The sequence below is a fragment of the Pecten maximus genome, chromosome 13, assembly GCF_902652985.1.
Source record: "Pecten maximus chromosome 13, xPecMax1.1, whole genome shotgun sequence".
NCBI lineage: Eukaryota > Metazoa > Mollusca > Bivalvia > Pectinida > Pectinidae > Pecten > Pecten maximus.
In genome coordinates, this window is record NC_047027.1 from 13,589,594 (window position 1) to 13,661,682 (window position 72,089).

The 72,089-nt window shown below is 35.1% G+C and overlaps 3 protein-coding genes across 3 annotated transcripts; 2 read left to right on the forward strand and 1 right to left on the reverse strand.

Moving 5' to 3' along the window:
• The first annotated feature begins 678 nt into the window (after positions 1-678).
• On the forward strand, positions 679-7,254 carry LOC117340185 (IgGFc-binding protein-like). Its single transcript, XM_033901947.1, has 7 exons — positions 679-731; positions 1,091-1,232; positions 1,625-1,719; positions 2,576-2,644; positions 3,886-3,997; positions 4,331-4,399; positions 5,971-7,254. The coding sequence occupies exons 1-7, from the start codon at positions 720-722 to the stop codon at positions 6,582-6,584; spliced, it is 1,113 nt and encodes a 370-aa protein (XP_033757838.1). The 5' UTR covers positions 679-719; the 3' UTR covers positions 6,585-7,254.
• Positions 7,255-15,946: 8,692 nt separating this feature from the next.
• Positions 15,947-24,367, forward strand: LOC117340165 (IgGFc-binding protein-like). The gene is given in 11 exon segments (XM_033901925.1): positions 15,947-15,973; positions 16,113-16,163; positions 17,758-17,843; positions 18,110-18,181; positions 18,543-18,684; positions 19,055-19,149; positions 19,612-19,680; positions 20,895-21,006; positions 21,342-21,410; positions 23,084-23,523; positions 23,526-24,367. Coding segments are annotated over 11 exon segments (1,956 nt in total). The 5' UTR covers positions 15,947-15,957; the 3' UTR covers positions 24,330-24,367.
• A 6,963-nt stretch (positions 24,368-31,330) lies between these two features.
• Positions 31,331-42,543, reverse strand: LOC117341512. Its single transcript, XM_033903383.1, has 12 exons — positions 42,495-42,543; positions 42,138-42,188; positions 41,897-41,982; positions 41,638-41,709; positions 40,999-41,134; positions 39,797-39,891; positions 39,587-39,655; positions 39,288-39,399; positions 38,924-38,986; positions 37,542-37,666; positions 35,994-36,084; positions 31,331-31,635 (listed from the first exon to the last, which is right to left on the reverse strand). The coding sequence occupies exons 1-12, from the start codon at positions 42,496-42,498 to the stop codon at positions 31,400-31,402; spliced, it is 1,140 nt and encodes a 379-aa protein (XP_033759274.1). The 5' UTR covers positions 42,499-42,543; the 3' UTR covers positions 31,331-31,399.
• Positions 42,544-72,089: the final 29,546 nt, after the last annotated feature.

Consider the following 72,089-nt stretch of genomic DNA (forward strand, 5'->3'; position numbering starts at 1 on the left):
ATTTTACCTTTTTGTGTAGGTATTTAGGTTTTGTTATAGACAAAAAAGGTTGCTCTCAGGTGTACGAATACGCTTCACACGGAATTAACCACTCAAAAATTGGTTGTATCACACGCGTGCAACAACTAAAAAATATGAAATGTATTTATTCAATGGCAAAATACGTTAGTCGTATGGCAAATATTTTATTGTGACGGAAATAAGTAGACCGACAATGCATAGTGTTTTAATATAATAATCAAAGGTTACAATTGAAGCTTATATATCATACAGGTACTACAGCCATACGATGTTTGAGTTGTAATGATGTCATCCAACCACGCCATTGCTCCACTTTTGAACAGTGCCAAGATGGCGATGTAAGTATATACAAGTAGGTATACTGTTTTGGTAGACACCATCATGTCACTGGCAATGCAATCTGGTGTTTAAAACTGAACGGCACCTTCAGCCATGCATGCCAGTGCATATACATTCAATGTTTATTCTACAATAGAACCACATATAAATAAACAAAAGATGTTGTTTGCGGTGTAGGCTAGACACCTTGTAGAACGTGATTGTATGAGTTCCAGCGTACTATTTACAATTGCATAGCAATTCAATATTTGTTTGCGGTATTGGCTAAACATTTGTGCCATGAACCTTGTTACCTTCAGTCTTGTGTGACGGAATCTTACCAAAACACGAATGGAGAAACTTTGTATAATGTTGGCTGCATGTCCTTACAGGTAAGTAATAATTGAAACATTGGATTTTTTCGGGAATAACCAAGATGACTGTAGAAAAGAAGAAAAAAAAAACATGGTTGTTAGCCTTTATGTTACCATCATTACAATTATTTGTTCTTAGTCTTAACGAAAAATCTGTATCTCTAATTGAGAGTTAAGAAGTAGTTAAATGAAAGTTGTTCTATTGTCACTTTCATTAGTTCATAATAAATGACCTGAGATCCTGTTATAATATCGTGTTTGGTATATATCGTGGGTATATTTATAATGTTAACAAACCGTTCATTTCACTAAAATTAAGGATTTAAAATGAATACATATTCAAGTATAATTCAATAACTTAATGTTCATTCATCAAGAGGTGCTTGTTGACTAACTCTGCCAACTTTACCCGCTCAAATTACCTACTTCGGGCACAAATCGTCGGGACCCACGTGGATCATTTATGTACAGAGTGTTGCCATGGAGACCTGTGCAACGCCGCCGGATGTGGTTCGCAAGGTAAAGGCAATACGTCATTGCACCCTTTGTCATTCAGCAGGTGTTACTGACACCATGTTACAAAATATTACGGAAGATAAATCCTATTGTTGGAGGGCCCGTAATGTAGAGGATTGTAAGGTATGCTGATGGATGGTGGGAAATACTGTCTTACACAAATAAAGTTTCATTGTGCTACAGACTGTAGGTTATAAAAGGTACATTACTTCCAGTCATCCCCTCATGGACAAACATATGAAAACAAGCAGAGGGACACGTTATATCGAGAAACACCATTTCAACTAGGATCGATTCTAGCAAGTATGATAACTTTTAAGTGAAATCAGTCAACCACCTACTTCATGTAAGTATATACAATGGAAGAATTATTTATTTATTTTTATTATTTTTAGGATTTCCGCAACACAGAGGACCGATTTGTTTAAACTGCCCACAGTCACGTGACCCTTCTTATTGTGACAAACTATCAGTGTGTCTCCATGGAGAGGTATCGAATATTTTCTATGAATAGTTCTCTCGAACGCAATAAACAGATAGTATTTTAAATTAAGTTTTGCATAAATAATAAATTTTCTCAACTAAACAGTTCATTTTTTAATACATTGAAAAACAAGTTTGGAACGATCTTAAAAAGCTAGATATTGCGTAAGATAGCAACAGGACTCGAGGTAAAAAGCGAATAAATATAATTAGAAAAAGAACTTGCTTTATTTCTCGTTAAACGATTAGCCTGTAAGTGTTGTGGTCTTGATTAAGACGATATTACGATTTTGACTGATTGTAATTTCGTCTTTGTTAATGTCAATTATTACTGCAAAGACAATTTGAGAAAACAAATGCAACAAGTGCGAAATTATCAGTTAACATTTATCACTCTTGTTTACCGGAAGAAAGTGTGAAAAGGGTTGGAAACTAGAGAACCCGTCGTCAGGCAGACGGCTCGATATTTTTTCACGTCCGAACGGGTAATCAAACCCGGGCCTACCTATTGGAAAGGCAAATGTGTTACCTCCGTTCCACTCTGGCAGTAAAGACATATTGTACATCAAGTTGGATTGGATTCGAGATAACTGTGTTCAAAAAGATATTTTATTCAGATAATACTATGAATCCATTTTACACATTATTTCAAAATCAAATGCGAAAAAGTATTAACAAATGTTATCATACTAATTTAGAAAATGACATTTTCACTACTAACAACTAATTCCAACTACATTTGTCATTAGATTTCCATTTTAAAAAGGGGGTTTGTATTTCATTTGTATGAAGCTGTCTAAAAGACTGACGAAAAAAAATTGTTTGTCTAGTGTCTGTTTAAATAGGAAGTCTATCTGTTTTAGGTTTGTCACGTGGAACAAATCAACGAATTTGGCGATGTATTCTACAAGACCAGTTGTTTACGGGAAACTGTGAGTACTTTTGCAATACGGCAGAAATCGTTTATAAAGAACACACGTTCGTTCAGAAATAAGATGGGAAAAAAATAGTATTAACTTATTTCATAATTGTCTGCGGTAATAAAGACTGAGGTGTACAACGGGTAAAATTCTTGGAAACAGAAGCACAGCGCTTTTTCGTTTTACATATGCTTTGCAGTTGTTGATCAATCATGATTCTATTTACTTGAATATATTTGGAGTATCCTTCACATCCTTGCTAATTACTCGATACAAATAGCAATTCTAAAATATTCTGAAGGCTATCACAAGATATTTCAGTAAGGTTCCATAAAGTAAGCGAATCTCTTAAGTAGTGAAACACATACTAAGGAAAGATTTGCAAAATTTGAGGAAACAAAACGAAATGTTTGCCTTAAATTGTATTCAAAGTCTTAAATGAAGAAATTATATTAGGTTCAGGCGACTACATATTAGATTTCAGAAAACGCAGACTTTGGCTTATAAATCGATGTTTACCCATAATAAAGCAATACCCGCGCCTATCCCGTCAACATGGCTGTTTTATACATATTTTCGGGGTTAAAATACTGTTCACTTCGAATATTGTCTGTAGATATTATCAGTTTATTAAGAAGAGGCGAATCGGTTATATCGTTCGTCCTGTGACGAGGTATTTTTTTATTTCGTCGCAAAAAAATAAATAAATAAATAAATAAATAAAAATAAAAATAAAAAACACACACGTGTTTCAGAATATATGACGGAAAAACCCGAGTAGTTTTCTCATTGGGTAACGATCGGTAAAATATGAATTTGATCAAGACCGCTCTCTGTATTTTGTTTCACATATCAACCAAGAATTGTTTCAGTCTCAAACAAGTGGCAGTTTAGTTACCTATATTTCTTCTTCTCGTAGTCAGTTTTAACATTATATTCTATCCATATAGCTATCGCTGAATTTAAAGTGTGATTTTTGTTGATATTTCAATCGGTCAACAATATTGTTTCAGCCACCTATATGCTTAATTACTAGCATGCTTGTTATGAAGGAATCATTGCCATCAATATACATTTCAATGTACACATTATATCAACAAGATTGATTTAAAATATATTCATTTTGAAATATTTGATCAGAGGATTTAACGAGAACTTGGCAGCATGTTTTACTTTGATAAAGTGATGGTAAGGAGAGTTGAATATACATGTACGTAGTATATATACTTTTAAAGCGTGTTATGTTAATGCAGAGCCACCTATGTACCTCTCATCCAATATATAACCCAGTGGAGATTGGGAAACGAACTGCTCGACGTGGAAATTGCTTGCTCTGCTGTCGGGAGGACATCTGTAACACTAAATGTAAATCATTTACTTTCCGTAAATCATTGATGCGTTAACGGTCAAAACGTATACTGAGTACGATTTGGGAGATATGGATATTTTATCGTATAGATGTTTTGTAATATATGCACTTCGATAGTAAAATATATAATATAAAGTCAATATGATTTAATTGTTCTATGATATTTTTGTGTATAGCTGCGTCACCATCGGTTAAGTTTTCTTGCCAATTAAAGGTTGTACGTACTTCTACTAGACATACGTTTCTATACAACTTGTAGAAATGATTAATTCTTTCCGTTTTGTTCTCCTTTCGATATAAGACCATGTTTTCATCTTTGATTTGACAAGGTCACCCTTCTACATCGACTGTACAACCAACGACGACAACACTGACTACTTCGACTGCGACGCATCAGAGTAAATATAAAATGATTTGTATCATTCATTTTATAGCGCAACAATGAAATAACATCCCTCAGTTTTTTTTAAATAAACACTTTTTATATGCATTTGCTTTTAAATAGATATCAGACATCTGATATTTTGGATTCAGTTTACCGTGTCTAGTCAATGTTAAAGGTCTAAGGTTACACTAAACATTTACAAAACAGACTTTTATCAAATTTATCGTATCGGTCTCGTATTAATGTAAAGGTCGGATATACTTTGCTTACTATCTGCTCTCCCGCGCTACAGGTTTGCGGGGGATTTAAGATGGAGCTCCGTCCGTCCGTCTGTATGCCCGTCCGTCAGCTTTTCTTGGCCGTATCTCCCAAACCGTTCAACTACATTTAAATAAACTTTCTGTATATATTAGTTAACGTCTTGGTTGTGCCTTTTGCTATTGACGATATTTTAGGTTTGATATTTTTGGGGTACCATGGTAACAAAAGTTATTTTCCATCCCCGGCCACAAGTTCGAAATTATCCATTGAAAAATTCACAAAAAGTTTTCTCTGTATTAGGTTAGTGCCCTAGTTGTGCCGTTTGTAATTGATGATATTTCATTTTTTTTATCTGTTTTCTGTTACCATGGAAACACAAAAAAGAAGAAGAAAAAACAACAACAAAAACACAGATTTTTTTTTTCTTTTCCAAGCTACAAATTAAAAACTCCATTGAACTTTATATATATATGCCCCGTGCCCTAGTGATACCTTTTCAAGTGAAGCACACAAAGGATATACATCAATATAAACTGTTAATAAGATGTTGATATATATTTGTATCACATTTGGGTTTTCATACCAACAGTTTGGCGCGGGAGACAATACCACGCTTTGCGTCTTCTTGTTATTCTTTTCTTCGATTCGAGTGATAACAAATGCCCTTATTATTTGGTATCCCAGTGTATACAATGTGAGTAAGTGTTGACGCATGAGTTATTTTGACAGACGATTAATCGAGCCGACCAATTTTGAAGAAAGTGGAATCATTTCTCAGAGGGGCGACAGTCAACCCATATGCCGAAATTGAGTCAGTGTTCAGGGAGGCATTTCAAAGAAAAGAAGGAAAATATTTAGGAAACAAACAAAAATTCTAAAGTTGATAGCGCCGTTACAAAGCATGTAGGACAGTGGGTACAATTCTTATATCCTTCTGGTAGGATTAGCGTGTGCTATAGCGTGATAGTTAGGACAAAAAAGTCAGAAATGTTTTTTTAACGTACATGTTCAGGGGTAAAGCAAGACAGAGGGCCATACTGTTACGAAAATAGTTGAAATGGACCTCGCGTTGTAATTTACTGCGTGACGACTGCAATAAGTACAACAAGTTGCATACACTAGAGTATAGGATTCTACATAATATTGTACAGAACAAAGTTACTGTATTAATTGTTTGGGTTTAGGTTGGATATTGATGACCACTAATGAAATTGAAATCATCAGTTAGAGGCTTAATTAATTTTACCTTACTAATTAGATATTCTTGACAGGTGTATGACGACTGGCAAATAATAATGCATTATGTATTTCGTCTTTTAACAGGTTTCAGGGGAACGGATTTTTTCTTGATGTTCATCGAAAACGTACGGTTTAATCAACATGATTTCACTCTGAGAGCAATAGTAACATTTTTGGAGGCGGATACTTATATCCATGTGACTACAAAATATAATTCAACATCATTATCCGGTTCAGGTCCAACAAAACATGTTGCCATCGATGTCAATATGACAATACGAGAGACGGGAAAGTCGAGCAAGGGGGTTATTTTGACTTCCAACACTGCTGTCTCAGTCATTGCATTCAATACTTATCTTTATTCATCTTCATCGATGTACCTTGCATTGCCGATTGAGGCTCTGGGTGTTTCTTATATTGTAGGAACATATAAACCTAACACGATAGGCTTCCTAGATTTGGGACAATCTTTTGCTGTCGGAGCACCATATGACAACACAGTGGTCAATATTACACTGAGTACATCCGCCGTGACCGTACCTGGTCAATATCACAGAGATGGGAAAACAATTACTGTCGTTCTGGACAAACTGGACACGTTCTATATTGAAACAAATACCTCTGATGGCGACCTGACGGGAACGCGTATCGTTAGTGATAAACCCGTGGCGGTAGTATCTGGTAATCACTGTACTTGACGGACCAACAGGATGCAATCATATCGCGGCGTATCTGCCTCCGGTCTCAAAATGGGGGTCAAAGTTTATGGTTCCTCCTATTAGAGAAAGTGTCCGTGGTGTAGTCAGAATTATACCATCGGTATATAATACAAATATCTCTGTTTTGGGTAAAACCTTGAACAGAACATATACATTATCAAATCGATATTTCATAGATATTGACACCAATTCATCGTCGTCGTATGCAATATATGCAGATAGTCCGGTACTGGTTTTCCTGGTGATTGTAGAGAGAAGAACATCAATGACATTGGTGCCGTCAATTAATCAGTTTTCAAATATACCTGTGTTGGTCTCACCACCTGTAGATAACACGTACAGGTATGATAACTACATTGTTGTAAGTATTCGGTCTAAGGACGTTTCCGGTCTAACGCTCCGCGATGCTTACGGGGCAGAATTGGCCCGTTTAGGATCAGTTTCCTCCCTTGATGTTTCGGGAGAAGAGTACACCTTCATAACAGCCAAGTGTAACAACAACCAAACGTGTTCTGTCCGACATGCTGACAATACTGTGACTTTCAGTGTTATTGTGTATGGGTTCTTTAAGACTTCTGTGTATGCATATCCTGCAAACCTAAGATTGTAAATGAAACACTCAAAATAAAGATTTGTATGTTTTAAACGATTTTATTAAATTGTTTTCATTTAATCTTACTACCTTAATAAAAACTACATACTCACCCAAATGCTATTAACATTTGCGAGCAAAGGAAACGCATGGAATCTCAGTAGATTAAACTAAAGAGGTTACATATACATTTAGTTAGAGTTACAGATATGGTGTCTCCCCAGTGAATGATGTCGAATTTTACCAAACAAAATGATATATATATATATATATATATATATTACTATTTTGGAACAATAAATAAATAAAATGTATTAACAAAAGGGATCTTGTAAGGTGATGAACATATAGCACTGAAATCGGAATTATGGCATGGTTCTGATATGAAAAAATGATGTGGTGTATGACAGTTTATTTTTTTTAAATATCAAAGTTTTGATAGTATATCATTGGTTGTACATAATGTTTCTTGTACAGATTAGGGCCTGCCCTTATCTGTCCGTGTGTGTATATTTAGGTCACACTTGAGTAAGTACAGAAAGTAAAGAACATGTATGGACATCGAGTATCGGTGATTCAGTTATCTCGAGTATTCTCGTAGACACATAAGCTACAACCGCAACTCCTCATCCTGTCACACGAGACAAGGGCACGAAGCGGGACGGCCGTGCTCAGTCGAAAACTGGATAATGAATTTTGAAACGGTATAAGATTAAATAAAAATGGCAATTGTATCAACCTTCTTAATTTGTAAACATTTTATAATATATTTGGTTATTACCTACAAATGTCGATTCGTAAAGTTTGCTTTATTGTCATTTCAGAATTGTAAATTGAGAAGGTTTTATGATTGGTGTCTCCTTAAGTACGGATGGGAGTTTGATTTATATTACTTTAAAGATATAAACAAGTGGATGTTGCAGAAGTTATGACAAATTATGGAAGCGCTCTTCCCAACTATTATGTTACAGATGTAGTGACAGTGACATATGCAGTATTAACTGCCATCAAATTATAAACTAGGCATATAAAGTAAACAAGAAACTAACTAAAAATAAGAAAAAAAGGAAAAGAAAAAAGAAGGTGAGTTGATATTTCATATTCTGGAGGTGAAGTAAAGCCGGAGCACCGAGAGAAAAACCGCCGGCCTACCGTCAGTATCCACGTTAGTTTCGAACCTGCAACCCATTGGTGGAGGGCTAGTGATTAAGTGTCGGGACACGTAAACAACTCGGCCACCATGACCCTGGGCGTGGATGCGAAAGGAAGTCATCTTTTCTTTTAAGAAATATAGGTCTAAACTTAAATGGTCTTCATACAAGTTTTACAGTTCCTTAAGATTGTCTCAAGAGCAATTTGGTTATGTGACCATGAACTTTAACAAACACATACTTTTACATTCTTAACCATCTATTTCGTTGGATTTCTGTTTTTTTGTGAATAAATGGAGGTATCTGAATTTAATTAAAATAATATTTTTCTTCATGATTCACCAATTATGCTTGTACATATATAAATATGGGATGGGAAAACATGCCTAGTGCTAATATCAATTACTTCCCCAAACAGACACTGAATTTAATAGAGAAAAAACTAAAACAGATCGCTATAAATGACATAACTTTTTTTTCCTAAATTCACGTGAAGATTTTTCAGGTCAATTGACATAAATGTCATATGAATTCATATAAAATGTTTCTCATTTCGAATTGGCCAAACTTGGCATGAAATCTTCACCTCAATTCACTTGACGATGTTTTCAGGTCGAAATGACTAGGAATTGACCTAACATTTCTTCATATGAAACTTACCTTTCATGTCAGTATGATTTTTTCGGCAGATCAGATTTGCATTTAACCTGTGTTGGGGACTGTAAGCCCACGACAGGACGGTCGTATTGACACTCGATACAACTCAATATCCTGCATCATTTCTCTAACATCTGATAAAGAATACAAATCTATATCTACAGATGTCAAAATTAGCATTATTTTACAGGTGTCAAATAAGCAAACGCAATTACCGTATAAAAAACAAAAAAAAAAAAAAACAACTCGGGATATGAAGATTCATATATTGCATCCTAATCAGACATTCAATAATATACCGGGCGTTTTACGAACAAATTACCATACATAACTTAGGATTGATTATCAGATTATACAAGGCTGAAGACAACAACAGGAAAATAGGTTATCAGCGACACTATGATATTCAAATTTACTAATTTGTTATTGTTATATTCTGAATTATTATAAACAACGATTGAATACCTCCTATGACTTGCATTCTCACCATTATCAGTTCCCTTAAAAAATCCGTGTTCAATTCGCAATTTAACGACAGGAATTATCATTCGCTACCTTACTGGATAGCGTTTGTTGAACTTAAGACGTCACGGTCAGACAACTCTCAAAAAGCGTATATGGCCATTTCGCTGATTAGCTGTAGATTGACAGGTGAAAATCGCGTACATTGGATGCCTGAAAGAGAATATAAATGCTCTCTCGGGTGCACTGATAGTAGAAAAGATATTTAGTAGTAATATTCCAAGGGAGAGGCAAGTATTTGGTTAATTTCACGGCTGCACCGGAACACGTACTTATAACCTTTTTTTGCTAATTGTCAATTCATGCAATCATCAGGTAAAAATCTTTCCAAAACGTGAGCAATACTGATAAGATCGATGTACATTTATATTGCTCCTTTTTATTGGGAAATTATTTAGAGTCGAATTGGACATATATTTTATGCATTTTTTGTACTTCCAATTACACAAAAAATGTCTAAATAAAGGCCAACATATGCAAGGTCAAGGTCAAACTACGTTGTGGATTGTATTTATTCCTGAGCTTTAATTGTTCCCGGGGTCAAAATCAAAACATTATTGAAAATAAATGTCATCTAGGAATTATTTGTCTGGATTAATAAATATGAAAACATGCCACGTGCGCAATGTATTGATAATAAAACATTAAACACAATTGATGTGTTTATTAATTTTTTCATATACTATTTTGTTTGTCATTCAGCATGCGACAATGTTCAAACTATTATATCATTTGATCAAAACCTGATGACGCACGTATTAATATATATATATATATATATCGATTTGAACCTTACGTTGTCCATTTTTATTCAGATTTATTCGCCCTCTTCCATGGGAGCAAAGCTTGCTGAGATCAAAACGGACAACGAAAGTCAATTCCCTATGCAGTCAATGCCGAGTCGTATTTGTAAGTAAGCTATTTTATGCATCTTCGGTCCTGTCACAGACAACAAAAAGAATGTATAGATTGAAAATGGCCACAATATATGGCATATGGTGACATCTAATATCAATTCTAAACATATTACAAACTAGCAATACAAAATTAGCATGGCATAACACAATAATAAAAAAATGTCCAAATATAATATAAGTTGGTCTTCTTCTTCATATGTAGTTAATTAGTCCAATACATGTATATACACTATGTCCAAAATATGACATCCTGAAGTAGTGGTCAGCCTTGCTCGACAGCCAAACCCAAGACTCCCTTTCAGCTATATGTAAGAGACTTCAATACACCGATTGCCAATTTCCTATATCAGACAGTTACCTCATACCTATACATGGAACCCGAAGGCCACTAATCTCTTACATAACATGTCTGGTAAATTGTATGGCAGGTGACCAGCCTTTATACATGATTAAGTAGGTATATACTTAAGCTTAGTAGCTGACACAGTCTGTCTCATAAATGGGCTAACATATTTAAATAAATTATATTTTTGAAATTATAAATAAAACTATTTTTCAGTACACAAAAATAAACATCTAAAAATGACAATGGTAGTCAATTACAACAAAAGCCTGTGTGGGGGTTGCCAAACTCCGCCTTCAAAGAGACATGTGAAACAGCATCCAATATAGAAAACAAAAAATAAGAAGCTACAAAAATCAAGGGAGGAAGTGGGTTGGTTAAGTGTGAATGCCTAAAAAACTTATGAACATAGTAGAAAACTTGACAATTTTTTAATGGCGCGCGTTGAAAGCTGCTACTCATAATTCCTAGCTGCTTGAAAGGGGCAGATAAGTATGTATGGAAATATAAGTTATAAAGGGAAATAACTCGTGTATAATTTGTAGCAAAATAATACGAAAATTTGGAAATGTGCAGGCCTTCCGATGCATAAATTAAGCTAAGTGCTTAGCTGCCCTTTATACCATTCAATAGCAAGGAATAGCACAAACATGTAGACTTTCAACAAAAACTTGGTGGACATTATTTTTTGAAATACGAGAAATTTATTTTAGATATCCTAAAATAGTTAATACACAAAAAGCAATGTCATTGCTTAGGTCGAGGTGCAGTCAAAATTCATAGTTAAAGTAGTTAAAATGCAAGTGCATATGTGCGTCGTCATTGCAAATGTGTACATCAGTGAGATTTCACGAAATTCCAATAAAATGTATTTATATGAATCCCATTTAACAGAAGCATTGAACTGAAGGTCTTGCCTTTGCTTTCCTATTTAGTTTTGAATGAAGCAGGGGACTAGGTTTTCATCAGTTATAACGACAAAGTTAATATGACCGTCCGATCGTGGGCCTTCAGTTCCAAATCCGGTGGTGATTATACGTACAGGTGAACTCGAATGTCTAACAACTTGAAAATGGTCGATTGCAAGTGTACTAGATATGATTTGCATTATATATGTGAAATTGCACGTTAGTCATCAACTTAGATTGGTCAATGATGTATTTACATATAAAATGTGACTTACAATTAATAAATTGTAGAGATTGACTTCTTTAACGAAGCTGTAGAATTGTTCGTGATGTTCTTTTTTTTCTTCTAAAAATTGCACGGGAAAGAGCTGGGTAAGTTAACAGGCATCGCCGACAACATATACACTGTACATCAACGTTAATAAAATTAACCGACGGTATATACTATATCTAACTAATATCAACAATTGGAAAAGAACATGCGAGCTACAATTAGAAAACAAAAATGATCGCTTAAAAGACCTTGAGTTATAATCCCATCAGAGTGACCTTTCTGTTTGATCTTTGTTTGGCATGATTGCACACGAGTCGATATTCATATAGGGAATATGAGCATAAAGGTGAATTGTACATTAGCATAGGCAACATATTGCAATGTTCCTCAAGATTATTGATATTGACAAATCAATCGTGAGTGCTAAATGGTTCATCGTCGAGGACATTCGTAAGTGTAACGAATTCTAATCCGAAATGACTCTTTTCCTGGAAGAAGTTATATTTTGTTTGTATGTTAATGTGCTAATGGTTTCTATTTTAGCTTTTGTTTTTACTTTGTTTATTTTTCCTTTTCTCTCTTTTTTATAATTCTAAACTCCATCCATGTCGTCTTCCATGCGGACAACTTGAATTATTCGAATGTTCAATTAGATATCACAATCGACAGAGAACATTCGATTTTATAAAAAAAAAAAACACAACGTTATAATAAGTATAGGTGTCAACGTTTGACAACCTTACGGCATCTCAACAACCCTACGGCATCTCAACAAACGTATTACATCTCATAAACCTTACGGCATCTAAACAACCCTACGACATTTAAAAAAAACGTATTACATCTCATAAACCTTACAGCATCTCAACAACCTTACGGCATTTTAAACAACCTTACGGCATCCCAATAACATTATGACATATCATCGACCTTACGGCATCTAAACAACCTTATGACATCTCAACAACCCTACGACATTTCAACAAACGTATTACATCGCATAAACCTTACGGCATCTCATAAACCTTATGACATCTCAACAAACGTATTAAATCTCAACAACCTTATGACATCTTAGCAACCCTACGACATTTCAACAACCCTACAACATTCCAATACCCTTACGGCATCTAAACAACCTTACCGCATCTAAACAATCTTACGGCATATCATAAACCTTACAGCATTTCAATAACCTTATGGTATATCAACAATCTTACGACAACTCGACAACCTTACGGTATCTCAATAATCCAACGGCATCTCAACAACCTTATGACATCTCAACAACCTTATGACATATCAACAACCTTATGACAACTCGACAACCTTACGGTATCTCAATAATCTAACGGCATCTCAACAACCTTATGACATCTCAACAACCTTATGACATATCAACAACCTTATGACATATCAACAACCTTATGACAACTCGACAACCTTACGGTATCTCTACAACCTCATGGCATTTTAACAACCTTGCGGCATCTCAACAACCCTAAGGCTCAATAACCTTACGGAATTTCAACAACCTTACGACACCTCTACAACCTTACGGCATCTAAACAACCTTACGGCATCTAAACAACCTTACGACATCTCTACAAACTTACGGCATCTAAACAACCTTACGACACCTCTACAGCCTTAGGGCATCTCAACAACCTTGCGGCAACTCAATAACCCTACAGCATCTCAATACGTGACAAAAATCTGGTAATAATTGTCTTATCAAATGTCCTTCATGAAAACATTACTAAATGTCATCACAATATATAAAAAAATGTGAGTAAATAAAAGAACTATACACGTATATACATGCGATAATTCCAAGTTGCTAAAACGAAGACGCTAATTCATTCAAGAGATCATAGTCGTGAGAAATTGTATGGATTTTAGTACAATCAATATATAGTTATTGAAGTTAAAAGAATGCAGGTGTCTTACATAGTAGCAGACATACATTTAGCTAAGACCTGTTTGAAACCACGAGATCGAGACCAAAATGTGCTGGTAAATGTTTGGAGTTACAATATCATGAGCAAATTAATGAAGTATGTTGAGCGTTTATAAATAGGCTAAAATCTTTAAACAACATCTCAATACCCAAGAAATGCGATTTCTCACAAGAGACAATGAGACAATAATGATGTGGGATTACGTCGTTAGGCTACGTATGTATGTGCGTGCGAGCCTATCCCTATATCCACTCGCCAACTCGTCGTCGAAGGGGTTACTAATAAATAGGGCCACCATAATTTATTTTGAATTAGCGTTGGTATAGAAACATTGTGTATATCCCTTTGCACATAGGGAAGTGTTGTAATTACGTCTTGTCTGGGCCCTTTCCGCTAACGTTTGCCACATTATCATATAAGACTACAGATTCAGGTAGAAGCCGTGTCAAAATTCCAAAAAACCTTACAAACTTTTTGTTTGACAGCCTTTTTGACCTTTCAATGATTGCACAATTATAGCTAAATCTTTGAAACGACATCTTCTCAATGACCAAATCCCAAGGGAGTTGGTATTTGGTATGTAGCATGCTTTGTCCAAGTGAATCACCTTGACCTACATTCAAGGTCACGGGGTTAAAAAGGGCTAAAATCTTTAAACGACAACTTAATTACCAAGAGGCCAAGGGAGTTGGATATTAGGTATGTAGCATGCTGGAACCGACGACTACAACGTTTGTTGAAATGAATAACCTTGACCAACAGTCAAGGCCACGGGGTCAAATAGGTTAAAATCTTTAAATTACAGATTCTCAATAACAAAGAGGCTCTGAGCTTGATATTTAGTCTGTAACATTCTGTGAGTAATGACTACCAAGTTTGTTCAAACGAATGACCTTGACCTACATTCAAAGTCACAGGGGTCAAATTGTCTGAAAATCTTTAACAGTCTTCTTCAATACAAAGAGGTCCAGGGACTTCATATTGGGTCTGCGGCATGCTTTTCAATTATAAAATGAATGATATTGACCTTGCTTTAACGTCACAAGGGTCAAAGAGATAAAACAAACCTTTTTAAACGGCATGTTTTCAAAACCTTATAGGCCAAGATACCTGTTATTTGTTAAGTAGTATGCTGGGATATAGAATAGGGCTACAAAGAAAGTAAATTCATTCTAGGACGTCAACGTCATTTCTGACTTAAGTTTGTCCAAGGTGTGAAAAGCCCGTCAAAATGTTAGCCAACAATTTCTAGTTATCTATTTAGTTTTTGTTATGTTGTTTTTATATGTTTATTTTTTTCATTTTTTTTTTCATTTTTTTTCAACAAGAAGCTGATATCTTTAATGATAAACATGACGGATTCTATCTCTCAGTTGTTGATTGTCCATTGCTAACACCCGTGTGTCCTTTACCTTCGATGTCTACATGTCTAAGGTGATTCGATACCGGTGAATCGTTCCCATTACAACTATTTCCTTGACAGGTGACTAAAACTCAGCCAGATAGCACAATAAATCGGCAAAAATTCCGGAATATCACAAGGAGACTTAACATAGCGCAGACTCCCAAAACATGCAGATGTTCTCACCACACGAATGCATATCGCATGAACAGGAGACCGTCCTTAAAGTCCTTAGCTGTTGATAGGACGTTAAACACAAAACCAAACCAAACCAAACCATATTTGATATGAAGATAGACGACATGTTGGATGCTTGTTCTGTCGCCACTTTCCCTGAGATTCTGACTTAAACGGATTGACGCAGATTTGTATTGATTCTCTCGGAAGGACCTGGTCTTATTCCCAGTGTACTCTTTGAGATTTCATTAATTGTTTTTATTTCGTTTCTATTTTAATCTCGTTTAATTTATTTTGAGTTTGTATATTATGCTTTGTTGTACTGGTACCGGTATTTCAACTTGTGGAATACAACAGACTTTGAAAGATAAGAGGACAATCCCTAATCTAATGGAACCTTTATCTTCGGTTAGACCCACATTTGTACATTGCTATCGACCACATACAGATGGACTTCTTGATAGGTGAGACTCTAGGACAAAGATATATTGAAAACTTTGTCGATCTTTTGAATTTTTTTATGTAATTTTCTATTTGATATAACACTTATGATTATATAAGCATAATGTGTCGCATTCAACACGTGTTTGATATAATTTACAGACACTTGGTCCTTTCCGGTCCTCTTCCTGACGTTGGTGCTCAGGCTGCAATGTAAGTGGCTTTTGTTGTGAGCAATAATTGTTTGACATATGCTAAAGTTTCCATACTTAATCTCGACAGAAATGTAATTAGCCTTCTTAATTAATCTTCAGTTGTAAGAAATATCACGTGCCTCAGTTATTTGTAATTTTTTATTCTAACATTTTTATTGTCTTATTCATTTATGTATATTACATAAAAGTACATGACAAAAATATATAAGCTAAGATGTCAAGTTAAAAAAAGATATATTAAATGTTGTGTGTTTTATTCCCCTAATATTTATATATTTAAAAAAAAATCTATGAATTATCAATATATTACTTCACTCTGAGTAACATGATTTTCTGTAAATATGTTTTTTAAATCGGTATTACCAAATGAAACGCTTATTGTTTCAGGAATCTAATAAAAGTGTTATTAATTATATTATAATTAGACTTTGTAATAGTTCATGGATTATAGTAAATTTAAAAAAAAACTGTATCAAGTATTATAATATTTCTTTATTTAGAATTTTAATGAATCCGATTGAAACTCTGTCTGGTACTTACACGTAAAGAAACTACTCTAAATCCTAAAGAGTCAATTTACACAAACTAGAAAATGGTCAAACAAAAAGCTTCAAGCTGAAATCTGGGCTTTATTTTAATATCAAATGTAAATATCAAATAGAAAAGAAGTTGCGTGAGCAATAGTTGTCATGTTACTTCACAAAAGGCTCAATAGCGTCAAAAAGGTCGCATGTCATTCGCTGTTTCACTTATTTATTTGAGAACAGAGGACGTTTTAGACTATTGAAGTTTTACCACTATTATCAGGAGAATAAGTAATGCTAACGAATGCTCGAAAAACACATTGTATCCCGTCTACGACCACATTTTGGAACACCGTTTTCATGTATTCAGTATTGACGAGTGACCGTACTGTCAGTTATGAATCGACTGTTCTGTACAACATCCTCACAGCAATATAAACGATGATCAATGACCTCGCGTTGTGTGATCATTATCCTTTTGAGGGCTGCGTTCGTTGGCGAGTTTCTAGGGTGTGATATGAAGAGTGATATCTAGTAACCTACAAGCCTGAAGTGCAAGCGAGTTGATGAGATGGTCAATCCCCACCCTAGGAATTTAGTTTTAGGGTTATCTTTGAGATATAAGCCCCAAAACCATATATAGAATCAAGAGATTAACACAGTCATATTATCAAAAACAATAGATCAGGGCTATTGTTCCAACTTTGGTTGGTTTCCGGGTTGTATTTTAAATATTTGAGATCCACACCCCATTTCCATATATATTACATTTCTGGGTATCAATATATAAACAATGGTTCACCTTTTTGTGTAGGTAGTTAGGTTTCGTAATAGAATAGAAATGTCGCCCTCAAGCGTACGAATACACTTCACACGGAATTAACCAATCACGAATGGGTTGTATTACACGTGTGCAATAACTAAAAAATATAAAATGAATTTATTCAGTGACAAAATTCGTTATTCATATGCCAAATATTTTATTGTGACAGAAATACCTTGACCGAAAATGCATAGTGCTTTAATATAATATACAAAGGTTACAATCGGAGCTTATATATTATCCAGATACTGCCGCCATACGATGTTTGAGTTGTAATGATGTCATCCAACCACGTCATTGCTCCACTTTTGAACAGTGCCCAGATGGCGATGTAAGTATATACACGTAGACATACTGTTTTGGTAGACACCATCATGTCACTGACAATGCAATGTGGTGTTTAAAACCAAAGGCACCTTTAGCCTTGCCAGTGCATATACATTCAATGTTTATTCTACAATAGAACCACATATAAATAAACAAAAGATGCTGTTTGCGGTGTAGGCTAGACACTTTGTAGAACGTGATTGTATGAGTTCCAGCATAATATTTACAATTGCATAGCAATTCAATATTTGTGCAATGTGTTACTTTCAGTCTTGTGTGACGGAATCTTACCAAAACATGAATGGAGAAACTTTGTATAATGTTGGCTGCATGTCCTTACAGGTAAGTAATAATTGAAACATTGGATTTTTTCGGGAATAACCAAGATGACTGTAGAAAAGAAGAAGACAAAAAAGCATGGTTGTTAGCCTTAATGTTACCATCATTACAATTATTCGTTCTTAGTCTTAACGAAAAATCTGTATATCTTATTGAGAGTTAAAAAGTAGTTAAATGAAAGTTGTTCTATTGTCACTTTCATTAGTTCATAATGAAATACCTGAGATCCTGTTATAATATCGTGTTTGGTATATATCGTGGGTATATTTATAATGTTAACAAACCGTTCATTTCACTAAAATTAAGGATTTAAAATGAATATATATTCAAGTATAATTCAATAACTTAATGTTCATTTATCAAGAGGTGCTTGTTGACTAACTCTGCCAACTATACCCGCTCAAATTACCTACTTCGGGTACAAATCGTCGGGACACACGTGGATCATTTATGTACAGAGTGTTGTCACGGAGACCTGTGCAACGCCGCCGGATGTGGTTCGCAAGGTAAAGGCAATACGTCATTGCACCATTTGTCATTCAGCAGGTGTTACTGACACCATGTTACAAAATATTACGGAAGATAATCATATTGTTGGAGGGACCGTAATGTAGAGGATTGTAAGGTATGCTGATTGAAGGTGGGGAATACTGTCTTACGCAAATAAAGTCTCATTGTGCTACAGGCTGTAGGTTATAAAAGGTACATTACTTCCAGTAATCCGCTTAAGGACAAACATTTGAAAACAAGCAGAGGGACAAGTTATATCGAGAAACAACATTTTGACTGGGATCGTTCCTAGCAAGTATGGTAACTTTGAAGTGAAATCAGTCAACCACCTACTTCATGTAAGTATTTTTATTCATTTTTTTTTAGGATTTCCGCAACACAGAGGACCGATTTGTTTAAACTGCCGACAGTCACGTGACCCATCTTATTGTGACAGACTATCAGTGTGTCTCCAAGGAGAGGTATCGAAAAATTTTCATGAATACTTCTCTCGAACGCAATATACCGGTAGTATTATGAATTATTTTTTGCATATGTAAATAATTTCCTCAATGAAAAAAAGTTCCTCTTTTAATGTTAATTATTACTGCAAAGATAATTTCAACAAGTGCGAAATAGGTCCACCTACGGGAAAAACAAATGTGTTACATCCGTTCAACTCTGGCAGTAAACACATATTGCACATCACGTTAAATTGGAATCGAGATTATTGTGTTCAAAAAGATATTTCTTCCGATAATAATTTGAGATATTTCTTCCGATAATAATTTGAGTCCACCTTACACATTATTTCAAAGTCAAATGCGTTAATGTATAAAAAAAAAGGTTATCACCTTAATTTTGTAAATGAAAACTACATTTGTCATTAGATTGCCATCTGTTTTGTCTAGTGTCTGTTTAAATTGAAAGTCTATCTGTTTTAGGTTTGTCACGTAGAACAAATCAACGAATTTGGCGATATATTCTACCAGACCAGTTGTTTACGGGAAACTGTGAGTACTTTTGCATTACGACAGAAATCGTTTATAAAGAAAACACGTTCGTTCAGAAATAAGATGGAAAATTTGTATATTAACTTATTTTATAATTTTCTGCGGTAATAAAGACTTAGGTGTACAACGGGTAAAATTCTGGGAAACAGAAGCACATCGCTTTTTCGTTTTACATATGCTTTGCAGTTGTTGATCAATCATGATTCTATTTACTTAAATATATTTGGAGTATCCTTCACATCCTTGGTAATTACCAATTTCAAATAGCAATTCTAGAAAAGAGTGTACTACTCTGAAGGCTATCAGAAGATATTTCAGTAAAGTTCCATAAAGTAAGCTAATCTCTTAAGTTGGGAAACACATGCTAAAGAAAGATTTGCAGAATTTGAGGAAACCGAAACGAAATATTTGCCTTAAATTGAATTTAAAGTCTTAAATGAAGAAATTATATTAGGTTCAGGCGACTACGTCTTAGATTTCAGAAAAAAATGCAGACTTTGGCTTATAAATCGTAGTTTACCCATAAGAAAGCAATACCTGCGCCTATCCCGTCAACATGGCTGTTTTATATTTTCGGTGTTAAAATTCTGTTCACTTCAACTATTGTCAGTATATATTATCGGTTTATTATGAAGAGGCGAATCAGTCATATGGTTCGTCTTGTGACGAGGTATTTTTCATTTCGTCGCAAACAAAACATGTGTTTTCGAAGATATGACGGAAATACCCAAGTCGTTTTCTCATTAGGTAGCGATCGGTAATATATGAATTTGATCAAGACCTTTCTATTTGCATTTTTTCTTTTCTTTTTTTCAACCAAGAATTGTTTCAGTCTCAAACAAGTGGTAGTTTAGTAACCTATATTTCTTTCTCTTGTAGTCATTTTTAACATTATATTCGATCCACTTAGCAATCCTTGAATTTAAAGTGTGAGTTTTCGTTGATATTTCCATCGGTCAACAATATTGTTTCAGCCATCTATATGCTTAATTACTGACATGCTTGTTATGAAGCAATCATTGACATCAATATACATTTCAATGTACAAATCAGATAAACAAGATTGATTTTAAATATATTAATTTGAAAATATTTGATCAGATGATAAAACGGGAACTTGGCAACATGTTTCACTGTGATGAAGTGATAGTAAGGAGCGTTGAATATACATGTACGTAATATACATACTTTTAAAGCTTGTTATGTTAATGCAGAGTCACCTATGTACGTCTCATCCAATATATAACCCAGTGGAGATTGGGAAACGAACTGTTCGACGTGGAAATTGCTTGCTCTGCTGTCGGGAGGACTTCTGTAACACTAAATGTAAATCATTTATGTGTTAACTGTCAAAACGTATACTGAGTAAGATTAGGGAGATATGAATATTTTATCATATAGATGTTTTGTAATATATACACTTCGATAGTAAAATATAGAATATCAAGTCAATATGATTTAATTGTTCTATGATATTTTTTTTATAAAGCTGCGTCACCATCGGTTAAGTTTTCTTGCCGTTTCTCGAAAGAAAGTCAAATTAAAAGTTGTACATACTTCTACTAAACATACGTTTCTATACAACTGATAAAAATTATTAATTAATTCCGTTTTTTTCAACTTTCGATATAAGACCATGTTTTCATGTTTCATTTGACAAGGTCACCCTTCTACATCGACTGTACAACCAACGACGACAACACTGACTACTGCGACCGCGACGCATCAGAGTAAATATAAAATGATTTTTATTATTATCATTTTGTAGCGCAACATTGAAATATCACCCCTCAGTTTTTTAAATAAACACATTTTGTACGCATTTGCTTTTAAATAGGATATCTGATATTTTAGATTTTGTTTACAGTATCTAGTCAATAGTAAAGGTCAAAGGTTACACTGAACATTTATCCAATTTATCTTATCTGTCTCTTATAAATGTAAAGGTCGGATAAAAATATATATACAAGCTCTTATTGCTTTTGCTTTAATATTCCCCGCGCTACGAGTTTGCGGGTGATATAAGATTTGACTCCGTTCGTCTGTCTGTGCGTCCGTCCGTCAGCTTTTCTGGGCATTAACTTCAAAACCGTTCAACTAAATTTCAAAAAACTTTCTGTAGATATTAGGTTAGTGTCCTAGTTGTGCCTTTTGCTATTGACGATATTTCAGGGGGTTTTTTGTTATTTTTTTTTTTTTTTTTTTTGTGGTACAATGGACACAAAGATTATTTTCCATCCGGGCTACAAGTTCGAAATTATCCATTCAAAATTCACAAAACTTTCTGTATGTATGAGGTTATTTCCCTAGTTGCGCCGTTTTTTATTGATGATATTTCATGTTTGATATATTGTCTCTGTTACGATGGAAACATAGTCAAAAACACAAAATTTCTGTTTCTTTTCTGGGCTACAAATTCAAAATTGTTCCACTCAACTCCAAAAACTTTCTATATATATATATGCTTCGTGCCCTAGTTGTACCTTTTCAAGTGAAACACACATATGATCTAATCAACATTTACTCTTAATAAAATGCTAATATATATTTGTATCATAATTGGGTTTTCATACCAACAGCTTGGCGCGGGGGACAATGCCTTGCTGTGCGTCTTCTTGTTTAACTTGTCTTCGATTCGAGTGATTACAAATGCATTATATGTATCCCAGTGTATATGAAGTGAGTAAGTGTTTTTGTTTGGTATCCCAGTGTATGCAATGTGAATACGTGTTGACGCGTGAGTTATCTTGACTGACTAGTAATCGAGCCGTCCAATTTTCAAGATAGTGTGACCCTAATCATTTCTCACAAGGGCGACAGTCAACCCATATGCCGTAATTTAGGCAGTGTTCAGGGAGGCATTTCAAAGAAATTAATTATGAAAGAAAATAATCTCTAAAATTGATAGCCCCGTTACAAATCTTGCACATAGGACAGTGGGTACAATTCTTTTATCTTTCCAATAGGATAAACGTGTGCGGTAGCGTGATAGTTTAGATGAAAAGTGAGAATTAAAAAAAAAAAGTACATGAAAAGCAAGCAAGAGGGCCTTAATGTTACGGAAATCAAGATACATTTTAGTTGAAATGGGCCTCGCGTTGTAATTTACTGCGTGACAACTGCAATAAGTACAGCAAGATGCATACACTAGGGTTTGATTTAAAAGAATGTATTTCAGTATAGTTTTCTACATAATAATGTACAGAACAAAGGAACTGTATCAATTGTTTGGGTTTATGTTTAATATTGATGACAACTCCTGCAACTGAAATCATCAGTTAGAGGCTTGAGGCAGGTTGCGGATTGGTCGATCAATCATTTTTACCTTATTAATAAGATATTTTTTTACTGGTTTATGACGGCTGACAACAAATAATGAATGATGTATTTCGTCTTTTAACAGGTTTCAAGGGAACAGATTTTTTCTTGATGTTCATCGAAAACTTCAAATTTAGTCCACCTGGTTTCACTCTGAGAGCAATAGTAACATTTTTGGAGACAAATGCTAATATCCAGGTGACCACAACATATAATTCAACATCATTCTCCGCCTCAGGTCCAACGAAAAATATTGACATAAATGCAAATATGACAATTCGAGAGAAGGGAAAGTCGAGCAAGGGGATTATTTTGACTTTCAACACTGCTGTGTCGGTCATTGCATTCAATACTTTTAACGATGAATCTTCATCGATGTACCTTGCATTGCCGATGGAGGCACTTGGTGTTTCTTATATTGTAGGAACATATAAACCTAACACGATAGACTTCCCAGAAATTGGACAATCTTTTGCTGTCGGAGCACCATATGACAACACAGTGGTCAATATTACACTGAGTACATCCGCCGTGACCGTTCCTGGTCAGTATCACAGAGAGATGGGAAAACAATTACTGTCGTTCTGGACAAACTGGACACGTTCTATATTGAAACAAATACCTCTGATGGCGACCTGACGGGAACGCGTATAGTTAGTGATAAACCCGTGGCGGTAGTATCTGGTAATCAATGTAGTGACGGACCAACAGGATGCAATCATATCGCGGAGTACCTACCTCCGGTCTCAAAATGGGGGTCAAAGTTCATTGTTCCGCCTATTAGAGGAAGTGTCCGTGGTGTGATCAGAATTATACCTTCGGTAAATAATACAAATATTACTGTTTTGGGTAAAACCTTGAACAAAACATATACATTATCAAATCGATATTTCATAGATATTGACACCAATTCATCGTCGTCGTATGCAATATATGCAGATAGCCCGGTACTGGTTTTCCTGATAATTGTACAGGATAAAACATCAATGACGTTGGTGCCATCAACTAACCAGTTCTCAAATATACCTGTGTTGATCTCACTACCTATAAATACAACGAGGAGGTACGATAACTACATTGTCGTAAGTATTCGATCTAAGGACGTTTCCGGTCTAACGCTCCGCGATGCTTACGGGGCTGAACTGGCCCGTTTAGGATCAGTTCCCTCCCTTGATGTTTCGGGAGAAGAGTACACCTTCATAGCAGCCAGGTGTAACAACAACCAAACATGTTCTGTCCGACATGCTGACAAAACTGTGACGTTCAGTGTTATTGTTTATGGGTTCAGTACGTATGCTGAATATGCATATCCTGCAAACCTAAGGTTGTAAATTATAAACACTCAAAATAAAGATTTATATACACTTAAGCTTTTTTTAATTATTATTTAATGTCATTTCCGTAATAAATACTGCATTTTCACACAGATTCCTGCAGAAAACACCTTTTGTATACATTTGACCTCCTAAGATTTAAATGGAGATGTTACATATGCAATTAGCTATTATTTAATTTGCACAAATATGGTGTGTACCCAGTGAACAATATTTGTTTTCTTAAAAAAAAGATATTTTACTTTTATACTTGTACTTGTAGTACTTTGCAACGAAGGTGAACAATATGAATTCTTAACAGGGATTTGATAAAGCGATAAACATTGCACACTGAGGTAGATATTATATTCATTTGTTGGACTTACCACCGAAAAAAAAACCTCCTAAAAACACAAAACACAAGGCGCCATGGTTACGGTATCAAGTAGAGATTTTATGTGGTAGATGCTAGTTTAAGTTTACGCGTTATGAAAGTGTAGACAGTGTCCAAATTAAGGTCTGCTCTTATCTGTCTGTGTGCGTATGTTTAGGTCACACTTGAGTAAGTAAAAGAAAATAAAAGATTTGACAGCGAGTATTTGTAATAATACAATCATCTCGAGTGTTCTCGTAGGCGCATGCGCTGTCACATTTCCTATCACAACTATGCATCCTGTCAAACTAGGACGTGAAGCAGGACGGTCGTGTACTGCCGAAACTTAGTGAGAAATAGTGAAATGGTATCATATTAATTCAAATGTAAATTGTATCAAAATTCTCTATCTGTAAACATTTATTTTAATAACTGGTTAATGCCTACAAATGTTTTATGCGTGAAATATGCTATATACACATGAGTCGCAGGAAATATGTCATACAAGCACGCGCACACTAGTTTGTTTTGAAGATTGGTGGACCAGCAGTAACGACCACGTATTAGAAGCTGTTCATTGCCCTAAAGGTAATAAACCTGCGGCTAATTACTTGGGAATCATAGTTGAACACAGATTACACTTCTTTTAATTATGTTTTTCGCTCTTTAGCTCGTGTTTTTAAAAGAAATGCAAGTAATATATTAGATGGAAATTTGGTATTCCGTGTCTGTTGCTTCGTAATAAAGCAAATCCATAACTTCAGTGTTACATTAATCAACAATCTTACTATTGGTAACAAGCATGGTCAAAATGATCACCTCACCTCACCTTTTGATAATTTTAATTGCAGATCAAGAAGTTATATATAAACGGTTTGGTAGACTTTTTAAGTGTCAACTATATATATATCAGTATTAACGACACAACAGTAATTAGCAATTTTTGAATATGAATATTCACTAAACACTGAATCATCGTCCTTGATTCTAAAGGCAAAATGTAGAGATATCAGAATAAAGGAAGACATGACGGATAAAATGAATGCTTACTTAAATCACTTTCAGGGTTTTAGTTTGTTATTGTATCAAAGAAATAGAAGAAAATCAAATGCTCCATTATAAGGGCGTGTCGTAACAATTATCTATGCATTTTCTCAAAAAATACGTTATAATCATTATTGTAATACATTCTTATCAATTTGCAAAAATGATTTGTCATCATGATTAAGCTTTATTTTAACAATTAATCTGGACTCAAGATTTAACCAGAACTGTGTAGGGATTAAACCCACAGCTCCTTTATCAAACTGCATGGTCTCCGGAAACATGACAGGCCTTAACAGATAAGCGTACAACCCCTACTTATAACCACCAGAATGCACAGATGCCGCCGCTTTGAGATGTCTGAGTTACACAGATTTACTATAACCTCGCTACTGTTTTGGCACCGAGTTCTAATTTCTAATCGCAACACTTTTGCATCAGGTTCGCCTTTTTAGCATGCGACTTTTCTCAACAGCGTCAAAATATCAGTCTCAGATTTTTCAAAAGTTAACTACACAATTATTAAACTGTCACTTTCAAGAAAGAATACTTAATAATTAAACAAAAGTTACTGTTTTTGTTTATGCCTAGATTATATAAGGCTGTAAATGTGATGAGTTAGATGATTGCTAGTCCAGTTCTCTACTTAAGGTTTCATCTCTTAAAATAATACGGTGTAATATACATCTCCCATTTTGCCTGACATCGAGTACGGACATCGGCACTGACAGATTCCGAACAAACAACACACAACTTCATCATATCTCATTTTTATTATATGTGTATCAAAATAATCGAACATTGCGAACAGCTATGGCGGCACTAATGTCTACGATAGATAGTATACATGTCATCGATATTGACTTTAAATGGTACCAATAGAGTGAGTGATGTATCGTTAGCTGTCGTATAGTGTGCTCTATTTTGAAACAATACGCACTGGTGATGTCCTTGCGTTTTAAATATGTCATGCATAGGCGTGGTGGTGGTGCTGCACGCTGAGATATACATGTGAATCTGTATTACGTTTGGGACATGAAAACCTGTTTGTTTAATTCACATTTGGAGACGTCCGCGATGTTTGAAGTCTGTGTCGGTGTCGGGCAAACTGATATATGTTTAATTTCTGGCGTGGACTGGCAAGGAACATATATTGCTTTTGTAAAACTCATTATGCATGCTTTGTTTCGATCAGTAGCTTAGACATATTAAAAAGAAAACTAAGACTTATTAATGAAACTGAAATGCTTAAAACCGATAAAACGAGGACAAATTTCTAAGAAAAAAACAATGGTTTGTAGTTTACGTAATCAGAGACATAAAAAGAACAAGGATAGTAAAACTACAGTAACAAAATCATTTGAAGTTTTCAGGAACTCCCTTGACCTTTTACCCTAAACAATGACCACCAAAGCTGTTTAAATTATTGTTGCAAATGCTTTGTTCACATGCGTGCCACAGAGTAGTACATTGTTAAATTTAACATATGTTGGTCTTCTGTCATTCGTATACTAAAGGGTTGGCAGCATATTCTCAAGATCATTTTGTCCATCGTCAAGCGTCATCGTGGTCGTTAGTAACACAGTTTACCGAATAAATTTCCCCTTTTTGTTTGCTAAATCAATTTGTTACTAAGTATATCGCTTCGTTATAAGGAATTACAGTTTGAGGTCGAGTCCGATCTAATTAGAATTAGACTTGTATGTTTCGGTCCTCTACAATACTCTACGATACACTTCAATACCGGACCTAACGTTACACCGTATCTTAACAAAACAATTATACCATTTTTGTCCGAAAAATCTATTTTAACTCAGCACTTCCTTTACTACACAGATGATAAGACTACCATAGTGTTTCGATGTATTTATGTAGTGTTTTGTGACTGTTGCGCATGTATATGTATTTTACGAGTACCGAGAGTTTCCGCCCCTTTTCTTTGCAAAATGCTCACATAACAGATAAAACACATTTGTATATGCCCTAAGCTATAATATGTTCCGTTCATTCAGTTTCATATGAAATCTTACTTGCGGATGTACATGAAGATTACGAGTATTCGACTTTACTACTACTTTCTCTGAGGAATTTTCAATGTCCTAACATTTTATTGACCCACAGGCGACCTCCGAGTTCACTGATAAGGACACTTTGTAATACTTTATCCCGATCTTCCTCCATAAGAATTTTCAATGTTTGAAAAACAAAAACAAAAACATCCTTTTTAACGTGTACTTTACACAAAGATATTTTAAAAAGTTTCCTTGTTTGTTGATAGATGTTTTATCCGTTTGGGGTATATTCCTTGTTCTTAGGATACCTTAATCTCGTTGTACGTCTAAGTTTAAATGTTTATCGCTGGGAAATGCAGTTTCGCGCAGAGCAAATTACAGGAATTTTTACAGGAATTTCGCGCGCTTCAAACTGCCGCGATAACTAAATAGTGTGATTCAAACCAAGTTGAATACGAATGGTCTTAAAATCACAGTGACATATAAATCATTGCTAGTATATTAGTGGGCTTTATATCCTAGTCTGTATAGAGCCTTCTGATCTGCTGTTTTTCTTGGTACCTTCCTTCAACCTTCCACGTTACACGGTACTCATATTTAAGATATACAACTAGAATATTGACAAATAAGAATGTGGCTGTTAATATCACAATTGTCGCAAGGTACCGTTCTATATATATTTCACGTTTAAAAGTCTATCAAACTGTGTATGTAAAACATTTTTATCTCCAATTAAAACAATTAAAATGTAAGGTCTTACAAAAAATGTAAGTAAACCACTTTGGCCATATACAATTATAGCCTTTTGATGAGGTCGATGCATGGTTTTATTAACCGAAGAAAAATTATCGACCGAGGACGAAGTCCGAGGTTGATAATTTTTCTTCGGTCAATAAAACCATGCATCGACCGAAATCTAAAGGCTATAACTGTTTTATTATTTTTCTTGGTTTTGTGTTCATCAAATAAACAATAAAACATTTCTTCAAATTTGAACATTTATTTCTGTCACAACAAAAGAATTTTCATTTCGTTTCAACTCTTTTGTCATAGATTTAAGTGCCTTTACAGACTTCTTGAACTGCTCGCCTTTCATGATGTTAACCTCACGTGTCAATTCCAAGTGTCTTTGTATTCCGTGTCTGTATGATAAGAGAGTAGATTTTTTGTACAGTTCTCCGTTTTTGTTCCTCATTTCAAGATAAAAGTTAGCCAGGGCCTCATCTAGCTCGGAGATTTCATACGTTTCAAACTCCGCAGAAAGACTTTTACTTGTAAGGTATTCTCTAAATACTCGCACTGCCGTCGTGGTAACTCTTTTCGTGTTTGCCGCATCTGCATTGTTAAAGATTCTGTCTTTTTCATCCACTGACAGAGAAGCAAACCTGTCAGCCATTTCGACTCGTCTCGTCTACGATTGTTTACAATCAAGATCACGCTAGACGCTTGACTGTTTATTTCAGTGCCCTTCTGAATCAAACGCTCAAATGACTAACATGCTCTGATGCTCTGCCGCGGTTTTTTCCCGATCTATTTATAGATGGATCGGTCAATCAACTTTTTCAATCAACTTTTATCGGTCGATCACTGTTTTAAGGATGGTCACGTGGGGTCTCAACGTCCAATGATATTGGCGCAAAAACTAACTAAAATAATAATACTTGTTAGCAATAGTAGGATTGTGCATTAATGTTACACTGAAGTTTTGGATTTGCTTTATTACGAAGCGACAGACACATGACGCCAACTTACCCTTAAATGATTAGGGGTTACCACGTTACACATCTCGGCCAATCATACTGAGGCATTTCTGTTCGAGGTGCGATAAATAAGATCTATGTCAAGGAATATAATACATTAAACATTACATATATATATTATTATGACAAGGGACGCACATACATGTAGCAAGGTTTACATTGCATCCACGAAGTCCATTTTTAACTAAACCCCATTATCACTGTTTTCCTGAACGATACGTATTATAATCTTTAACAAGTGGGATTTGGCTTTGACAATTCCTTAAATTATTCTGAGATGGCCTTAACCACGTGTTGATAGTTTTGTGATAGCTCCAAAATTACCGCTTTGGTGATTAACAATGGGCATGAGCAATGCCAACCACACAGGGATTTTGCAAAGCTCGGGACGTACACTGTAATTGCAAAATCAATCAATTCATATAATGACAAGGGGAGAACCAGTTAATCGTTTCCACCTACGATCGGGTCGATTAATTATGAACTATGCCTCCTTTACTGTTCGATAATCCCTGTATTTATCCACAGAAATCTAGATGTGTTACGCGAATTATAGAAACCATAGAATTGTACGTTATACAACATTTGTCATGGTTAATTTTGATAGCCTAGGAGCTTGTATAGCAGCCACCTTAAGTGGTAGAAATCTGTCTGTTAAATGTTTAAAAGTAAAATATCCTTCTTTAATGTCCCAATAATACAAGACGCCGAAGAACATATCCTATCATTCAGGAGCCCACTTGTCGCCTTCTACGATCAACATGAAGTGGAATGCATCGGGCGTTATTCTTGTAAGACGAAATAAATATCTAAACGTCTTTTCGTTAGATATACTAGAGTAATATATCGTCGTCCGGGAGTCAAAACCATGAGAATGACATGTACTTGCATATCGATGTTTTGTCATCGAAAACAACATTTTATAATCATTTTCAACAAAACACGATTGAAATTCCCCTATCTATACTGCATGTGGGTTGTTGTGTTATCAAGATATATTTAGTGTCTCACGCTATCAATAACTATACTGGGGCCATTAAGGGCAGAGTTAAATCCAACCTGATTTTGTCTGAAACAAACTTTTTGAAGAGTATTCAAAATTTATATTACTATGGCTGGTTAGAACCCAGGGGATAGAGGAGCTGGACCCTAAAAATGAAACCTAGCTAATGTTTTGCTTTAAATGCCAATGCTCCTGCATGAGTGAATTACAGGGGAAAATGTCATTGGCCTTAAAAATCATTCTGAAAGGGCTATACAAATCTATATCAATCAAAAAATTTGACTTGGGAACAGAGTGTTGGGTTTTCAAATATAAATTGGCTGTTTCAACAAAATGTTGACTGAACAATCACTGAAAGGGCAGCAGGAATTTCTGAAAGAAGTCAGGCTTTGTTTTGACGTCTAATCACCAAGGGGAGGAACCTCTTTCGACGGAAGTTAACTCAGAAACGAATTACCAACAAATATGCCATTTTACGTATGGAAAAATTAAACATTTTAATATTTTCCCGAATTTTTTACCTATTCGATTGTTTGAGTTTTCCTGACTTTATTGTTATGAAATTTTATCATTATTTGAACCTTGGATTGGATTCTTTGTTCATTTTATTTTCTTCCTGGGGTAAACTTTCAACCCGGACTCTCGTTTTTGAGGAAAACCTTAATTACCATCCAATAACAAAGGTTTCATTATGCATTGGTGGACAAATCTAATAATTTTCATTCGAAACTGCGACAAGAATACGGATACACGTTGAACTTGCCAATATGTCTGCTGTGAAATAAACAGAGAATTGAAACTTTAAAAAGAACTCATATGACTAAACATGCGAGAAGACATTCACTTTAATGTACAGTGTGTTACATGTAATATCATCAAGCCATCGAAGAAGTTGATTACCGCGAAATCTCACAGATATAGAAAAAGGTGCCGCTAGTACATACACACCCTATCATTAGGAAGTTGTTATATTTTCGAATACATCCGCACTTGAATTTTCCTTTATTAGGAAGGACAGCCCAGGATCGAACCGTCGTATTGACTCTATCGTCATTACTGTCAAAAACCAAATCACCTGCGTCATTCCATCTACGTCCAACAGACAATGCATCAGCATCACCGCTTGCGTTTCCTGGAAGTATGAAATCAATGCAATTTACAAATAAAAGATATTCAAGATAAGATCAAGTTTCACGATGTCGTTACGCTATACATAGGTCACATGTGGCTAGCAACGATATCTAATGGATAAGAGCAAAAACAAGAAAACGCAACTAACAAGCATGTGATTAAACGAGACAACATTCTTGTAAACCACACGGCGCAGATCAGTAATTGATACGTGGCGGTCGATACATTGTTTGTGTCACTGGATTATTGCAACTTCCGCATGTACTCACTGCATCATGTCGATAAGTGTTAAATATATGCATTTGTTTTTGTTATTTTGGTAAATGTATTGTATTGACACTTTCATATTGTAATTAAGAGTCTGTTAATTTTGTTTCTTGTTAATTTTGTCTATTGTCGGAGTTAATTTACTTTGTAGCTGAAAAAAGAGGAAAATTAAGCATTGGTACACGTGCACGCGATGACCTCAAGTTTGCTTTCACCCTTTCACTGTTTTCGTTGATATCATTGTTGTAACGTGTTATTATCAGGTAAATCATTCTAATATTTGCGCACTGAAGTCAACCTTGGCCTTTAGCGTTTACGCAAGTAAACTTGACTTATGTTTTCCTAGATTAAAGATATAGTGCATTTATTAGTTTCAATATTGATTATACGAAAATAAGTGTTTATTGTAATGTATAAATGTTTTAATAACTATATGGAGCCCTGTATTATTGACACAGTATTGATAGAAGTGGGTACCTACACGATTGAACAATATTTGGAAACCGCGAGTTGTCAATTTCCGAGTTGTTTGATTTTGTTTTCCTAGAATATAATTTAATTTATTATAATGAAGACTGCTTGTTAATTTCTTTATTCGTAAGTTGTTGTTAGGTAGCAATATAGTTTGATTTATCCTGTACGCTTACTTCCCTTCGGCTTGGTAGTTGATTTCCATATTTGCAATTAGAGTTATCGCCCTTGGCAGTTCCTGATATTTGGTAGCCATTGCTAGCGTGTGAGATACAATTGTCCGATTAATTTCCTTCGGGACAGCTACCGACCACTATTATCAACCAACCTTGAACGCTGCTGTATTCATTGTCATTGATTGAGGGTTTGTATGGGCCTTTTGCCCTCCGATGGTATAATCGGACTCAGATATTTAAAGATTGTTTTACCGATAATTGTAACTGAAAATAGCCCACGGTAGCCATGCGGGCGCCGGTTTATCCTTCGGCTACAGTTTGGCTATATTATTCTTGCCGCAATTAAGAGATTTATTGTGTCCTTCTTACACTCTACTGCTCAGCATTTCATATCTTTTATTGTTGTTTTCAAAATTTAATCGGTATCGTTTTTCACGTTTTTCAGAGTATTTTAAATTACGCGTGGGACCCCCCTCCCCTTCATGGGCTATGTTACTCTTGCCGCAATTAAGCGATTTATTGCGTCCTTCTCACACTCTACTGTTCAGCATTTCATATATTGCATTGTTGTTTTCAAAATTAAATCGGTATAGCGTATTTTTAAATGGTTATACACGTGGGACATCCCCTCTCCCCTCACCAGCATGGTACGCCATTATTTTCAATAAAGGTTTTAAAGTCAGTGAGTGCATCGTCCCTTCTCAGGACATGCTAGTTACTTCTGTAAATTAAGTACCTCATTTTAACAACCTTTATGAGGGATTAAAAATAATCAATTTTGTGGTTACAATCTGGATCAAAGGATTGTAGCATATCATACGGAAATATATTGCATATATACGCACGTGGTTCGTTATTAAAGTTTATATGTATTATTAATTTTCTTAAATTACATGTATAGACTCAATTTTTGTGTTTGTTTCATATTCAAATGTAGGTCGAGTTGCTTAATTTTGATGATTTTTTTGTGAAAAAAATCATTTAAGTGAAAAGAAATTGTTTTCTCATGTAAGATTTTGAGTTGTATATTATCATCAAGTATGAGAGGAAGACGCCAGAGGCGCTCAGCCAGGCAGTCAAGTAGCCCCTACGCTAGGGCAGGGAGGCAGTCTGTGGGTAGGTCACAGGCTGAGTCATCAGGGCCTGAGCGACACGATTCGAGATGCCCTCTTTCAGCATCCCAGATGGAGGAGGTCGTGGAGGCAGTATCTGCCAGAGTTACCCCTCGCCTGGTTGAGGCAGTTCATTCAGCAATATAGCCAGTTACCGCAACTCAGCCAGAAGGTACAGTAGCATGTAATACTGTTAATCCATCCCTGGAGCCCTCTCAGTCTACAATATCGAACTGTGTTAGTCAGTTTGACCCAAAAGATTATCAAGTTGTCAGTATCAATAATGATTTAGGCAGTAACATTTCACAATCCATAACGCAAAAAAAATCATGGGCAAGGACTTTATTGACCTTGGTCATATGTTATCAAAGCCTTCTCGGATAGATGACGAGAAACGCTTGTCTTTGGTTGGGGGTGAATTTGTTGTAAAAAGTAAAAATAAAACCCCTACAATAGTCGACTTGGATATGTGGACTGATGCGTTCATCGTGTTCATGTCAATATACACATCAGTTCATCCAGGAGAGGTAAATGGCATGTTAAAGTACATGCATGCAGTAAGGTTAGGGGCAAAAAGGGTTGGAGGTCTTGGATGGAGGAGTTATGATGAACAGTTCCGCTTAAAAAAGGCCCAAAACGATGCTATTCCTTGGAATACAGTGGACCAGGAGCTGTGGCTCCTTTATATGCATTCTGGGGGAGAAGCTTCGTCAGCCATAACAAAACCTCCCAGGATGTTTCAGGGCATAAAGAAATGTCTTGATTTTAATAATAGCAAGTGTTACAGGTCTTTTTGTTTTTACAAACATATTTGTCTACATTGCTCAGGAAATCATAGAAGGATTAACTGTTATCAGCTGGGGGCACAGACAAATAATTCCGATATGAACTATTCTTCTAGGTCAGGCAACAATCCTTCCACCAGCAAAGCAGGTAGTTGTCAACCTCCTCGTTTTGGTTTTTCATTACACTATCTAGGTCCACGTGTACATTGTAATTGTCGGAATTTACTTTCGGCTAACGTAATGAAAATGAGGTTTTCAAGAAGATACAAAAAGAGATAGATACAGGTAGAGTAGCGGGGCATTTCGGTTATCTCCCTTTGTCGACATTGAAACTTTCTCCGATTGGTTTGGTACCCAAGAAAGATGGGTCATGAAGATTGATTCGCCATCTTTCATATCCGAAGGATAACAGTGTTAACATGTTCATTGATGAGAATCTTTGTAAGGTGCTTTATACCGCTTAATTAATATAGTTCAATGTCTAAAAGATGAAACCCATCAGCTAAGTTCAAACTACCATTTGATGATATATACAAAATAAGAAAATTACCGAGATAATTCACAATTACAACTAAGTGGTGTACAAGGTTGTGCATTGAGTTTCCATCATAACTGATAAACCAAGGTGAGCGATACAGGTCCAGTAGGCCTTTTTTGTAAGAGAAGTATGTCTCTTTAATTAATTTACTGTAGCTCCAAATAACGGGTTAGCAGTAAGGGTTAAATCAAGACAAGACAGATACGGGTTCTACTCCACAAGACGACAGAACCAACCAAGAGAGTTAACTTTCACCAGGGTTGAGGTCAGCGATGCAGGATCATTATGCATGTAAAGGTCAGTCAATTGATTAGTGGATGTGCTTCCTAGAAACCTATCATCAACTCTCTGCTGTGTCTTGGAAACTAATGCAATTGCCCAGTTTTGTGTATACAAGCATTATACTGTACCAGTGGCTCTGGATTCCTATTAGAATAATGTTGATCATGAGTTTGCTTGGTTTCGGCGAAAACCGTGTTAAAGTTGCTGAACGTTTGTGAGTTCGGAAAAAAGCTAGATATTGTTCATGTATTCCGCTAAGTTCTGTTATTCCCTTTAAAACTTTTCTTTCATCCTATTATAATATCATATATGACATTGCCATACCCTGTGTCTTGGTAGCTCACCATAGTCTTCAATAGACGCAAGAAGGATCAAAGCGAGTATCACACAAAGGAAATTAGATTCAGATAGACACGCAAACACCATGTCTCTCTCGGATACCTTTCTTTCGCCATATATGAATTACTTTCACTTACATACTAAAGTTAAATTGAAGAGAAAAAAAGAAAAAAGCAACAACATAAATTTAAAAAATTGACCAAATCAGCTAAATACGTCTATCTTAAAAAAAATAACAGAACGATTTGTAATGCAACGCTCAATATTTCAATTAAGCAAATCATCATCGATGCAGCACTTAAAAAACTTTCTGATTATATTTCTAAGTTTGTGATCATATCAATGTCTCTTAATAATCATTTAATAATGCAAAAACAAATTTTGCTCACCAATACGAGGCGGCATGGAATGCAGTAGGAATTGACCTTCCTCGTCCGTTTTGATTTCAACGAGTTTTGCTCCCATGGAAATGCATCGATGCTGATATTCAAGGAAAGAAATATTAACAATCTTGATATTTTGGAGAAAATCAAACAATTAAAAAGATAGTTGTGTGATGAACGTGATAATTTGATATTCCGTTTTTTATTTCTGTTTTCCTGATAATCGTGATCCAATATCTGAAAGGAATGTACAAAAAACATAAAAGATATTAGCACCTTCAGCATACTTTGAGAGTTAGATACAGCAGACCAAACAAGAATAAGACTGCATCACTCAGCTGTTTTGTCCTAATAGGACTCGTCAGTGATGTTATGGGCCTGGAGTGTTGAAGAAAGGAGGTGACTCGAAATAATTACAACAGTGCTAATGTGTAGATATGGAGGTACAAAGGACCCATGAATCAATCACTCGTATAATTTCCCATGATTTTCATAACACTGAGCATTACATTTCATAAGTTCATTAAGTACTTTTATTTGTGAAATCTCGAGTACGATAAACGGGTCACGACTGGAGCTATGATTTTGAGTACAATAGAGAAGAAATGCATTTATGTCATTTTATTAAACGACGAATAGCATAGTAGACATGTCATCAACAATGTTTACCATGTCCCTTAAACATATTACAGCGTAAACAATACTTTGATAAGATTCATAACAAAAATGAGGTTGGGCACAGAAAATCGCCAATATGATAAAGGGTGTGATGATGGGAGGAAGTTCCGATCAAGATACTCTAACCATATTTTTTTTTAAATTATATAATTCGAACATCCAATTACCTGTTTATTCCGGTGTAATTGTTTTTTTGTTTTGTTTTTATTTTCGTTTATTTCTCCACATTAGAAACATATTTTGTGCACAAAACATAGATTTCGATTAAAATATGTATACATGTATTTTAATGGTATCAATTGATTGTATATATTCTGACAAATATCTTTATTTAAATCCATTAAAATTTGTCGAGCATGTAACAATAAACGTTTGGGAACAAATAATCCACCAGCAGTGTAATAAGAGTTATATTATACAGTCGAGCCAAAAAATATAAGGCTGTACCATACAGCTGTGTCGACCCACGACACTGTAGGACTAGTCATTGATAATAAAGTCCTATAATGTTGATGATATAAGTCGAATTCAATCTTCCTGTACTGTTACATAAGATTAATATACGTAATTAGTTAAATATTTATTTTTTAGTTTGTATTTTACATAAGATTTAAGCATATCATTTTAGTCACGTGATTGTTTCTAGACCACTATTTGTTCACGTCATGCTAACTATGCTGAGACATTTTAACTATTTTTTTCATTAAGTTATGTTCTGATAAAAAAAAAAAACATTAAGTTTTAAGGTTACTATCTACTAGGAAACAAACATTTGTATCTGATTATTTCCTACGAAATGTCATTTCATGACGACGTAAACTATTAAAAAGTAGAAAAGATTAATTGATAATTCATTTCAATATCATTACAACTCACTTTGGCTGTCTCCCAGTCTGTTTTCTCAAACGTAGCGGAGACATAGTAACACTTTTCTGGAGAAGTGATCCAGCCATCTTTACATGTAGGTTGTGTAACCATTGTGGTCGTGGACGTAGTAGTGGCTAGAATAGAAAAATATATTGATTACTGTACAGAAAATAAGCAATCCCATGACAATTATGCAATATTTACTTTTAAATTAAATCAACGTGCAAGTACAAACTAATCGAATGAAAATATTTTGAATGTTTTCTTTTTCTTTAATGATTCAAAATTTTCAATTCAGCCAACTTTAGGTGGTCATCTGACAATGAACTTAACTCAATATTACAATATTAGTCATCTGCCGTCCGTCGTGCGTAATTATAAACTTTCCACATTTCAAGTTCCAAAAGTGGGACTGAGCTCTAAGCTTGCCTGTGACGACTCTAAGACAAATTCCAGTATAGTCATCATGACTGTCATCTTGAAAAACACATCTTAAACCTCTCGATTTCCACTGGTAAAATCGAGCTTGAAATGAGTGGGGATATTTGGAAGAGAAAGTTAACAAAGTGTTGCTATTTTGTGTCGTCTGTTTAACGCTTTGCCATGGCAGCCACGACGCCTTTTATGTAATATCACTGCACAATCAAGACTTATCTGAATCACACCTGTTTTAAAATTCTTCCCAAATTGGAACAGTAGGCTTCAGCTCTTTCTATCCTTAAATGATTCTTATATGTCCTATGCAAGTGTTATTTGGCCAATCGGTCAAAAATCAAAGATGTCTGCCTTTCCTACAATTTTAAAAAAACTCATTTTATCTTGTCCGGTTTAACTGGTGCCATTCAACTTTAGACTGCTTTGGATAATAAGGAAAGGGATCCGACAAAGCGTTGCTAATATTTGGCTCAGTCAAATGTTTAACATAGCATCCACGAAGGCCATTTTGTAACTTAATTCGATTGACATTGTTTTCATGAACGGTACGTATTCTTATATCTTTAACAAGTGGGATTCAGTTTTAACTATTCCTTAAATTATTCTGAAATGACCTTAACAAAGTGTTGCATTTGTTCTGATCGCTCCAAAATTACCGCTATGGTGATTAAAAATGGGCATGAGCAAAGCCAACCACACAGGGGTTTTACAAAGGATCAACCAATTCAAAATCATATAACAAGAGAACGTGTGTAAAGGAGACAAACAAAGAGCAAACAACAAAAACCATAAAACATCCCATATGTTGCAGTGAGGATTGCAGTATGTGTCTCTTCAATATAAGAAATAGTCTACATGATTGACAATGTTTAAAAAAAAATCGCCACCATCATTAATCTTTTACAGGGGCGGTGTAAATGAAAGAGTGAAGATAATAAATCTAATCGTGTACTTACTGTATGGTGTGACCTGCGATGTCGATGGTATCGTTGTTAGTGAAGATGATATTGGTCGGTAGCCTAAAAACGTAGGAACAAGATTAACCAATCCTAGTAAAACGCAGTAACCTTGAATTTTGAAAGAACACACGCATCCTGTTACATGTGTATATAGCGAAAATCTACTTACATTGATGTATCAGTATAAAAGCTAATTATTCAAAACACTTCTTGCTTTCATAGAATACCCTAAAGACATATGTGAGAGTATGTTTTATTCTTTGTTTCATTTTTTCTTTATTTACAATTGTGTGTAATTTTATAGAGATTTAATTATTCAGTATTGGTAGTATTTTTGTATACAGAGTAAGGTTTCATTTACATTTGGTATTACAGAGATCATCTGTGCAGCAGTAGAAACAGTTTCCACGCCGATTTGCCCGCCTGCCGATCGCCACTTGGTTGTAAACAGAAGGGGGCGTACATTCGTAATCCTGCATCAACCAATGAAAAATAGCATACACATTATTGTTTTTCACGAAAAAAACTATGGGGCGTTATGCTTAATCTAACTTGAAACAAAATGTAAAACGCTATACCATGTTATGTGCCCAAGTTTCCTTTGAAGCAAAAGTTGTGTTATCCTATACTCTTTTAGTTTTTATAAGTAAGGATACTTACGTTTTTCCGAACACAGCTGGTTTTGTAAAAAACATCATCGAACATAAGTACCTCCTCAACATGACAAACCTATAACAGGAGATTGTGTTGTTTACCGTCTTTTCTTACCTTTTGTTATTGTATAAAATATACTATACTAACAAATCGAGGATTTTACATCAACAACATTAGATATCATTAAATAGCAACGAATAGTATAGAAAATTTTACCTCTCCTTGAAGGCAAACTGATATGACGTCACAATTAGCAGGGTCACGTGATTGTGGACAGTCGAAGCATATCGGCCCTCTTTGCTGTGGAAACCCTGCAATTTTGTATATTTCAATGATATTAATCCAATTTGAAAATGCTGGAAGGATGAACTGAACAAAGTTGTTTTCTGTGTGAACAAAAACATGAATACCCTTCTCCCGCACTAGGTATTTTCACAGTTAATTGGTCTTTGAACATAATGTAATTGTTGCAATGCTGCAATAATTAATGCAGTAGAATTTGACAGTGGGGTGATAAAGGTATACCTCAACTACCGTTAGAGATATATTAAACGATAAAAAGGTTACTACTGGTTGAACAAATCATTGGGAAAAAGTTGTACTACTTATTTGAAATAAGGAACAAGTGAAATAAATAAGGTCCCTCGTGTTACAATAGGAGCAGACTATCTAATTAGGTATCTTCAATGTTCACAAACTAGAAAACACAGAAGAAAATTCCCGATGTTTAGGTGTCCACTTTTAGTCGCCTCCTTCGATCAATATGTAGTTGTATACAGTTATTCTTATATTTCGGCTCTCCATGACATTTGTGTCATGATCAGACGACATCGGAGAAAACCACACCCGACCCTTCAAAGGGGGATGGGAGCGGCAATTATGGGTTCCTGTACGAATTTGTAGAACACTAAACCTAGTCAGTGGGTAACTAAGATATAAAGTAACTTTCTTAATATTCTTTACAGTTTAAAAGTTATCGCATGACCTAATATTGTGAAAAAAAGATCACTTTTTGACCTTTTATTATGTCTATGATGCAGTGATCGAATGATTCTGCATTGAGTTTGTCGGTGGATAAATTTGCACATACCTGTCCTCAAGGTCTAACTGACCAGTCTAATCATCGGCTTCAAATCATGCAGTTAGACTGCACGTTTGGTCGAGATATCTTAAATTATTTAGAAGTAATGTTCCAGATAAGTGACCATTAGAAGAACTAGTATTTATGCAAGATGACCCCCTTTCGAAGGAGATATAAGTGTAAACAACCTAAATCTAGTTATGAATATGTTGCCGGCATAGCATTTGAATAGGTAAAGTACGAATAAACTTGAGTTGTGTTCTTAGACTATCGTCCATAATACAGTATGTAACACAACATGAATTGCCGTCCTTGCAACAGCATGAAAATGACTTACCTGTCGAACCACACCCTGCAGCGTTACACAAGTCACCATGACAACACTCTGTGCATACATCATGCACGTGCGTCCCGATGATGTCTTGGTGAAGTATTTCAGTAGAGCGGTTATGTAGGGCATTCAATGCACACCTCTTGACGAATGAATCAAAATAGCCTTATTGATTTCAGTTTCATCGCGTGTGTTTGGTCATCGAACAATGTTTGCATTTGGTATAAAAGATATCTAGTGTAAACATTAACTCATGTCACGATATACTTTTTAATTAACACTAAGCATTCATTTTGGCTTTGTTTTATTTTGTTTCTTTAATTCTCGAGTCTTAATTCCGATAGAAAACAACGGAAAAGGTTCTAATTAATATGATATGTTGATATGTTTTTATTAATAGGTTAAAACCATGCACAATTGTAATGTGCTGGTATGGTTGTTTATTTTATTGGTTATATTTTTAACGGGTCATACGTCTGCTTTTGAATCCTCGTGCATTTCATCTTACAAGAAAGGAGAGAGAATGAGGAGTGGGAATATATTATTGAATGAAAGTAGATAATTGCAAAGAAGAGAAAATCGGCCTGGTGATGAAATCTAACTAAAGCACAGGTGTAATATTATAGATATCTACGGTACATTTACCTGTGTAAACATGCATCCGAGGTTGTACAATATCTCGCCATTCCTGTTTCTGTAGGATTCAGTTACACATGCCTAAAAGAACAAATTCCTATTAACATATAATATATACATGTATATATACTTTGAATAGATATCATGCCTGACTATTTTCTTTACCATTACTAAATAGCTAACCTGATAACGTTCACGACTGTTATGGTTGTCACTTGAAAATATGTAACCTCGGGAATCTATAAAATAGATATATGTTTGTACTCACGTCTCCCTCAGAACAGTGTTCAATACCAGAACAGTAGCGAGGTTGTAGTACGTCTGTACAACTCAGACATCTGATGGCGGCAGAATCTGTGTATTTTGTAAATAGCTTGATAGACTGAGCATATTTATGTGATACAAAAAGACTGGAACCGCTCGTTCTGAAATAAATTTTACAAATACCGATTTTAGAAAAAAATAATGGCAATAATATGTTTATCTTAAAGAGTAATACAGATACTTACATGACAGGCTCAACAGGAGCACACCACAAAAAGCGGAATAACTGTAGGTACCTGAAAATTATATCCAAAACTGTTCATTTTTCTTTCTTCAATACGGCCGGTATCAGATTCGAAATATAAACAACAATGTATAAACTTAAATTCGTGTTAGAAATGCAGGATAAAAAAAAACTTATTTAATCTGGTCCCGTCGATGCGTTTACTATTATCCACAATTGAAAAAAAAATCATTCAATTTTCGTTTTATTTTCAACAAGTATGTATACAGCAGGTGTATATGTTATAAAACAGCAGATATGACTTTAAATGTAAAATTAGCCATGACAAGATTTACAAAAAATTCCTTTTCATACTCACCCATCAGAACACTTCTAAATATGATCGAAGACCAAGGTCAAGTGTGCACTTCACCAGAGATAAAGTTGATTTAAAACAAGGGATTGTCGGCTTATCTTTAAAAGCCTGTCATGTGATCAGGAAGTTTGATAAAGGACTTTTGCCCTGGTTTACTCCCTACACATTTCTGGTAAAACCAGAGTCCTGATTTGAAATAAATCTGACAAATCGTGTTTTTCAAAATGATGGAAATGTATTGCAATGAACGATTTCGACGTAATCTATCAGAGAACATTTATTAATACGATACACCAGTGTAACGGAACATTTGAACGTTTTTTTCTTCTCCTGTCGAAATGATACAATAACGAAAACAAACCCTACGAGTTATTAAAGTAAACATTTTTAAAATTGCATCTTTCCTGTCTTCCTTTTTTCTGATATCATTACTTTTTGCCTTTAGCTTCACGAACGATTCTTTGGATGGAGGAAGATACAGCTAGATAACAGCGTGAGTATCGTTGATACCATTCTATAGACATTTCACACTAAAATGTCTCTAAATCATTAATGTATAAAGTCTTTATCTGGAATCAAAATGATGAAAAGGTCAGGTAATTATTTGACTTTGGGGACAGAGGGTTGGGGTTTCAAATATATGTAACCCGTGTACTTTATAAATATGTGTATGTTATATACGCTTGTAGAGTATTTAGATGTAGGACGGGTATATTACCAGTGAGTAGTAGTCTTGTATTGCCAATTTCTGTCCTAACTAACGCCGCTACCACTCGTTCTATCACTCTAAACCGGATCGCTCTCGCGAGATCACGTTCGTATACTTGTAGAACTTGAGTCGAATATGCATCATCCTATACCCCTACAAAGGACATTGGATACCGCCGGGGGAGGCCTGATAAATGTCATATGTATGCGTGTGTGTTTATCGGAGTGAGAGGCGTGAATCTATTTGGTGTGCGTCAGTCGTGATATGGTCTGTTTCATTGTTATATTGTTGTCTATTTCACTTTTAGGTTTTCTTTCTCCATGAGAAATAATAAAACCACAAATGATAAACCGAACTTGTCTTTGGTTATGAGTTTGACGACCCCGGTGACATATAAATTGGCTTTTTCAACCAAAGGTAGGGTTTCCAAATAGCATAAAAATCAAATGAGGTAACTTTCATGTGCTATGTATAGCCTCTGATGGGCTACGCTTATACATATGCAATGAGTCCAAACAATTACATACGCAAGAATAGAGCGGCCTTCTTGTGCTAATAATGAAAAACAAAATATTTTTGTGGAAAATGATACAATATAATTTCATTTTTTTTTAGGAAACTAAACATGAACAGGTGATTAAAGCGCGCTATATATCATGTATGTAAAATAAGAAATTACATTTTTGAATACATTACCAGTCATTAGGAGATTTGTTCAGAGTAATGAAAATTGATTGACAATATTATATAATTTCTAAAAGAAAAATGAGCATAGGAAAAATCTTATTTACTTTGAAATATTGTAAAGTGAACTGAAATAAACTTTGTATACCTAGTTCTTTAGTACATTGGAACCGACTCCGATACAAATAATTAACATTTCCATTTTAAAACGGTCGTCATGTTCCCACAAATATCCAATGTTCATACAACTAGTAAATAAAATTATCCGACAAGAACGCTACGTGATAGGTTCATGTTGGTTTACACATTTAACCAGCTAATCTGGAATCCAATATTCCTTCCTCGTCCTAGAATCCGATTGGTCATGTCAATGTTGGTCTACATCGTAGATTTAATTATCCATGTCCACCATACCTAATACCTGCGAGATGACAGTTGGTAACGAAATGTACATTACTTGGTGTTGTCTTAAACCTTGTGTCTTGTAAATGCAAAGGCTTACTGGTTCCCGAATGCATAAATTATTCTAAATAGTATAGGATATTGGCTAAGTAGTCACATACCCACACGATTCTATGCCCAGTAGGATACTGGCAATAATAATCCTTTTTGAGAGCTGTCATGCTTGATGCAAACATTGTACTTAACATTGCTCTTATGCTTCGAGTGGATTTGGCATTTTACAATGGCATGTGAGTGACAAAAGAGCTAGTTATGGATTTTGTAAAATTAGCTTAGTTGTCGTCATGTTGAGTCTGCCGTGGTGTGATGTGATGTGGTGTGTTGCGTCGTGTTGGTTGTGTTGATTGTGTTGTGTTGTGTTGTGTTGTGTTGTGGTTTTGAATGTCGAAGGAAAAGTTGGCACAGCATTCATATTTTGGATATAGAATGTCGTTAATCGATCTGGATTAACATTCAAATTTTGAACGTTAAATGATATATGTTAAGCTGGCTCTACATTTAAATTATGAATGTTGAATGACGAATACCGAGCAGGCTTAACATGCAAATAATGAATCCGAGCTAGTTCAACATTTAATTCTAAATGATCAAATTTGATTGTCGAACGGGCATCAATTTCATATTCCGCATGTTTCGTGTAATATCAGGAGATGACTTAAAATTCAAGGAATGAATTTTGAATGTCGAGTTTGCACAACATTAAATACTGGATGTTAAATACCGAAGGTCGAAATTTCTTAGCAATAAAATTCTGAATGATGTATTTTGAGCCGATTCAAAACTCAAATTCTGCATTCTAAATTTTGAATGTCGAGTTCGCAAAACATCGAATTCTAAATGTTAAATATCGAGGTTGTCTGTCGCCTAAATTGTTTTGTATAGTTTTGTATATGAGCTGTCGAGATCGTACAACATTGATTTTCGTAATGTTGAAAGTCGTATGTGAAGCTCGATCAACATTCAAATTCTGCATGTTGATTTTCGAATGTCAGGCTGGCACACAATTGAAATTTCATATTCAAATATATATTTGGTAAATACTGCTAATATCACTGTATCGGCTACAACCTTGAGCGGTACCTATATAACCTCATATCTATATTCCATAGATATAAGAACCCATTATTCGCCTTCGTATGCAATACCTAATGTTAGATTGGTACTGGTTTTGCGGATGATTTTTGAGATAAAATATCGTTGGAGTTGGTGCCGATAATTAATCAGTTCTCAAATAGACCTGTTTTTGTGTCGCAACACTTTATTAAATCCATGTCACATTTAATATGTTAATGCATCATTCACAAACTATCCCAGTAGATGACTAACGTATAATTTCACATATATAGTAAACACGATAACCAGTACAATCGCACTCCATCATTTCCATGTTGTAGGATATATCAGTACAGCCACACTTATAATCTCCACCGGCTAGAGAACTGTAGCCCCAAGACCGGACCGTCATATTGACTACCTCGTTATTACTGATGAAAACCCAATCTCCTGCGTCGTTCCTTTGCCGTCCGGTATATATTAAAGCAGTGTACCCTGGAAGAACGTTATTCAATAAACTTATCCTTTTAATGTACGATAACATAAGACATAAAAATGAATATCGCATAGATAACTGCATCAGTATTTTAGATATGTTCTTTTAAATTAATAAGTTGAAATTTTAGATTCAGTAACAAACAGAGATCACACGATAGGTCACTCTGATGAGATTATAAAGTCATGTTGATAGATATAGATCGCTGCTACTTTATCAGTTCTTGACTTAACTAGATTGTCTACGCCGTGGCATGTTTGTTCGATAAAGGTACATTATACAGGTTGTATAATATCAAGATATGTGAAGTCCAAGGCTCTAATTTCAAATTGGCTTGATTTAGACATTTTAAGCCAATTACATTTTACTTTGATGTTTACCTTAATACTTAACGTTTATGATTTTTATTTTCTTTCTTTTTTTTCCCTATCGCCGATGAGATTGTTAGATGTGTGCCCACTATTTTGGAGTATCTATGATAAACTTTGCGTTCCCCACTGACTGGTAAAACAGTTACTTACCAACACGACTTGGCATTGACTGCTTTATGAATCGACCTTCCTTGTCCGTTTTAATCTCAACAAGTTTTGCTCCTTTAGAAATACATCGGCCCTGGGGCATGATAAATACATTTGAATTGAAATGTACAACATACATATTAATACGTACATGTCTTTCGACAGAAGTTTTTTTTATGAATTCCGAGTCCTTTCTTATTTTTAATTCTGTCTTTTGGGGTTGTTACACCTTGATTACTTAACATGTTGCTATTGATGACATGTACCTTGTTTCAGGACTGACCAATCCAGAACACTTTGTCGGTTTTTGTTTGTTTATTATTATTTAACACCTATCAACAGCAATGGTCATTTAAGAACGGACTCACGTGCGTGCGACATACATGCTTGTGGTATGTATTGTAGGAGGCTGTGGTTTGTTCATGTCAAGTCTCCTTGTGATAGTCCGGAAACTTTGCCGATTTATAGTGCCACCTCACTGAAACATACTGTGCCTTTGTTCACATTCGGGTTTGCTCAGGAGGGGTACACCTTGGGCTGTCTCGCATTGGATTAACAGTGTGGAGGCAGTTTAAAGGAGGTATGGTCATTTCGGACATCAAATGTAAAATTCGTCACTTGAGGAAATTTGAAACTGATCAACTAGCAATGCTTGTCATACACTGTGGGGGTAATGACATAAGTAACACTGGGGTTGGGTGCATTAGAATAAGGTTAAAGAAGATCATGTATTTATCGGAGTGGGGCGGCTGGTTTGCCCGTTCTCCGTATCATGTGACTGGGTTGGTGTCCTGTTGGATATCCTTGTTAGTATGTTTCAGCTGTTGTTTCTTGCAATATAAAGGGAAACCTTGAAGGCATATTCTAGATTCACGTGTATCGGCTTTTAATGTATGGAAACTCACCGTTGAATTGTCGTATTTGTCTCACATCCTCTGAGAAGATTTTCGTTTGGGAACAGTAATTGATTTGGTTTGAAAGTAATTGTGGTATAAAGCAAAGTTGATCGTATTGCTGACTGTGTAATTGAAACGCAGCTGTATTTTCCTAGAAAGTAAGCGATACATGATGTCGAGATTAGACGATTAGACTCTTTCACACCGTTCATAAATCAATAAAAGTTTTTTTGTTTTATTAATCTCTTTATATTTGAATTATCCCAATTGAATATTTAAAGAGCATAAACTATGCTAATATAAACAAATACTAGGTCTACTTTGTAGTTACTCTGGTCACTAACATCTGGTCATCTATTCTTTCATTGGTTTTACAGGAAATGTTTCTGATATATTACGTAACAAGTGACAATCTAATTTTTGATAGGTTTTACAGGAAATGTTTCTTATACCCCATGTAACAACTGACAATATATCTTTGATTTTACATGAAATGTCGAGGAAATGTATTCATACTGAATACTGATGATGGTTTAAACTTAAGTTTGGTATAATGGTTTGGTAAGAATATCATTCACGAGCATATGTATTTATATAATTAAGTCTTATTTAGCGTATTGTTCTGCTTTATGATATTTGACTTTATCTAAAGATGCTAAGCAATAACTTTGATACATATTTTTTATGACACGGTTATTATTTTCAGGGTAATAATTTTTTTATACTATGGGTTACGATTTGTGGCGGTATAACTTGTTATTGTTATAACGGCCCACGGTAAACAATAGGGCTAATGCACATTGAATAAAAATGGGCATACAACAAAACAACATCTAACAAATGAAAAGCGAAAACAAAACAAAAATATTGGTACACTCCAATATAAATTGAAAAAAGACCTTTTTCCTGTGTTTGCTTACATCCTGTATTGCAGACCAGTAGCTTTAAGATGATATAATTCAGGAATGGTATATTTAAATTCCGAAAAGAAGTCTGGGCTTTTTATGCGTCAGTATTAAGTTAATTTTGTCTGTTGTAGATCAATTCGATCCAATAGATCTTGTAATGGTAAATGCTTCATTGCATGCTGAGCCTGGTCATCATGATTTAATTAATTTGGTTGTGTAGTAATCTTTTTTCCTGTATACAACAAACATTTCAGGTACTTGTATCTGGATTTTTCTTGTACGCATATGGGTTAATGTTGCGTCCCATTTCGTTGCTCATTAGTGTATTCATGTAAAATAAACATTGTTGTACATTGTTGCAACTTGTACATTCCGATGACGTCACATTGTTTACAGATCCCGCGTTGTGTCACGAAAGCTTCATTCTGTATTTTTTAGTGTTTTTGTTAGTTTTATTTTATTTCAATTGATCAGGTATGGTAAAACAACCTCAATCAATATGAGGTGTGAAGGTAGTTATAAAAAAGGCATGTTGCGCAAAAGACTTCAACTTTCACTTTGTCAGTGCATTCATGATCGCGGCTTAGATCGGTTGTCATGGCAACGACGAGGACGGTGGTTTTACCACAGTGTCGAATCAACAAACTTGTTTGTACAACCGAAAACTTCTAACTATACCTTATGTCTTTGAAAATCGTCAATGAATAATTAACTGAATTAATAACGTTCCATTGCATTCGTCTATCAACGTTCATTCGTTTCTTTATGCCGATTTCGATACTTAAAACACTGAAGAGTTCCAATATTGAAGGGTGAACATTAACAATTGCTCTATAAATCGTCCTAGAGCACCCGACTACCCTAATTCAATATCTATGAAACAGACAAGAGCGTGAAGGTAATTGTACGAGAACAACGAAAAAGGCTGTACATTCTTAGGAAAATGACAAACATTGTCAACATTATCAAAAAAGTAGACAATTAATCGGCACTTCGTCAATTAATACCAGTATATAACGCGGTTATGTAACTGTACGTGAATAAATAGAAGAATGTAGAGCACTTTTCCTCGGTTTCTTAGTACGATGAACAAGTGTATCACGTTTGTTTGTACGGCAAAATACGTTAGTTGGGTGCTCTGGCCATATTTACCGACCAAGTGTTAATGTAGCCCTTCGTGCCGGTCACGTGACCACGCGACAACACGAGGACCGACGAAAACATCCCGATAAGGACGTTGGACACCTAACATTAAAATCCGGTCAAGGAAACAAACAGAACTGACGGGGAAATTATTAAATAATGCATTTATTAAAAAACATAACGATTTGAGTTCTTTTTAATTATATATGCAACATTAACCCACATGCGTATTTGTTCCTATTATTAAATAAAGTTTCTTCGTGGTAAAATGTAATTTTATTCAGGAAACGTCTGATGGAAATACATTACTTTAACAATGAAACTTACCTTGGCTGTATACCAATCCGTTTTCTCAGAATCTGTAGATACATAGTAACATTTTTCTGTGAACGATGTGATCCAGCCACTTTTACATGTTAGTGGCCTCAAGGTAAAGGTCGTGGTCGTAGAGGTAGTGGTCGTGGTCGTAGATGTAGTGGCTGAAAAGCATAAAGATATGAAAAGTAATAATTGAAATGGACATTCTTACATATTTCCCCAAAACAACCCACACAGTCGTAGATAAAGTAGTTGATATATCAACAGTGTGTGTAGTGTTACACAAACTTATATATCAAATTTTACCAAATCCGGACACTACCTAAATTTCAGCCAATCAGGGGCCCCGGTCCGGCTGACCGTTCAGATGACCGATCGGAAAACGAACATGTTCTTTCGCACCGTCGGTCATAAACGAACACTCGTGTAAAACTACATTGAAATCTGCCATACGAATTTCGGGAAACATGTCAGAAATCTCGTTGGCATAGAACAGTTGAATGAAAAAGAATAATAACGGTCAGAAGATACATAGCAAAACACAACAATTGATTAATTCCATCATGAAAAACAATATTGCATTATGCTATAATATGTTGAGAACTATGGTTAAGAAAATGAGACTGAAAGGGCCTGCGTCGCTTGCCTTGGTATTTCAGAAATCATGACTAAATTTATAATTATTCGTGCTGCCTATCCTAACAATGGTTTAAACCAAATGTGGACCCAGTCCTGTCAAATTTTCTAGAAGCATGAAAGGATTTTTGGAATTTTGACACGAGGTGCTTCAAATCATAAGACTTTGACAGGTAAAGATCGATCACAGGCTTAACAATGTGATTATTTTTGCCTCTGGACAAACATGAGAGCACAACTTCCTATCAGCAATTTGCCCCACAAAGCATGTACCACAACTTAATTGAACCTTACGCAACGCAGTTTGGTTACCGTCTGATTTCATATATTTTGGTGTTTGATAAACCCTGTTATTTCGAATATTTCCAATATGATCTGAATAAAAAAAGGTTAGTTGACCTGTCATTTATATTCCATGAATGCAGAAATAAAAACGAGAAATAAAACTTATAAGACACTGAATATTGGTGTAAATACATATTACATTTGTCTCTTCATTGGGAGAAACAAAACAAATCCTGCAGGCCCTACTTTTGACAAATCAACTCTGCCTTTAATCTGCAGGAGTGGCGTGGGTAAAATAAACAAAAAAGTATAGTGCCATGCTCACTGAACATCGTGACGTTTGCTGTCGATGGTATCGTAGTTGGTGTAGACGATGTTGATTGGTGACCTGATAAATACAAAATGATGTTGATGAGGAATTAGAAGTGATGATATTAAAATATGGTTATAATTGTATAAAACAAACAATCAAACAAACCAATAACCTGAAAGTATGGGAAACAGATTTTAATCATTTACACTAGACTTGTTTCAAACATTTCGAAGAGGTTCCTATCCTAACAATGATTCAAACCAAATGTGGACCAAGTCCTGTCAAATTCAGGAAGTATGTGAGGATTTTCGGAATTTTGACACGGGGTTCCTACTCAATCTGTAGTCTTATATGATAATGAAGTAAGTGGTAGAGGGAAAAGGACAAGAAAAGACGTAATAACAACAATTTTTCATGTGTAAAAAGACATACCTCCAGCAAAGAATGGAATATTGGCACAGAGCTGTTTTACGAACTGTAATTCGTTATAAAATACCACATGACATGTTACAAGTTAATGTGGCTATGGTAGCTTAAAGTCAGAAAACAGTTTATGATGCGAATTGACATTGAAAAAAGGCCATAACGGCCGATAAATACACATACCATAATGATTCATGAAGCCAGAAAAAAAGAAAGAAAACGTCCGGAGAAATGTGCATCGGGCCATAAATCCATCAACAAGAAAAAATGGAAGTTGACACGCGGTTCGAACTCAGACTTTATTATCGTAAAGCCACATATTAGGTTACAAATAATTGATACGGCACACGACAATGGAAAAAGTCGGGAAAACTGAAATGTGACTAACAAAATGATCCGTTGATGTCCACAATTCACCCTGCAATAACTAAGCATATACTGCCAAAAATGCAGTGTAAAGAAATAAGCGAAGGCTAAAATAAGCACTGAACGGAATGGTCCATTATGAGACCTGGTGAGGCAGAGTTCAAATGAGATACAATTTTATTGATATTTCAACTATATTAATAATAATTTCAAATACTGTATAATAATTCTTTAATTATTGTCCAAAATGTGAACTTTACATCGTTTATTCTATTGTTTTGGTATTGTGTTATTTTATCAGACTGTCGAAAACCTGGGGCCAACCAACACCTCATGAACAATCACAACACGTAAAACACAAACTGAGACTTTTTTGGAGTTAAAATAACTAACAACTAGGTAGTAAAACATGTTTTATGTTATGGTAAATGGTATATTATTGTTATCATTGAAATACATCAATCTGAAGGCGGAGCATCAAACCATAAGTTTTGGTACATGCATTGTGGGGCAAATTGCCCATAGGAATATGTGCTCTCATTTTTGTCTAATGGCAAACATAATCATATTGTTATGATAGATCGATCACAATCATAACAATGTGATTATTTTTGCCATTAGACAAAAATGAAAGCACACCTTCCTATGGGCAATTTGCCCCACACTGCAAGTACCAAAACTTATTTGAGACTTGTGCATCGCAGTTTGTTTACCGTTTGATTTAATATATTTTGGTGTTTGATAAATAGAGGTTACAAAACGAGTGATTGTTGGATATGGAATTTATTTCACCCGAGTGTCTTTTGCAACTTTTTATAAATAACTTACGAGTGTGAAATGAATTCCATATCCAACAATCACGAGTCGTGTGACCTGTTTCTACCACAATAATATCGGCTTGAATCAAAGGGAAACGTGGCCACGTATAATTTCGCGTTTGCAAATAAAGTGTATCGGTGATGTTCGGGACCCGTTGACGTCATTTGATTATTGATGACGTCAATAACAATTGCAGCTTGGGCCAAAGTTCGATTCCTGACCAATAAAAAGACCGGAAGGTCATATACCACTAGTGGTATATAACATATATTTATCCAACAGTCGGCACATTCATAAAATGGAGTGAGAGTGGAATAACAGCGTATTGTGGTAGAAACACAGTTATTTCGAATAATTTTAACATGATCGGACTTTGAAAAAAAAACAAAAAACAAAAAAACAAAAAAAACAAACAAACAAACAAGAAAGCAAACTTATATGACACTGACATTTGGTGAAAATACAGATTGCATTTGTCTCTTCAACGGAAGAAACAAAAAAGGTTCGGCGGGCCTACTTTTGACAAATCAGCTCTGTCATTGATCTGCATGAATGACGTGGGTAAAATAAGTAAAATAAAAAGTAGAGTACCATGCTCACTGTACGTCGTGACGTTTGCTCTCGGTGTCGTTGTTGATGCAGACGATGTTGATGTGTGACCTGATAAATAAATATATTGATGTCGAGGAGGAATCTGAAGCAATGATATTCATAAATTATCGATTCGTTTACAATTATATTAAATTCAGGTTATAATTGTATGAGAAATTAAAACCTTAAAGTGATGGAAACAAATTCTAATCATTTACACTAGACTTATTTCAAACATTTCGAAGAGGTGCCTATCCTAACAACGGCTCAAACCAAATGTCCATCAAGTTGTGTCAAATTTCAGGAAGTGTGTTAGGATTTCTGACACGGGATTCCAACTCAATATGTAGTTTTCTATGATAATGTAGTAAGCGGTAGCGGAAAAGGTCAAGAAAACAAACGTAATCCCATCAATTGTGCATGTGCAAAGTTACACACCTCCAGCAAATAATGGAATATTGGCACAGAGCTTCTTTACGAACTGTAATTCGTTATAAAATACCACATGTCATGTTACAAGTTAATGTGGCAAATGGTAGCTTAAAGTCAGAAAACAATTAATTCCATTTTTGCCAGTGAAATAGAGAAATTCATCAAACTAATAAAACTTTTATTTTCACTGCAGCGATGAGCAGTGAAAATATAAGATTTTGCAGTGAAAATATAAGATTTTGCGGTGAAAATATAAGTTTTCCGTATTTGACCAATCAGAGGGGACCCTTGTATTCACCTTGTTGAAACGTGATGATTTTCCAGTCGAAGCGGGGATGGATAGATTGGTTATTTTGCTGTTTTTCTGAAATTTTCAGGCTAGTTTTTGACAAAATACTCACTTGACGTTAGCTATTCATGCACAGATACTCCGATAACAGCAGAAAACGCTTAAATTGCGTTCATCAGTCCTTTCAAAATGGCGCCGTCAAGTTGACGTGGAGTAACGTCACAAAGATATGACGTCATTACAGATTCCCGCACTTTTTAACACTATTAATTTTTCGATATTTTAATTTTGTTTTAGAGTATATCCAATGCAATAGAAAGAACATTGGATGGTTTCCCGTTAAATATAACATATATTCAATGGGAGAAACAAAAAGATTCGGCGGGCCTACTTTTGACAAATCAACTCTGCCGTTGATCCGCAAGTGTGGCGTGGGTAAAATAAAAAGTATAGTACCATACTTACTGTGCGTCGAGACGTTTGCTGTCGGTGGTATCGTTGTTGGTGCAGACGATGTTGATTGGTGACCTGATAGATAAAATATTGATTTTGAATATTGAATTTTAAATGATGATATTCATAAGTTATACCCATTCGTCAATGATATCAAATTCAGGTTATAATTGTATCAAAGAATAATTCTAATCATTTGCACTAGAGTTCTTTCAAACATTTCGAAGAGGTATATTTAAATATATGTAGTTTGGTGACTATACGTCATATTTCAATGAAGTCATATTATAATACTGAACTATTTCATTTATTTTGCGTATTACTTTGCAGCACGTGATCTCGATAATAAAATAAGCTATTATTTACATTTGGTATTACAGAGATCCTCTGTACAGCAGTAGAAACAGTTTCCACGTCGGGTTTCCCGTCTGCCTATCGCCACTGGGTTATATACAGGATGGGGCGTACATTCGTAATCCTGCATCAATCAATGGTAAATAAAAAACACTCGCTGTCTTTCCCGAAAATAGAGAAGACGTTATATTTGATCGATCTCCGGAACATGATATGGTTTCCCGTTTAATATACAAATGTAGCATATGTTTCACGAGTATGACAGAAAATCGATATTTTCTTGAGTGGGAAGGACGAGTGAAAACAAAATCGAAATCTTCTGTCGTACGAGTGAAATATATGTTATATTTAACGTGAAACCATTCAATTTACTTTTTATTGCATTTCATATACTTACAAAATTAAAAACATCGAAAAATTTATAGTGTCAAAAAGTGCGGAAATCAGTAATGACTTTCTCTTTGTGACGTTACTCCACGTCAGCTTTACGGTGCTATTTTGAAAGGACTGAATATTGCAATTTAAGTGTTTTCTGCTGTTATTGGAAAATCTGTGAATGAATAGCTAACGTCAAGTGAGTATTTTGTCAAATACTGGTCAGAATACTTCAGAAATACAGTTGAATAACCAATTGATCTATCTCCTCTTCGACAGGAAAAATTAGCAAGTTACAACGAGCTGAATGCAAAGGTTAGCTCTGAATGGTAAAAAAGGAAAACTTACAGTTTCACTGCAAAATCTTATACGTTCACTGTTCATAGCTGCAGTGAAAATATAAGTTTTATTAATTTGTTAAATTTCTATATTTCAAAGGCAAAAATGCAATAAAGAGCATTACACATTCACTGTTCTAACGGAAATACCTGAGTTTTTTTTTTTTTTTTTTTTGCGTAAAGAGGAAACTTTAAACAACACCCACACACCCAACCGCTACCTTCCCTTCCCTACCCCGCACCCTACACTACACCATTTTCTAATCGGTCGGGACTAGCGCCGTAACTTAACACTTCAATATCAAAACAGTCGTTATTCTTAAGATGGATTTTTATTGATATATTTGTATTTGTGATAATAATTATAACTAATGAAAAACAACTTATGATACAATAGATGCATTGTCAGTATACTCACAGTTTTGCGAACACAGCTGGTTTTGTAAAATACATCGCCGAACATGGTAACGTCCTCAACATGGCAAACCTATTTAAAATGTTATCTGACACATTAAAATAATTCCTAAAATCGGTACTTTCACGTGAAAAAAAAATCGTAAGGTGGGAAAAAAAAACACTTGGATTTTTTGGATCACTTTGTAGAGTAAACTTAAACATAAATATCGCAATACATTATTTTATCCCGTTTTGGAAAGTCACCATTTTCACTTAATATATATTTAAGTTCCACAAGATACCCTTTGCCAAAATAGGATATCGCACTTGTAAAAAGCAATATAGACTAAACGGATAAATTTGTATCCAAGATAATTTGTTTTCTGATCAATCGATTTCGTTTGGTTTGGTTTATTTTGTTTAATGTCCTATTAACAGCTAAGGTCATTTAAGGACGGCCTCCCGTGCGGGCGACATGTATGCGTGTGATGAGTGCGTATGTGTGTTTGGGAGGCTGCGGTATGTTTGTGTTAAGTCTCCTTGTGATAGGCCGGATCTTTTGCCGCCTTGGAGTGCTAACTCACTGAAGCATACTGCCGATGACACCCAGCAGCACACCCCACCCGGTCACATTATACTGACAACGGGCGAACCAGTTGTCCCACTCCTTATTTGCTGAGCGTTAAGCAGGAGTAGCAACTACCATTTTTAAAGACTCTGGTATGTCGCGGCCAGGGGACAGAACCCAAAGCCTTCCTCACGGGGGCGAACGCTCAACTAAAGGCCAAAAGTGAGGCATTGTCAAGGGAGACATTATGAAGAAAGTTGTTAAGAAAGAAGAGAAAAGATAAGATCCCAAGTTTAGTCGCCTCTTACGATCATGCAATGGGGGCAGCAGGTACAATTCTTACGCCCTACCTGCAGGCGAATTGATCAATCGAAAACACGATTTTGCATTGCATTTTCAATTACTGTCTGTCATAGTAGCGTTGCTAACACTTAGCTCATGAATCTTGTTGATTTCTCCAAGTAGCTATCCTGTCAATGCTTTGCCGTCATTACCGGAGAGAGTAACAAAATCTAGCCTTTGCTTATTCATTCCAAACATAATCGTGCTTGACACATCTTGCGTGTCACAAAGGTACTTTGTTACAGTTAATGGAAATGATAGCCAAGACTTAGTTCACGCCACCCGAATACATGCTTCGGCGACAAACGGATTTTTACAATGTTAATAGTTAATCCCCTATTTGATCCCGAAGCCTGCATTTCAATGAAGTGTTCCAATAGTGTTTCAGGAAGAAATTCATAGAAACAAAATCGTCATTGACCTTGTTTTGTTATACTGCCAGTTCACTTAACGTGTCAGCCATTTAGGCCCATTCTGTAGAAGATGATAATTGTATCTTTTTTTTTTTATAATACTACAAACATGTTACAAGTTTCTAAAAATGCGACTATGGGATTTAACAGAACCTGGCCTTTTTTAAATTGGAATTCAGTTTACCTCTCCTTGCAGGCAAACGGATATGGCGTCACAATTAGCAGGGTCGCGTGATTGTGGACAGTCAAAACATATCGGTCCTCTTTGTTGTGGAAATCCTGTAATTTTGAATAGAGTTGTTAACAACCTTAACAGTACGACCTTTCTTCTTGAATGGCTTCATGGCAACCGCGATCTTACATGTATACTAAAAGATAATATTTTTACGAATCTATATTTACCAATTGTGAATGAAACCTATAACCTTGATAATACAATTAGAACAGACATGTTAGGATTCTATTCCACCAATCCAATTACCTAATGCCTTACCTCTGGGTTCCTGATTCATGAGAAGTTCGAAATTTGAAATATTTGACCCCTGCTACTATAAATGTATGTCATATATTTTAGTATCTAAATAGTATGATCATGTGCCTTTTGGGGCAGACATTGGAATATCGCACCACGTCTTACAACTGTGACCTTCAACAAACTTGGTAGCACTTTATCCCGGAATGCATGCTACTAACCTAAAAATCGTAATATTGGGACTGTTTGTTATTAACAAATACAAATATTCATTTACGCACCTTACGCAAGTTACATTTGACCTTTTACATCATGTAGTTTGATTACAATGATATGATAACACAGCAACTTCGTCTGTATGTGATGAAGATATACAATTAATGTCGCAATAAACTATTTAATTTTGCACTTTTTTTAACCTTTAACCTTGAGGTCAACGTCAACATGAGACATATTGACTCAATCTTCAAAATGCAGAATGGCTAATCGTCTGTGACACAGCATGACTTACCGATAGAACCACACCCAGCAGCGTTACACAAGTCACCATGACAACATTCTGTACATATGTCATGCACGTGTGTCCCGATGATATCTTGTCGAAGTCTCGAGCGGTTATGAATGGCAGTCAATGCGCATCTCTTGAATAATAAATAAAAAAAAACCTTATGTTATACATTTTTTTGTAGTAACGTTTAAGGTTTTACAAATAATTTAAAATTTAAAATCTAAGTGATGAAAATATAAGTGATGATTTAACTCGAGAGAACCTTGGTATTTTACTGGTTTTTGAACAACTAAAGCAGAATTGTTGGAATGAAGATATCGCACTACTTTTAATGGTAATAAGAAAACAAACGACTATCTCCTTTCTGTTAGCATTCCAAATCTTTACAATTTTACACGATATCCGTCGTCAGTTTTCTTCGCCCTTCTGACAAATGCTATACGATTTGAAATGAGGCAGTGACATTCAACTTGCATCAACAACCAGCCAGTCCTTGAAGCTCACGTCAAACGACCATGTTATACGTCACGATTAATGTCCGTTTCCAGTTAGAACACACAAAAAGTGCATAATTATATATGGCTATTACTGACAGTGACTGAACATAACACACAAATCTTGATCTTTACAGTCAAGATGTGCTTGATGGTATTCCTCTTCCGTGTCCATTCCTAAATGCTTCAGTGTACGAAATTCACAACCTCCGTTAGATCATTCCGCGATATTTGGACAACGGTGTTGCCATTTATCTTATTACGCGAACGTAACGTTTTGGTTTTCTAAATACTTACATATACGAAATATATCTCAACAGGGTTTTAGTTTTCCCGCCCCCGAAAAAAGCCAAAGGTAAAAGCCTTTTATATGCATCACTAGTTAATATAAAAATATATAATAATAAATAACCAATTTTATTTGTCTTGATATTTTTGACAATTGTCCGATTATTTATGTTTTTATGGCCTTATAACTTGCGAAAAGAGAATATACTATGGAATGAAGGTTTATAAATGATTGTAAGTTAGGGGTAGGCGATCGGATGTTGAAATCTAAGATAAGGAATAGCAACAATATAATATAGATATCCACGGTACATTTACCTGTGTAGACATACATCCTACGTTGTATAATATCTCGCCATTCCTGTTTCTGTAGGATTCAGTGACACACGCCTGTAAAAACAAATGTCTATCAATATATAACTAGCAGAAAAAAGAAACGCAAGTTCGGTTATTCTAATACATCTTTTAGACACATTGTCTGAATTAAAATAAATTTGACAATGAGCTACTTTTTCTAGGTACTGTGAAAATGATCTTCAATTGAATTCAGTGGACCGTGACACGGCTCGATGCTGCATGCTTTCTGCAGAGTTTTCAAGAAAGCGTGCATGATAGGTAAATTACACAACATTTCTTTTCGAAGCGATTGTTAGCGAAATGAAGTGTTTGAGTGAAGTCGATAGGGATAAGTCCATTAGACTGAAGCATTCGCAACGTCATATAGGCCAGCAATATGGCTTGTGGTGGTATGGGCAGGCACACCTTAAGGCGTGAAAACACCTCTCGAGGTGATTCATGGTAATCTTACAGTATTGAGATATAAACAGTGCGTCAACGTCCCATGTAACGTCGCCTAAAACACGGCCATTGTTCAGGAGTGGAATAATATCCATCAAAGGCCAATAACGCTTTGACGAGTTTAGTGCTAAAGAGTGTCAGAGTAGCGACTGATGCAAGTGTTGGGCTTAAGCTACTGATTTGGATCAGGAATCGGTGTAGTGTATCATTGTTTTAACGGTATTCACGCATACACAGTCTGTGTAAGGACAACAAAAGTCATCTAAATATATTCAGTAATGACGAAATAATCGCAAAACTCACACCACGAACACATCATCAAGGAATCGTACGCAATGATAACTGCAGAAAATAACTTTTCCGATAGTATAGTATATATAATGCTTATCATAAATATCATGTAGATATATTTTCATTATAGTTTCCAAGAGGCTCTTCCGACTCTTATCATTACAAGGGTTGGTAGCGGTTAACTGCTTTTTCGTTCGTAACGTTACTTATGTGATGTTGTTTTACTGGGGGACTTCAAATCTTTTTATTCACTTGAGATCAAAATAAGAACCACAGACGATAGATTTCGGCTCGGAGACACCCAAAGTAAACATTAATCAGAGTCTTCTCAGTAGATCAATCGGGGAAATCATTTCCGTCAGAGATTTGTCCTGCTGCTGGCCTGCTTGTAAACGAACTGCGCTATCGACTTTCACTAAACATTGTTTACGAAATCATATTTGTTAACAAAAACCGGCATTATAGTACCAAAATCATCTGATGATATGATTTTTTATTTATTTATTTATCTATTTTTTATTTATTTATTTATTTATTTATTTATTTTTGCAGCCACTTCATGTTTAGCTCATAAGTACGTATTTTCATGTACATGTGTTTTGTGTGTCATTTTCATGACAACTGTTTCGCGAGAGACAAAATGTAGGACATATACAGTGAGTTTTTTTCTCGTGATGGTTGTATGAGTATTGCAACACATTTTGTTGTAACTATGAATATAGCAGTATTAAAGCCATTTCTCATGTCAGCTGTTATCAAACAGCTCATGTATACTTACTGTAAGGTAGATCCAACAGTAAGTAGGGAGTAACTTTTGTAGTTGAAACTTTAGTAAGACTACACGCTTTTCATATAACGCATTTTATTTCAGTAATTTAAGTAATCTAGGACGTGTGTACGAGATTATGTACGTCTCTGATCTAACAGTGATAATACTCAGAAATCTAAAAATATGTATTTGTTTGTACTTACGTCTCCTTCAGAACAATGTTCAATACCAGAACAGTAGCGAGGTTGTAGTACGTCTGTACAACTCAGGCATCTGATGGCGGCACAATCTGTGTATTTTGTAAATGTCTGATATATTAAGAATCTCTGTTATATGTAAAAAAACGCACTGGGTCTGCTCGATATAAATAACAGTCCTGATAATGTATTATATAAAATACCGTTTACCAATACCAGTTGTGAGACAAAAATGGTAGGAATATGTTTATCTTGACAAGCAGCTAAGTGGTAACGGCAAGGCTACTTACGTGAGAGGTTCAACAGGAACACCACGAAAAAGGCGAGGAAACTGGAAGTACCTGAAAATCATATCAATACACTACTTCCCAACAATATGACCGGTATGTACAGGATTGGAAATAAATACAAAAATATGGAAACTTGAATTATTGTTGTTAATGCAGGATACATAACCGTATTCGAGCTAGTTGCTTTGATCCATTTACCATCAAATCTTATCTACAACCGATCGAACTTATGTAATTCCTATACAGCGTTTTATTCTTACCGATAATGCAAAAAGTGTGTTCACATGTTTTAAAACTGCAGAAATGACCTTCAATGCGAAAAATGATATGAGAGATTTTCAAAATATGTCATTAAACATTTTCCTTTTCGTACTCACCCATCAGAACACTTATTTTTATTATCGTTTTCATACGTGCGTGCGTACTCCAGAGGAGATAAAGGTGGTTTAGATAAGGTAATGTCGGCTTATCTTTTAAGATCAGTCATGATTTAAGCGGCCAAAACGTACGGAAACGGCCTTGGGCCCTAGTTTACTTCTCCTAAGCAGTTCTGCTTATATCCCGAGTCACAAGGGATTTGGAATAAATTTGTATGATAAATTAATGAAAAAAATATTTAGCAAGCGCAATGATGGAAATGTATTGCAATGATTTCAGCGTTATTTATTAAATACCATTAAGGGGGAGCATCACACACCATGTGCATGACATATGCTTGAGAGACCATAGCTGAAAAGAGCACAATTACGAAGAGTTCTTATTTTTTTTTTTTTGCATCCAATGATTTACACTAACAACAACTTTACACATGCTCATTAATAATAAAAATATGTACACAATATTTTTATTGAAATCTATAAATATGTTTGGTACAGTACAACTACAGAACAGCACTGTAAGTAAAAAAACTAAAAATGAAAAAATCAACATCCCCTCTAAAACTATTTGTTGAGAATATCCTGAAAACACATATTAAGTCACACTTGCAATGAAAGTGAAGTACATGTCGTACACAGAAAATCCAAAATGGCTGTACCATGTGTCTAAAATGTAGTTCCAATACAAATTTATTTTTAGAACAGGTAAACAAACAGGTGAAGTGATGTATGGTGATACGGAGGTGTCAGACACAAATCAAGCGAGATAACCCCCAATACAATAATCCATATATCACTTTACGTTTTCATTCAAATCTAATTTTGAATATGTGTAATTGCAAATAACTAATGCAAAAATCTAATCAATTATTCAGTAAAGATAATAAATAAAAGAATACATTTAAGATAATGGTAACACAAACATTTCCAAAAAGTTACTTACATTGTACAACATTATCACATATCAAGTGTTTGTAAGAATTTAACAAAATAGTATTTTATTTGATTAAAATGATTGACTTTGATTCATTTTAAAATCAGAATATTTTGCAAGTAAACATAATCCCACTTGACACTTGTTTAGGTAACAATGCCATCTGTGCCACCACAGGGGATAGGCGCTGACCGAAGTCACAAAAATGATTGTCAGGTAAACAATTACTTTGCCTATCCTGGGTATGACCAGTCCCACGACTACATGGTAACTGATATGTAGTCATAGGGCGGCTCATACTCAGGAGAGCCTAATTGATTTTTCTGACATTTTTTTATGACGTACGTAGGTTCGCGTTTAACCCGTGTGAGTGAAACATGTGAAACAAATACATTTTGACACACAGATTCCTTTGGGGTTCCTAATGAGTTATACCGCAATTATTGAGCCATGATGTTCGAGTTAATGCTTGGAATCTGTTAAAGCATGAAGTTATCGGGACACTGACAACAGATTTCTAATGTATAGAAAAGTGCATTGTCCTTGTCAATAAATTTGTTAGAGGTACCGTTGTACTTAACCAATAGATGAAGTTTGATCGAAATCTGGTTAACATAAGGCCCATAGGGCCTGCATTAATCACTTGTGTATTTCACTTATTATTTTTCTACAGCTGTTGGCTACATAAGGACAAAATAAGAAGAATAAGGAGCTCAGACTTTTGTTTCATAACCTTTTCCATATTTGACCAAATCTTTCCGTCCCAAGGAACCTGCACGCTCCTTTTATAAATCATTTATCTCTTTTGCCCAATAATGCCTGAGACCAAATTTCATCAAAATTAATTTAGTCGTTCAGAACTAGTATCAAGTGGTGAATTCACAATCTAAAGTCTTAAGTCAGATGCCCTCTCATGTTCTGACAAATCACCAAGTAAACTTATCTACCCATGAAGACCCAAAGACTCACAGAAAGACTTTCTGGAACTGTCTGCTGAAAGAAGCTTGGCATATCCTGCCTTGGAGGTGTTCGACTAGCGATGGGTCTCTCAAAGTACTGTACTGGAGTGGCGAGACCGCCGACATATAAAGTAAAGTGTCGATGTGTGTTTCACAGTGGATATTCTTTCTCGAAATACAAAAATAAACTGCTCGGTAAACACCATACATTATTTACCCAAAACCAATCCATTTGACATACTGTTTTGTACTTTTTGTTAATTTTGTAAGTGATTTGAAAGATTGCATTTTTTACGCATTATGTTATGAACAAGAGGCCCATAGGCCTTAACAATCACCTGCGTTTTAAGATATTTCTGTAAACATGGCCTTTTTATTAATCCTTCCCACCAGTCCCTCGGGGCCACCAATTGCATACCAGCAAACCACCTTCTTAAACTGCTAATTCCAATAAAAATGTCAGAAATGCAAGTCAAAAATGTGATTTTTCTATATTAACCATAGTAAAGTTTACATGTTATCCATGGACAAACATGAGACCCCGGGGTTGTGAACTTCACAAGTTTGGTAAAGCACCTTAAATCGTATCTATATATGAAGAGTATCTTATTCTATCATATCTGCAAGTTGAGAAGATTTTTTGAAATGTTAGTTAACTTGACCCCTTTTGCCCCACTCCTCGGGCCCTTGGGGGATCGGGACCATATAATTTACAAGTTTGGTTGAAATTTGGCCATGAGAGCTTCCTGCCAAATTTCATTGAATTTCGATGAGCGGTTTTGGAGAAGAAGTAGAAAATGTAAATTGTTTACGACGGACGACGCACGAGGTTGGACAAAGGGCAATCGCGATAGAAATACATATTAAGACAAAGGAACTAGTAGATTGACATAATGTCATTCAACACCAAAATATTATCTTTTTCTATCAGAATTTGAAAATAATAATGTTAATTAGAACATGTCTCAGCTAGGTGACCTAAGATAAAATAATAATAATAATATAAAAAAATAAGAAAATAAATAAATAAAAATAAAAAATGACATACAAACAACTTTAAAACGGTATAGAGAGAACTGCTTTGAGAGTGAATACTGTTTGAATTAACTGCTACATTGCAATATATACAATATGTGCTTCAGCAAATCCCTCTATGGATCACCTTTAGATAGGGGAGACCGACTCATACCAGTATTTAAATAATTCAGCTATACGGTAGTGTACAATGTACAATCATCCACAATTATATTTCCTACTCAAAATGTTTGCTCTAGCTGGCTTTATTTTTAAGTGACAAGAAATAAATATTGTCAGGAACAAGGTGATACCTAATATTTCCCTATATTAATGTTGCTTTATGAGTTGACTTTAAATTTGAAGTGAAAGCAAAATATGAAACCACATACAATTCATACTAAGATGTTGCTGTTGTACCAGTTGTCAAGGCATGGGGCAATTTGTTGGCAGTGTTGTATCCATATAAAATGGTCAGTACAGATATTGTGCATATAAACATTCTAGTTGTAATACAGAATTATCCTGATACACACGGGCCACAAACACGTATTATAAGTTCTGGATACATTTCAACTATGCTTATAGCCCTGTGAACTTTAGAATGTTTATTTTTAATGAATTTATATTTTTTGATGTAAAAGTCTAAACGAATCCTGCATTTTCTAATCAGTTGATAAATGACACAAGCCAACTATTTTGCGTTTTTATATATTGCAGTTTTTATACATGATTTGGATTCCAAAAGCTATAGATATTTACGTCGCAAGCATCGATATCTTCAATTGATAAAGTTATGATATGAATTAGTTTTTTTTTCTTTCCTATGGGACGTTAAATTAAATAAACCAAACCAAACCAAACTTTCCTTTTATCACATAAGTAATTTGCTCATACGAGCAAATGTGCTATGTACAGAAATAAATTGTATACAAAATCTGTACATAGTACCTGAAAACATCAATTATATTAACTGAAGTACCAATTAAGTAGGTAAATGAATTGCAGATATATGTGAGCTATTGTATTTCTTAATTATGAACTACTTACAACTAAACAAAATACTAAAAAAGCAACCGATTTATCAAGAAATAAGTAATACTTAAACCTTATTTCTATCATTAACTTATTTTCAGTAATTCCAAAAAGTATTTTTGATATTTCTGAGGGTCATTCAAAGTGAAACGGACCTCACACCAGCCATGGACATGGTCAAAACAATAGATTAGGCCATGTCCGCTGGAAGTATGGGTATTTAAATAGAGTTATATAGTGAAACAATAGTGAAATAGTACGTATGAACTGATAACTATTGATATAGTCATAGCAGTGACCAATGAAATGTATCAAAATAAAGAGAATTATTCAATCTTCATGACATTAGAAATTTGGTGAAATAATAATTGATTGACTATTAAAGCTGCATCTTGTGCTGTAATACATAACTAAACCAAAGCAATACCACGAGTGGGAGGGTCTGAACTGGACATAGTGACATCATTAATCATCGTTAAATGGACTTAACATGAACTCATATGTTTCTATAGATTATTGCAAATTACTAGCAATCACTTACCATGGAATAGGTCAATAACTTGAACGTATATTTAGTATAAGGAAAGGGATTTCTTATTTAAAGTACGTGATTTAAAGGAAAACAAGAAATAAGAAAAAGATAAACGGCATATTTTAAATTCTGGTGGTTATAATGTCAAATTGCTGGTGAAATAATTTAACGAACTAATGCGTTTCAGCAATGAAAGAAAATCAGTTTGAATCATTTTTAGTGATAATAAGACTGCATTTGAACTAGGAGTATAGGTTTACTGTGCCATTTGAAAACAAAATACATCCAATTATTCAGCTCACATTCAATCTTAACTTTGTTTCGTTTTTAACTGTATATCTGCATTTTGTATATACCGCTACATTGACCAATCACATACTTCATCTTGACCAGTAACGCCACCTGTCGCGTCATATCCGGGTCCAAAAGAATAGTACACGGCTATGCCGAAAAAAATATTTCGAGTGCAAATTTCAACATTCTTCATATTGGTCATCGTAGATTTCGAACTGAATATATTGTAAAGTGTTAAACACGCGGGTCGTTTTGTTGAGATTCCCGTGGAATTTGCAGAAAAAAACAACATTTTAATTAAATTAGGAACACACTCGGAGATAGAACATTTCTTATTCAGAGAGATTGCTTTAAAATTATGACGAGTTAAGAACCCGAAGAAAACTTCAATAAATTGTACACATCTGTGAGGTGACGATAACAAATTCAGTTTGACAGCTGTCAAAAAGAAAACAAGGGACACCATAATCTTGGTAATCGGAGAAATCGCCTTTAATTTCATTGGCAATCATATCATATTAAAATATATCAATAGAAAGACTTCATAACAAACAAGAATTAATGATTGCCATGCTCATGTAAAACATTACTTTTCCATTAGTTACCTTGTACACGACTGTCGACTGCTACTACAACCATGCCCTCTAAACACCGGAAGTGCCCAACAAAACATTTTCTCGGAATTCCTTCCGCGCCGACGTAAACCCTTTAAGAGACACAATTAAAATTATCGTTTTGTTCATGCACAGAAAGTTGAAATTGGATCACATTAATATATCTCAACAATTTAGTATGATTGATGACAGCTAAAAAAAATGCTTCGGGATTTTTTCCCGACGTTTTCATCGACGGGACAATGGTATTTTGATGTGAATCGCCTATATATGTTGGACCAGCGCGAAGATATGTTGTCATTTGAATTACGCCCTTTAGGTACGATTAATTTGAAATCGCAAGATTGCGGTAGAGGCTATGCATTCTAACTAACTTTGTGCATCTGGTCATAATTAATTACAGGATTTTCAACACCAGTCTAGCGTAGGATCAGTCGTTGAAATTTGTACACAAACGTAGACGAAACTAACTCCTTAAAATGTCGTGTCTCCACAACACCGAGGCTATCTTTATTTTGAAAATATTCAATGTTTATACTTCTTATCGAAATCTAATACCTCTAACCGGGTTATACATTTTTCTGTTTCAATGGATTTGATAATTTGTTACAAATGTCTTGAACCCGTAGCTGTGCCGCCGCAAAAAAATTAGTTGTAAAGTATTATTGTGTGTTTACAATCTTACAACATGTTAAACTTTTCTCTCTGGAAGTCGAATGACATGCAGATACCAATATATTGTACCCGAAGGTACAGACTGCTAGATGTTGCGGTGTTTAGGTAACGAGATCAATTCTAGTACATCAAATATAAAGTTTAGTCCGATATATGAGAAGTGTATGTTGATGAAGCATCCAGGATGGCAAATAAAATTAATACAGAAGTTATTTTTGGTCAGATTTTAGAGATGTATTAATTATAGCAATAAATATAAGGCCACTAAGTGAAATTTCCACTTTCAAAATGGACGTCATGTCCGCTGATAACCACAAGTATTAAATATTCTTACAACTGCTAAATCAATTTTCTAACAAGGATGCTACATGATAAAATTGTGTTGGTTTGGGCATTAAACAACCTGCTCTGGAATCCTGTTTGGCTTCCACGTCTTAGATTCGGATTGGTACTGTTAGTGTTGGTTTACATAGTAATTCTAAATTAGTCGACAATACGTGATACCTGGAAAACAACGGTTGGTCTTTGGTTTGTCTTAAACATTTTCACGTTTTGATGCAAATACTCACTGGTTCCCGTTGTCATATGGTATTCCATGTATAGCTTTGGAAAGTCACAAGTATCTGCAGTTGCATCTAGTTTAACTAGCTCTGTCTCTTCTTACAACGCTAAACTATGGTGTCGTGAACACTAAGGCGCGGTTTTATTTTGTCATTAAATACCCTATATTTTGCGCTCTGGTGCTCTAACATATACAATATCCTATTCCCGGGAGATAGATTGTCACTATCCTAACGAGTGCCTCAATGACATCAATGAAATAGGTCGAGGCAAGCTGATTAGTGAAAAAAAAGACAGCCATTGCTTGAATCGTCCATGAAATGACTCTACTACCCGTCTGAAATTTGTTATGGATATATCAATGTTAGTTTGTAAGACGTTATATTTAGTCTGTTTAGGTTCCACTTCTTCTGGCCACAGTAGGAGGTCATTTTGAGCTTGTGCGTAAAGTCGCCATCTTGTCAAAAGTATGTCTCGGATAATAGTGTGCTGTGCTCCTGAAGGCTTTTTTCAGGTATGATAGTCACGTCTATGGACAAATAGAACAATAATTATGTCTAATGTTTTGACTATGGAATGGTTTTCTATGATATCTCCGTTTTTACAATAGAACATCAGAGTGGTTTACAATAAACTTTCTCAGCTAAACGTTTAGATTTTCCGTTCAGTCGGCAACAGTAAAGCATCAATCAACCAACCGGCAATTAATCATTAACACGATAACCGTTGAAATTTTATCATCAATCAAAAATCGATAACTGAAGAAAATCAATAACTAGTCACTAACGAATGATCTGCTCTGAACAAAAAAGGTTATAACGATGTATTACACTATTACATTCTAAAATTATATTCTTGTGAACTATATGCACGCTATATTCTTACGTTGAGCTTTTCGATCACAAACAAGAGTCGTATAACCTCGTACCATTCATGGTTATTCTTTATTACTATAGCTGTCGTCGTTCAAATGGTGTTAATGTTGTCAATATTTTACGTTTAAAACTTCATAGTGGACATTATGAGTTTATGCATGTTTACATTTGAGAGAATTAAAATTATTCAAAATACGTTCTTATTTCCTTTTATAGAAAGGACATTTTAGTTACGGACCTTATCAGATAGCAGCGAGGAACAACAATCAAAATGACCCCCTATTTTAGCTGACGCTCCTAATTGTGGTTGATAAGGGAGAAAAAATAAGGCCGTGTATATATGTATACAACGTTTAACACAACGGCGTTGCCTAGAAGGAGGTAGAGCTTACATGGTGTTGGCTGCAAGTTACACGTGCTTCACTGTTGTTACTAAACATAGACATCAAAACTTAAATTGTCCTAAATTAAAAGAATTCCAGTTGATATCGAGTAACTTTTATTGTTCGGCCATTGAGAAAAGAATCGTTTAAAGATTTAAGCATATTTGACCCATGTGACCTTGAATGAAAGTCGAGGTTATTCATTTGAACAAACTCGGTAGCCCTTCATCCTAGCATGCGTCAAACCCTACAACTCTACATTGGGTCTCTGGGGCTTTTGGTTATCAAACAGAAATTTTTAATACGCTAATACATTCGACCCCAGTGAGCTTAAATGAAAGTCAATGCCATCCATTTGACCTAACTTGGAAGCCCTTCATCCCTGTATGCTTCGGAACTAATATCGGGTCTATGGGTCTTTTACTTATCAAGAAGAAGTTGTTTCATCGATTTCAACATATTTGACCCCATGTGGCCTTGGATGAAGTTCAAAGTCATCAATTTGGACAAACCTTGTTGCTCTTTATTCCAGCATACTGCAGACCTAATATTGGGTTTCTGGGCTTTTTGTCTATTAAGAAGAAGTCGATCAGAGATTTCATCATATTTCATTCCTGTAACTTTGAATGAAGGTCAATGTCATTCATTCGAGCAAATTTGGTTGCCCTTCGTCGCAGCATGCTACAGACTTAATATCAGGTATCTTGGTATGTTGGTAGCTGAGTGGAAGTTGAAAATGTAAATTATTTACGACGCATGACGGACAACGCCGGGCAAAAGGCGATCGTAATAGGTCAACTGAGATCCTAAGCGATCTAGTGTTTTCATTTGATATAACATATAATACAATCGATACAATGAAGTAAATCGCGTAATTACCTTGTAATCACAGCCTTAAGGTTCGTTTTCAATTGATTTAAAACAACACATTTCAAACTGTTAAACAAACCCAAATTGGTATATGTATGCATAGTTCAGTATTTAAAGTCTAATATCAAACATTCGCATAATCTAAAATATTCGACAATAGCTGTTTTGTTTCCGACAACTAGCTAAATTCCAAAATATACTGTCACAATCAGGGTCTTTGTATCCGACATTACTCTTCATACAAGTCAGGTTTGAAATTTTTGAGTAATATATATAAAAAAAGTACATATGCAGTGTATATGTGTAATGTCATGTACCTGTGTGACGTGTTGTTCACGTGGCATTCAGTGTACCTATTTTGTTGAATTTGGTGAAAGTAAACACAATACCGGATAATTCATGAGTATCAAAGGTTGTGGCAATGTGATGATTTGCTTCAGTGTATCTTTTGTTTAAATGCATATTTTTATGAGTATTTTCTCAGCATGTCTCTTACTCTTGATCTTCAATTACTGTCTAAACACATAGTAGTTATATACTGGACATTTTAGTGCTTTTAGATATAACTGTTATATGGAAAGGAAGTGTTGATAAGGAACTGTTTAGTATAAACTATTGTTTAACAGATACTGAGAATTGTTATGTGTTCTAATATAGCGTTATTACAATTCTCGTACAGGTAGTAGTATATGTTGATGTTTTGTTCTGATAGGAAGCATATGTATGCTGACCTGAAACCCTGAGTATACAGGTGTGTATATGTTTATAGATAAATAACAATGTTTACATTTAAAAAGATAATTATTTGTGTGTATTTGTAGTTACAATCTATCCGAAGTTTGAATGTTATTTTAGAATGAGGTATCATTTAAAGGTCTAGTCAAGTGATAATATGTTTATGACAAAATAATGATTATGTTATTGTTTGATATGAATGCATCTCACGGACCTATTTAGGCATGTCCTGTTGCCCAATTCACATTAAACCGTTTTGTTTTGATAAAGTATTATTGAAATGATACAGGAACAAAAAATATGGACAAATAAGGGAAGCATAGAACTTTGACTAAAGGAAAACTTATGGGGAAATCGAATGTCCGCACTTAATAAAACACGACAGTTGTGTTATTTGGTTTCCAGATTACTGTACATGTGCTTGAATATTGTTAGCAGGTGTGTGGTGGAGCATATTCATGTCATCAAAAGGCAACAATGCATGATGTACGCCAGTTGTCATATCGAAAAAGACGAAAAAGCCCGATGCTAAGTTTTATGGCCCATTTGGACGAAGGCTGCGTGTTGCACCAAAACTCCCTTAGCTCTAAAAGGCATCCTTGATGATATTTTCGAAACTGGCTCTCAGGTTCTGAACATTTGAAAGAAGGTGAAATCGAATAAAGAGAAAGTGAAAAAGATTATGACATGAGCTCGTACATTAGTCCATGACACTGACGTCTGATCCAACATCATTTGCGTTAATGCCTAGCGATTTAATTTACATTATCGTTGTAAGTCATATCAGTAAAACATCTTAAACGAGAATTATTCGTATAAATTCGGAAAGACGTTTAAACCTCCATCGCCTTCCGTGCATTGAAGAATCCATGGGCGCGGCAGTATTAACGATGTAACTTGCTCCCCATTGGTTGAAATAGCAGAGCCTGATGAATCTGGGTACAATTTCGTCATAATCTAATAAAATATAGATGTTCATTCTCACTGCGTTACATTAACGATGTTCAAGTAACATAGTGGGAATGACCATCTAGATTTTTATAAGATGATTGT

Excerpts from the sequence above, each read along its gene's own strand:
- LOC117341512 (XM_033903383.1), bottom strand. Across the intron at positions 38,987-39,287 it reads TGATCTCTGTAATACCAAAT|GCTACCGACCAATATCATCT; the intron begins GTAAATGAAACC and ends CTACGTTTTTAG. Across the intron at positions 37,667-38,923 it reads ATCGCAGGTCACACCATACA|CCACTACTACGTCCACGACC; the intron begins GTAAGTACACGA and ends TTTCTATTCTAG.
- LOC117340185 (XM_033901947.1), top strand. Across the intron at positions 1,720-2,575 it reads CAGTGTGTCTCCATGGAGAG|GTTTGTCACGTGGAACAAAT; the intron begins GTATCGAATATT and ends TATCTGTTTTAG. Across the intron at positions 4,400-5,970 it reads TTCGACTGCGACGCATCAGA|GTTTCAGGGGAACGGATTTT; the intron begins GTAAATATAAAA and ends GTCTTTTAACAG.